General features: G+C 37.6%; 2 protein-coding genes and 1 non-coding gene across 4 annotated transcripts; 2 read left to right on the forward strand and 1 right to left on the reverse strand.

Moving 5' to 3' along the window:
* The first annotated feature begins 25,173 nt into the window (after window positions 1–25,173).
* On the forward strand, window positions 25,174–29,841 carry LOC149808531 (uncharacterized). Its single transcript, XM_089950772.1, has 4 exons — window positions 25,174–25,349; window positions 25,952–26,251; window positions 27,439–27,572; window positions 29,606–29,841. The coding sequence occupies exons 1-4, from the start codon at window positions 25,295–25,297 to the stop codon at window positions 29,651–29,653; spliced, it is 537 nt and encodes a 178-aa protein (XP_089806898.1). The 5' UTR covers window positions 25,174–25,294; the 3' UTR covers window positions 29,654–29,841.
* Window positions 29,842–31,503: 1,662 nt separating this feature from the next.
* Window positions 31,504–43,960, forward strand: LOC149808532 (uncharacterized). 2 transcript variants are annotated; one of them, XM_089950785.1, is made up of 3 exons: window positions 31,504–31,639; window positions 40,435–40,518; window positions 41,773–43,960. In XM_089950785.1, the coding sequence occupies exons 2-3, from the start codon at window positions 40,461–40,463 to the stop codon at window positions 43,065–43,067; spliced, it is 1,353 nt and encodes a 450-aa protein (XP_089806911.1). In that variant the 5' UTR covers window positions 31,504–31,639; window positions 40,435–40,460; the 3' UTR covers window positions 43,068–43,960. The 2 variants fall into 2 exon arrangements, with proteins under 2 accessions (XP_089806911.1, XP_089806920.1); XM_089950794.1 differs by lacking the exon at window positions 31,504–31,639 and having other exon boundaries at window positions 40,404–40,518.
* On the reverse strand, window positions 40,261–40,334 carry Trnas-cga (transfer RNA serine (anticodon CGA)). Its single transcript has one exon. It is a non-coding gene; the product is annotated as a tRNA-Ser (tRNA).
* Window positions 43,961–72,089: the final 28,129 nt, after the last annotated feature.

Here is a 72,089-nt window from a genome sequence, read left to right on the forward strand (position 1 = left end):
TTGGACATTTTAGCGGAGTTAAGAAGTCTGAAACAAATGTATCAGACTTCTTTATCACGACCGAAGAGAATACGACCTTCCCGAGCTAAACACGTCAACCCTGTGACTAAGCCTACCGTACCACCCTTAGTGATTTCAACCCAATCATTATCATCATCATCAACATTACGCAGTCCAGAAGTAGGCCTTGGCCGTGGCAAAGGCATAAGGCAGTTAAAGTTGATTGCTTAAACTCACCCCTACATCATAAAGAAAAAAGGCCCTTTTCAGGGCCACCCACATATCTCGAAAAGAAATACAATTTCAATTTGCCAATAACTCAAAAAAAAAAAATAACCCACCCATTTTACCCTATTGTACGTGTCTTTGTATGAGTGCGTGAGTGTAGCTTCTTATTTTAAAATCAAAACTCAAAGACTCTTACCTTATATCATTCATTTATTCTTTTCTCCATTTTTTACAATCCAATTCACAATTCACATCATAACACTTTAATTTAAAGTTCATTGACTTCTTCTTTTTCCTTGTTTAGTCTCTCTGTTTTTTGAATTTCTTCACTGTCACACTCTTTTCCTCTTCTTCCTCCTCACTTTCTTCCCTTCTTCTTTTCTTCTCCTGTTTCTTTTTCTTCACCTGTCTGCTTTCTTCCTCTGAAGAATTCCTCTCTTCTTCTGAAGAATCCCTCTCTTCTTCTGAAGAATCCTTCTTTTCTTCTGACTCCTCTTGTTTCTTTTTTGGGCAATCTGGAGACCAATGTCCTTTTTCTTTACAATAATAACAGGTATCTTGACTTTTGTCTTTTTTAGTCCCTGTTTTTGTTCTTTTTTGACGGTCTGGACACTCTGAAGACCAATGCCCTTTCTTCTGACAGATATAGCAAGTATCTTGACTTTTATCTCTAAAGGAAGGAGAGTAGTCCGTAGGCTGGTCTGAAGAGAATTTTCTAATGACCCCTCGCAAAGCTCTGACGAAACGTTCCATCTGGTTAGTCTCTTCCATCGTTGTGCTCGGCTTGAGAGTGAAATGAATAGTGAAAGGACAAGACACACACCCTTTTATATAAGCTGGTCTGCTATGACTATAAAGTAGTTTATGGTGTTTGAACTTGAGTCATTTGACTTTTTGCTTTCAAGATGAAACGATCCCATTCATTCGAGAAGAAAGAAGAAGAAGAAGAAAGTAAGAGGCAGAAACGTGATCTATCGCCTCGTACCAGGGCTGAAATCTTGGCACAAATTCATGCCAGTGATTTTGAAGAGGACATGAGTGAACCAGAATCAGAACCCTCTAAACCAAGTTCACCACCCTTAGTTAACCCTGAAAAGTACTATTCCATTCGAGAGACGGAAAAGCGCTCCTCTAGAAAATTTAGAACTACGGCTTACAAATACACAGTGAAGTTTAAAGATTTCAAGGCTGAAGTGCCGTTAGAGAAAGCAGAAGTGTTTATCACCGGAGTGTGGGATTCTTTGCTCACTTCACTCAAGCAACAATGTCAACCCAAAGAAGACGATCGCTTGAGACTTTCCATACAACACGACGGTTTGAAATCCCCTGTTTGGATCGAGTTTAGCACCCCTGCAGAATTGACCGCTTCCAAAGTCATGGACAAGATTCAACACGTGCAACAATCTAATGACCAGTTTGACATCACCGATGGAAAAGCCACATTGGACATGACCCACGTCTCTCCTCCTCAAGGGACCGGACGCAAAAAGATGTTATTGGTGAACGACCTTCGCAGCATTAAGCGTAGCCTTGTCCAAATTCACAACCCTCATGACCAGATGTGTTTAGCCCGTGCCATCGTGGTGGGACGAACCTATGCCAACAAGAACGACACGGTAGAATGGAAAAGAACCTGGAAAACTATTCAACAATCCGACCGAGCCAAACAACGAAACGAAGCAGAACTCCTGTTGCAACAAGCTGGCCTGTCCAAAGACACACCCTGTGGCATTCCTGAGATGCAAAAATTGCAAGATGCCCTAGCTCCACGATACACCTTGAAAGTGCACCCTCAAGAAGTGCGAGGGCCTATGTTGTTTCGAGGGCAAGATTTTAAGGACGGAAAATACATTCATGTTTATCATCACGATGACCATTTCGATACCATTACCAGTATCACTGGATTCCTGGGATACGGTTATTACTGTGAGAAATGTGACCATGGTTATAATAATCGAGAGCAACACAAGCATTGTGGATGGAAATGCTCAGGATGTTTGGCCGCTCAACCCTGTCTGAGCGAAGAACCAGTGCCTTGTTCAACTTGTCTGCGTACGTTTGTCAGCCCTACCTGTTACCAACAACATCTGAAAACGCAAGGTTCACAGAAGAAATGTGCTTGTCAACTCCTGAGATTGTGCCCTACGTGTGAACAAGTCATACGTACCAATAATACCAAGGCACACGTATGTTCAGGAAAGAAAAAATGTCACATTTGTCACCACATCGTGGACTTGGAACACGAATGTTACGTGCAAAAATACCAACCCCCACCAGAGAAAGAGGACGGTCACAAGAAGAAAGGCAATTTCATCTTTTTCGATTTCGAATGCATGCAAGAGACTGGCATTCACATTCCTAATTTCTGCGTGGCTCATCGAGCGTGCGAGAAGTGCATTCAAGAACCTATCTTCAGTCATTGCCCTCACTGCAGCAAGATTCCTGGAGGGCGTGAAAAAATATTTCGGGGACCAAACACGTTAGCCGATTTTGCCCAATGGGTCTTAGACCCCGTCGACAAGACGTGGAGCCAAGAGGACATCGAACTTTACGGAGATTGTCATCGCCATGCCACGGTGATGGCTCACAATTTCTCCGGATACGATGGACAGTTTCTTTTGAGGTACTATGCGGAACAAGGCACCGAACGTCCTAAAGTGACTTTGAACGGAGCCAAAATCATTTTCATGCAAGTGGGACAAGTACAGTTTAAAGATTCGATGAGCTATTTGGCCATGCCTTTGAGTCGAATGCCTAAAACGTTTGGAATGACAGAAATGGCTAAAGGGTACTTTCCACACTTTTTCAATACGGAAGCCAATCAACACGCCGTTCTACCCCATTTGCCCGAGGCTCACTATTACGACCCCGACAACATGCGTACCGAACAACGAGAAGCTTTCTACGCTTGGTACCAGGCTCACGCCTCGGACCCTTTCGACTTTCAGGAAGAAATGCTAAAGTATTGTCGTTCCGACGTGGACATTTTACGGCGTTGCTGTGGAAAATTTCGAGAACTGTTCATGGAACACGGAGGGGTCGATCCTTTGAAAGAAGCTTGCACCATTGCCAAAGCGTGTTCCTTAGTGTATCGACAACGATTCATGCCTGAAAACACCGTGGCTGTCATCAGTCCTCAAACGACCCACTTTGTCAAACGTCAATACTCGGTCAAAGCCCTACGCTGGTTACATTACTTGTGCGACAAGGAAGACAAGTGGATTCAGCATGCTCGCAACGGAGGGGGTGAAAAGACCATCGGAACGTATTCGGTCGATGGCTGGGACTTAGAAAACCCCAAGATCGTGTACGAGTTTAACGGTTGCTTATTTCACGGATGTCCCGTTTGTTACCCTGACCGTGGCACTAAAAATCAGTTTTTACAACGAACCATGGAAGACTTGTACCAGGACACTTGTCAGCGACGCCTAAAGTTAGAACAGCAAGGATACCAAGTGGTGGAAATGTGGGAACACGAGTACGATCACCGTTTGAAAACCGATCCCGAGTTTAAACGCCTCGTGGAAAGTTACCAGTTCATGGTCCCGCTGAACCCGAGGGATAGTTTGTACGGAGGAAGGACCAATGCCACCTGTTTGCTGTACCAAGCCGACGAAGAGAAAGGAGAAGAAATCAAATACTTGGACGTGTGTTCGCTGTATCCCTACGTGTGCAAATATTGTCGCTTTCCTGTAGGGCACCCGCAATTGCTGACGGAACACATCGACCTGAAAAACATTCGACAATACGAAGGCTTGATCAAGTGTAAAGTTTTGCCTCCCACGAACCTATACCATCCCGTCTTACCTCACCATTGTCAAGGCAAATTGATGTTTCCCTTGTGCCGTACTTGTGCCGAAACGTGCAACCAAGACCAACCTTGCCATCACAGCCAGGAAGAACGGGCCTTGACGGGAACCTGGGTCAGCGTAGAATTGTTCAAAGCTCTGGACATGGGATACCAGCTGTTAGAAGTGTACGAACTTTGCCACTTTCCCAAGACACAACAATACCACAAGGGTGACCCTACTCAGAAAGGCATTTTCGCAGACTACGTGGATGCCTTTTTGAAACTGAAGCAAGAAGCCAGTGGCTATCCTTCCTGGTGTCACACTCCCGAAGACCAAATACAATTCAAAGAGAAATACTACGAACAAGAAGGCATCACTTTAGACCACATCGAGAAAAACGAAGGCAGGCGATCGTTTGCCAAAGTGATGTTAAATTGCTTGTGGGGTAAAATGGCACAACGACCGTGTTTACCCAAGACGGAATATTTGACAGAACCTTCCCGCTACTTCCAGATGATTCACGACAAAACCAAATTCATGAAACACGTGGACGTCGTTCGCGAGGATTTGATCTTAGTCAATTACGAAGAAGATCTGGACTTTGTACAAGACGACCCCTTTGGAAATGTCATCATTGCGGCTTACGTGACAGCCCATGCTCGCTTAAAATTGTACGAAGCTTTAGAACTGTTAGAAGAACGCGTCCTGTACTTTGACACGGACAGTTGCATTTACATCCATCACCCGATTCAACAGCACTCTGACATCGAAGGAGACCGTTTAGGAGCCTGGACAGACGAGCATCCCGACGACAAGATTCTAAGTTTCGTCAGTGGCGGTCCCAAAAATTACGGCTACGAATACCGGGACAAACAAGGAGAAGTGCACACGACGTGCAAAGTGAAAGGACTGACTCTGAATCATCGTACCAGTCGAGTGGTCAACTTTGGGGTATTGAAAGAAGCCTTGCAATCGGAAGAGGATGGAAACTTTAAAGTGACCACCTATCAACCGAACAAGATTGTACGTTTACCCACTCACCACATCGTCAGTCGACCCTTGGAAAAAATCTATCAAATTATATACCAGAAGCGAGTTCGACTTGCCAATCATTTCACCTTACCGTACGGTCACGTCGGTATTGGTCTGTATATAAAAAGGAACCCTAGGCAAAATCGATAGTTCATTGTGACTACCAAGACCGAGCGAACAAGATGAATACTTTCAGAGAAACACAGAACAAGTTGTTTAGAAGGGCACAATTCAAGTGTGAGGCTTCTGAAGTGGAATGCGATTGTGAGCCTTGCGATGGGTACGATGCTGTACCTTGTGACCTGAGCGATTCCGTAAAGCATCATGGGAACTTTAGTGCCCCTACCCCTATCATGGAAAGTGATGCTGTGCGTGTCAAACCTGTGGGATGCGAAAGTGATGCCGCTCGTCCTCTTGGACATTTTACTGGGTTTCGTTTTAAAGGGGAATGTTCACCTTCACGTCTACCCCCCTACGGATGTCATCCAGCCCTGAGCAAACTCCTACCCATGTCACTCAACCCTCATCGAAACGAACCTGTGAAAGACGAATATTCGTTCCCTGTGCGTTTGTCGGAATACTGCGACTTTGAAAATCGTCTTCAATCGTTCAAAGGAAAATGGCCTAAGTATCTGGGAGGACCGACCCCCGAAGAATTAGCCAGAGCCGGATTTTTCTACTTGGGCGAAGGAGATAAAGTCAAGTGCTTCAGTTGCGGTGTGTCACTTCACCACTGGGAACCGCAAGATTCGGCCTACGTAGAACATGCTCGATGGTCACCGAATTGTCATTACTTACCCTTAGTGGGACCGAGACATTGAAGTAACTTCTTACCATAATAATCTGTTCATGGATACTTTACAAGAGAACATTCGTGCTTTGCCTGTGGAGTTGAGAGAACGCATTTACCGAGAGCTGGTCAAAATACAAGTCAAACGTAAAGAACAATTGCATCCGATACGTCACCAGATCTTTAACCACTGGTACCTGAATGGTATAAGAGAACTGCTTCGTCAGAAATTCTTTCAATGGTCAGACATTGTTCAAAACTTTGAGGTCGCTAATGATCGACATGTTCATGATTATGGTTACTTCGAGATTCACCTAGTGCAACGCATTGAGGAAGACGAGGTAAAGGATTACAAACATATTTTACGTGGAATCTGCTTAGCGGAAGAGGAAACACCTAAACGAACTCTGACGTTTCGGTTACAGTATGCAAGATTTAGATTCCCTACTGGAGAACGAAGATCTCTGGCTAGAAAGTACGTGTATTGCATCAAAAAAAAAGAGAATATAAAAACAGGCTGCCATGCCACGGTTTATGTCACATGTCATCCAACAGATTCCGTGGAAGGAACTCAATGACCATATTCAAACCGTGGATCATTACCATCGATTATTACAAGAACTTTATCCATTCAATTGGGACGACAAGTGGTGTGTGTCTTAGTGACTTGTTTTTTGGGATTTCGTTTACCAGCCGATTCTTTGTGGACTCTTTACGATCAGTACTTACCACCTCCATGGCCTTAAATGGTCACGAAAAACTCCTTTTGCTCAAAGCCTTGCGTTTTCATCTGGATACTTCTCGACCTCAACAGGAAAAAAAGATTCGTCAACTTTTAGCTACCCAAGACGTGTATGACGATGTGTGTGTAGCTTGTGACTTACATCCCCATTGGACAGATGTCCGTGCCTGGAAAGAATGGGATTTTGAGGCTTGGACCCAAGAAGTGGCCCAGTATGCACGAGAGTTGTTCAAGGAAAAAAGTTACTTTTCAACCCGTGTTAGTGACGGTGCCAGAAGAACCCGTCACCCAGGACAGGACTGTCGTGGACAGACCTGAAAGACCCTTTCGGGAGGACACTTGTGTGACTTTACCCCCTGTTGAACTAGTTAGAACATTACCCAAAACATGTGATTGTTGTACAGACACTTGTGTTTATTCCACGTTCATCGTTATCATGTGCCTCTTATTCTTGTACTTAAGCCTTTGGCTTTTATGTATTTTTGTCTTTCGTATTCATGTTTGATAAAAAACATTCAATAAACGTGTTCTGAAAAAGTATATAAACTCTTGTCTTGTTTGTTTTCGTGTCACAAGTGACATTTCTGACACCATGGCTACCTCTACTGTCTCTGCTCCCTCTTCCTCTACTGTCAAAGTCATCGACGAACACTTAGATCGTGCCAGTTGGGAGGCTTTGTATCTTCGCCATCCCTTTAACATGCTCATTGCTGGACCTAGCGGTTCAGGCAAAACCGAATTCGTCAAACGTTTGATCGAGCATAAACATCATTTGATCGATCGGCCCCCTCAACGGATCGTCTGGTGTTACAAAGAGTGGCAATCGGCGTACAGCCTTTTGCGAGAAAGTCAAGGCGATTCCATCGTGTTTGTGGAAGGCATTCCTAAAGAAGACGACGGCATCGTCTCTGACTCCCGTCTAACCCATTTGGTCATTTTCGACGACATGTTAGGAGAAGACGAAGAAGAAATTAAATTGTGGTTCACGCGCAAAGGGCATCACCGTAATGCCAGTGTCGTTTACATCACCCAAAATTTGTTTCAACAAAGTAAAGCCCATCGCACCATCAGTCTCAATGCGCATTACGTGGTCTTGTTTAAAAGCCCTCGAGATAAATCGCAAGTGCAAGTCTTAGCCAAACAGTTAGGAACACCTTGGCTGACTCAGGCGTACGACGATGCCACTCAAACGCCACACGCCTATTTACTCGTCGATTTGAAACCTACGACTCCTGAGGATTTGCGATTTCGTACCCACTTGTTTCACCACTGGTGCCAAGACGGAGGGCCTGTCCTGTACACGTCTCCGTCCTCGACTTCATTTCACTCCCCATCAAAAAATCTATAAAAACCTCAGACCCTTTTTCGTCTGTCTCACTCTCAGTGCGAACATGACGTCCCTTCAGTCGCATCTTCCCGTCAAATTGATTCGTGCCTTGTATGGCATCAGTCGAGAAAAAGATCCACAAACACGAGCTCGTGTCTTAGAAGCTAGTCTCAAAGAAGTCTTACGATGGTTCACGGTGACGGCACGTCAATTACTCCAAGGAATCATTCAGATTCCTCATCAAACCCAACGCTTTTTCGATCGAAACAAAGTCGCTTTGGTCCAACTGGCCGATCCCCGCATCGACACTCAAACCAAAAAACAAATCATTTTGAAACCTGGAGGGAGCGGTACTCTAGGAGGGGTCATCATTCGCTCACTCTTAAGATGGGATCCTAATGCCCCCAAAGTTATCCCCAAGACAAAAGTCCAACGAAGCCCCAAGAAGAAAAAGAAAAAGACCAGGTCCCCAAGAAGAATAACTTCTCCAGTGGCGGGACCCTCCTCTTACCAGACACCACCCCGAAAAAAGAAAAGAAGCCCCCAGAAAAAGAAACAGAGAAAAAGTCCCCAGAAAAAGAAAAGTCCACAGAAGAAAACTAGTCGCAAGAGAGGCACTTCGGCCAGGACGCAACCTTACACTCGCAAACCACGACCTGCCACAGCAGTGACTGCGTCTCCGGCATCCTCACGTTCATCCACTTCTCCGTTGATGACACCCAGAACTGAAGAGTACTTGGAGACGTTGATCACACCAAGAACATCTCCGTTGATGACCCCCAAAAGAACTTCCCCAGTGGCAGGACCCTCCAATTTAGTGGCAGTGGCTGCTGCTCACAAAGTACCTTCTCCCAAAATCAAAGTCCAAGAAAGATCGGGCATGTTACAAAGTTTACTGGATTTGTCCAAGCAAGAACTGGCTCGATTTAGTCCGTTGCGTACCCCTGCACGACGTGTCATGTCTGTCCTCAAACTGATAAAACGTAAAGACAATCAGTGGCGACGCGTTCCAGTATAAAAAAGGCCTGTGACCAAGTAGGGTATCAGTGTTCTTTTGGTGCTCCTAAAGACTCAAAGATGTCACCCTCCAGAAAACCCCAAGGAAAGAAAAGGAAAGGACTGCCACCACGTTTAGCCAAACATGGGGACCTGTTATCTGTCCTGTCCAAAGCTTCTTCACCCCTACGAAAAAAACTCATTCAAACGGCCTCCAAAGAGGTCATCGATACCGTGTGCGAATGTTGTTTGAACGTTTTGAAAGGCACGATCCCTTTGTCCAAACACCAGAAACAATGCTTAGGCAAACATCGTCACGTTCTTCGCCAAATGGTTCAAAAGAAAATTCCCATTCGTCAAAAAAAGAAGATGTTGGTTCAACGTGGAGGCATTTTGCCTCTCTTGTTAGGCCCCATACTGAAAGGAGTCTTGGGAACCATGTTGGGAGGACTAATGGGAGCAAGATAAAAAGGCCTTCGAAAGTCCCAAGATCTCAGAATCGACCCCTGACAACCCCATGGAAGGACGAAAACTAGCTTTAGTGCCTTACAAACGATGGATGGAATACCATCGGTGGCAAGAACAACGCACCCCGCATTTACCTCCCAATCCCCATTTGAGCGAGATGTCCCAGTTACAACACGAATTGCAGTCCTTGATGGATCGCCAAGATTTGTCCGAAACAGAAAAATCGCAAAAGTACGGTCAACTCTTGCAACGACTGCAACTCTTTCACCAGAAAGCTTTAGACGAAACAGCTTTACCCACTCTAAAAGATTTTAAGACCTTGATGAAAAGTCCAGCACCATCATCATCATTACCACCACTACCATCCCCAACGGTCACCAGAGATGCTACCCCACAAAGACCTGAGGAAGAAGAGATGCGCGAAGTGTTTCAAACACCGTCAGCAGCTCCCATTTCGAGTAAGATTGCAGCATCCTTATTGACCCCGTCCCCCACACCCCAACGAGAAGAAATGAAAGCTTGGGTTAAAAAGATGATGTCCACGCCTCCTTCGACAGAAGTGAAAAAGAAAGAAGGGAAACCAGAAGCGAGAAAAGAAAAGAAGACCAAAGCCATTCCATTGCCACCACCACCACCACCACTACCTTCTACTTCTACTCCCGTAGCCCATCGGACACGTAAATCTGTTTCCAAACCACCCTTTCGTCCCACCCAAAGTAGCATCACCGAAGAGTGGGTGACTTATTAACACACCAACACAAAATAAAAAAATGGAAAAAGTCTTAGCCAGCATTTACTACGATCCCTCGCATCCTGCAGGTTACGCAGGAGTTCAAAAATTGTATCGTGCTGCCAAAACGCGACTGAAAAGTCTCCGTTTACCTCAAGTGCAACGATGGTTACAAGAACAAGCTACCTACACTTTACACAAACCCATTCGACGCAAGTTTGCCAGAAGTCGCACCCGAGTGGAAGGCATCGATCATCAATGGCAAGCCGATTTAGCCGATGTCTCTCATTTGGTCAGCTACAATCGTGGCTACAAATATTTGTTTTGTGTCATCGACGTCTTTTCCAAATTTGCCTGGGTCGTGCCCTTGACTTCCAAATCCAGCAGCGAGTTAGTGCGAGCCCTGCAACGGGTGTTGAAACAAAGCGGTCGTCGCCCTCTTCGATGGCAAACGGACAAAGGCACCGAATTTCTGAACCAAGCTTTCCAAAAAGAATTAAAGAAACGTGACATTCATTTTTTTACCACCGAGAATCCCGAAACCAAAGCCAGCATCGTGGAACGTTTTCAACGCACTTTGAAAGAACGCATGTGGAAATATTTTACGCATCACCACACTCTGAAGTACATCGACATCTTACCGCACCTGGTGCAAGCGTACAACCAATCTTACCATCGAAGCATCGGACGTGCCCCGCAAGACGTGACTCCCGACAACGAAGTGCTGGTGTTCGAGCGCCTGTTCGGTACGTCCCCGACGAGGGCTGTCCCCAAGAAAAGTGGAGAGTTGACCGTAGGAGATTGGGTGCGCATTGGCAAAACCAAACGCACTTTCGACAAAGGTTACTTACCTAACTGGACGACCGAATTGTTTCGCGTCACTGGACGAGTGCATGGCCGTCATCCTGCCGTCTATAAATTGGAAGACATGAACGGAGAAGTACTCAAAGGAACGTTTTATTTGCCCGAGTTACAACGTGTCACCAAAAAAGAAGACGACGTGTACGACATCGAAAGCATTCTCGAACGCAGAACCCGTAAAGTGGGCAAACGACGTGTCAAAGAAGTCAAAGTACGTTGGAAAGGATATCCACCCAGTTTCGATTCTTGGATCGACGCTTCGCAAGTCATCGACTATAAAAAGAAGAAGTGACCATCATGCCCTTTCACACAGCAGCAGACGCAGCTACGTCGACCACTCCTTCTTCCCCTAGTTCTTCTGTGCAAGATTTACAAAAACAACCCTTGTGGGTGTGGTGTGGAGAACGTGTGCCTAAAACACAAATCGTCTTTTTCTGCCAAATCTTCGTGGTGTATTGTGTCATCGGGGCAGCCATCGCCAATTTGAGTTTGCAACAAGGAGACAAACAATTGTGGACCATTTTATTGAGCAGTTGCATCGGTTACCTGCTTCCCAATCCCTCCCTGAAATTCTCCTCGAACGGGAACGTTGTGTCCAGTGCCAGTGCCAGTGCCAGTCACCAGTCCAACCACAATCAGAACCCCATTTTGGGCGGAGACACGCCTCTGACGTCCAGTAATATCCCCTCGGAGAGCCACAGAACTCTGGAATTATGAGTCACCAAAACCAATTTTACTTAACTTTACCCAGTGACAGTTCCATGGAGGTGTTTCCCAACAACACGTTGTGCTGTTACACGGCCAAATTACCTCAAGCCATCCCCTTAGATCACGAAGCCCATTGGGAAGTGGCTTTAGTGGAAATGATTCACCCAACCCAAGTCCTCAATGTCCTTTCCAATCAAAATAAATTTGATGTGGAAGTTCATGACGAGCAAATGCAACAGTGGATGGATACCCATAGCAAATATGACAAGAAAACCCGTACACCAAATTCAAAGTGGACCACCTATCACTTGTTCATTCCCCCAGGCTATTATTTTAGTGGTCAACATTTGGTCAACACCATAGCCACCAGGTTTAATAGTGTGTTTCTGAAAGCTTTGGAAAGTGTCAAAAAAAGTGTCACCCTGGAGTACCACAAAACAGCTCGTCGCTTCCTGATGAAATTTCCTGAGGGGCCCAAAATCATGTCTTTCTTATTTTGTCATGAATTGTTTGACATGTTGGGCGGTGACATGGAGCTAAGGAAGAAAGTAGAACAAGAAAAAGGTGAATTACCAGTCATTTCTGACAACGATTCTTTTGCCAAGTATTTTCGTACCCCGGTAGAACTGAACCAAGGACTGAATTTGATGTTCGTGTACTCCGATGTGGTGGAGTACAACGTGGTGGGACACACCTCCGTACCGTTACTGTGTGTCATTCCTTTCAAAGTGGATTCTGCCGCAAACGCTGACGAGGAAGGTGGAAACACTTACCACGTCCACCGCGAATTTGTCCATCCTCACTATTTACCTGTCAGCAAGTCGTATTTGGACACGGTCAACATTACTATAAAAGGAGATTTGGGACAAAATATTCCATTCACCAAAGGAAAAGTCACGGTGAAACTCCATTTTCGAAAACGGTTTTCTCACGACTCGTAAGTAAGTCATGTATCCAGTGTACCGAGGGGTTGCTCGACAGCGAGGACACGGTTTAGGAGACATGTTAAAATCGGCCTTTCGTTCGGTGGCCCCAGTGTTGAAACAGATGGTGACACGCGGATTGCACGCTTTGAAAGATGCGGCACTGACGCAAGGCAAAGAATTTCTCCAAAATGTCATCATCGACAAACAAAACCCTAAAGAAGCCTTCATGAGGGCAGGCAAAAATGTCTTGCTGCAAACGGGTAAAGACATTTTGGGTCGACGAGACACACCTATAAATGCCCTGCACGCTACCGAGTCAGGCATTCAGCAAGGACAAGGCAGAAAGAGACGACGCAGAAAACACCCTTTCACCAGACTTCAAGCTAGAAAGGCCAAGAAAAGAAGAACCGTTCGAGACTTAGACGTTTTCGATTATTGAAACATAGAAAAAATGATGCACCGAGAGTCTTGCGCCTGTTCCAAGACGGAACTGGATCTGTTTGCCATGCCCCCCACCATGATGACCATGCAAGAATCCCAGTGGGTGGAATTTCACCCCGTCTCCTCATTGACAGCCTCAGCTCCCATCGAGTTTGAAATCAAAGGACAGCCCGAAGATTACATCGATCTGAATAGCAGTTACTTGTACTTGAAAGTCAAAGTTGTCGATGAGGACAATTCGACCCTAGATGGCGATGAGGTAATAGCTCCCGTCAACAATTTCATGCATTCCTTGTTTAGCGGAGTGGACTTGTACTTGAACAACAAACTGGTCAGCAGCAGCATGGATACTTACCCTTATCGAGCGTACCTGGAAAATCTCTTGACGTACGGAATAGATGCCAAGAACACTCATCTCAATGCCTGTGTGCTATGGGAAGCTGACGAAGCAGGCCAGTTTGAAAGATTCGAAACTGATGCAAGCAAAACACCAAACAATGACGGATTTGTAGAACGAAGAGACAAAATCAAAAACGGACAAAGTTTAGAACTGATGGATCGTTTACATCTGGACATGTGGTTGCAAGAGAAATATTTGCTAAACGGGGTGAATGTTCGCCTGAGACTGAATCGTAGCAGTGCCGCTTTCCATTTGATAGGTACTACTGTTTGCAAAACTGTCATCGAGGAAGCCAGGCTCTACGTACGCCGTGTGGAAGTGTTACCTAAAGTGGGTAACGACATCAGTCAGACGTTGAGCAGAACGACCGCTAAGTATCCGATCCGACGCGTGGAAGTGAAAACCTTCACCATTCCCAAGGGACAACGATCCATGATCGAAGATCATCTGTTTCAAGGACAGCTACCCAAACGTTTGATCATTGGTATCGTCGAAAATACAGCCTTCAACGGAGATTTGGGTAAAAATCCTTTCAACTTTCAACACTTTGGCGTGTCCAAGATCGAAGTCAGTCGCGATGGCAAGACCTTGTGTACCCGACCTTTCGAACCTGACTTTGAGAAGAAGAATTACTTGAGATCGTACTTGTCCCTGTACGAAGCCACCGGCCAGTTAGGAACCAACACCAGTCACGGTATTACGTACGAGGATTACGTAGGAGGCTATGCTTTGTGGGCTTTCGATTTCACTCCTGACCAAGGCAGCGACGAGGGACATTTCCACCCTATAAAATCTGGCCAGATTCGTGTGGAAATTCAGTTTAAAGACCGAATCCCTGATGAAACGGTGAACGTCATTCTGTATGCAGAATTCGACAATACCATAGAAATCAACAGTTTGAGAGAAGTCATTCTAGATTACTAGAAACCATGGAAGACTGTTATCCCTCTTTACCTAGTGGAGAAACTTTGGACATGAAATGTGAGGAGACTGTGGAAGAAGTGATCATGATGAAGTCAAGATGGCCAGAACAAGAAGCCCATTTAGTCTCCTGTTTTGCCAAACACTTGGTCGACAAAATGACGGAATTGATCAAGAAAAATTGTTATGGATGTCAAAACGATCATCCCAGTCAAATTCAACACGATAAATGCCTGATGTTGAGTCAAGAAGAAAAATTGGACGAGTATCTGGACGAAGCTTGGAGTCTCATCTCGAACAAAGACGTGTTGCACCAGTGGTATAAAGACTTGCGTGAACATTCTTGTCCACCATTAACCACTCAAGAGATCCATCGTATCAAAGCTCTCCTGAATCAGAGTGAGGAAACAGAACGAATAACCGTTTATTCGTCAGACATTTTCAAGCAAAAAGTCAGAATCGAATTGACGACTTATTATTACCTGTGAAGAAGAAGAAAAAAACAACACAGAAATCAATGGATACCTGGGAACTTTATTACCTTTTGAACCACAGTTCGTATACAGCTTCTTGGAATCCTGTCGTCTGTGCTAAAGATGAACTCCCTCATCGCAAACCTAAAGACCATCAAGCTTACGTGATCAACACGGACGACAGTCATCTCCCAGGAACCCACTGGGTAGCCGTCTACTTTCCTCAAGAAGGATGTGTGGAATATTTCGATTCGTACGGATTGCCCCCTTTGGAAGACGATATCATTGACTTTATGAGAAGAAATGCTCAAACCACCCGATTCAATAATGTGAAATTACAAGGCACAGATTCCTTGGTGTGTGGACAATATTGTGTGTATTTTCTGCATCATCGCAGCCTGGGCTATTCCTTAGAACATTTAGTGACTCATTTCGATCCTCGTTCTTCTGCTAGAAACGATGTGAAAGTAGATCGATGGTTTTGTGACCATTATGCTTATCTTTTGTCTCAAGCTAGGAAACGTAGTGTCCATCAATGGCCTAATGATTTCCAACAGTGGAAATCACAATTTCATTCACAACGTTGTCAGCCCTGTTCTAAGTAGATTGTTAATTGAGAAAAAAATGTTGGATGTTATAGTGTTATATTATTGTTAAAAAATGTTAGAGTTGTTGTTTAGTGTTAAGTGATTTTTGAATAAAAAATGTTGTGTTTTGAAAAAATGCCTTTGTCTTTTGTTTAGCTATAAGAATGTTGAATTGATGCTCTTTCATTTCTTACTATCCCTCTCATGAACGTTGCGGCTCGAAAAAACCGTGTGGGGATGTTTTCCTTCACGTCCGCGCTTTCACTATAATAACCGGGGTTGTTTCCAGTCTAACCATCCATTGTCGACTCATCCTCCTAAGAAGATGTGCTCCAAACTAGCTAAGCTCAACGAAGCCTACGTGAATTTGCATAGGGTCAGACACAGTCTGATACCGAAGCCAGAAGAAATAGAGAATGTGAGAATGTTAAAAATCACTGAAGACCTAATAGAAGAGCTCTTCAGAGAAGAAGTGAACAGGGAAAAAGAAGAATGGACAGAGAAGTACAGACTTCAAAAACAGCAGCAACAGCAACAACAAGAACAGCAGCAGCAGCAGCAGCAGCAGCAGCAACCTGAACCTGACAGAGGCTTTGTAGATTGCCGTATCGACACCAAAGAGTTCTTCTTCTCTTTCCGAAGAAGCAGACCTATTGCCAGAAAGTCTATCCTCAGAGGACATCGCATTCTTAGAAACTAAAAAAGAATGCCATAGCAAAACAAAAAACAGCCCTTTTCAGGGCTACCCCAATACTCTAGAAAAGAAGTAATGATCCATTTGCCAATGTGTGTAGGTAGAGTAGTGTGAAAATAAACACTAACTCTTTCTTAAAAATTTTGAGGGTATGTGTTGGTGTGTTTGTGTTTGTAAGTGATAAAGTAGGTTGGTGTGGATAGTAGATTAAAATGATGTTTGTTTGTTTTTTTTTTGGGGTGCTTGAGGTGTATATTTGGGGTTAGATTGGATTGCTTTGAGTATGTGGATAGTCTATTGAAGTGATGGGTAGCATAAAAAAGTGAGCAAGTGTTTCTTTTAGGTCCGCGCGTTGTTGTTGTTTCTTGGTCATGATCTAGGTAAGATGGATTTTATGTTTTTAGGGGATGTTTTAGTTCACGTCCGCGCTTTCAGTATAAATTGAAACTCGTTCGGCAGTCCAGCTACCCTTGTTGATTGATCAACACCAAAAATGAACACGAGACTTGAGAAACTGTTGGAGCTTCATGTGCATCTGGAATATGCCAGGCGCATATTAAATGAACTGGCCGCGGAAGCCATTGTCGAGGAGGGAAGGATAAGAGAGGAGGAAAGAAGAAACAAAGAAGAAGAAGAAAGAAGATATAAAGAGGAAAGAAGAAACAAAGAAGAGGAGGAGGAAAAGGAGAGAAGAAATTTCAAAATCCCAGAGAGTGAAAATTGGGATTCTGAAGCGACATATCCTGCCTCTGCTCTCTCCCCCAAAAAGGTAAAAAGTAACTGGGGGATAAGATGTGTATGTGGCGCCAGGCCTGGAAGGTGCCACCATTAACCAGGTGCCCATGAAGTTCCAAACAAAACAGCCCTTTTCAGGGCTACCCAATACTCTAGAAAAGAAATAACTATCGATTTGCCAATGTGTGTAGGTAGAGTAGTGTGAAAATAAACACTAACTCTTTATTAATAGTGGAAGTGTATGTGTTTGTGAGTTTGTGTTTGTAAATGATGAAGTAGGTTGGTGTGAATAGTAGATTATGGGTTTCTTTATTGTTTCTTAGAGTATGTGGAGAGTATAGTTTGGGTTTGATTATATGAAATGAGAAAAGTGGGGATGTTTTCCTTCACGTCCGCACGTTGTTAGGTTATGATCTAGGTAAGATCCATTTTATGTTTTAGGGGATGTTTTCCATCACGTCCGCGCTTTTTGTATAAGAACCCACAGTATTCGTGGTTCAAACCATTCTGCAAAGAATAAAAAAGAAGATGGCTTCAAACCACCTTAACAAAATGGAAAAATTGCAAAACGTCATGGACAATTTAGGAATGTTTGAGCAAATGTTGGTTAACCTAAACGAGGATCACTACTCATATAGTCCCCATAGAGTGAAGATGGAGATAAACAATTTACGAAAAATGAAGGTAATCATCAGTGATCTGTTAAAAGAAATAAAGGAGGAAAAGGAGGATGAAGAGGAAAGGATAAGGATGAGAGAATGGAATGAAAAAATTGAAAAAGAAGAAGAAAATGAAAAGAGGAAGAAAGAAGAGGAGGAAGAGAAGAAAGAAGAGGAGAAGAAAAAAAAGAAAGAGAAGAAGAGTGTAGGAGATAAAATAAGAACTTGGTGGAGGAAAAGAAGAAATTAGAAGAAGAAGAAGAAGAAGAAAACCCAAAGGCCCTTTTCAGGGCCAGCCATATTTCTCGAAAAGAGATAGTCTTTGAATTGCCTACCCCTTTTTTATTTTTTTTAAAAAAAAATCCCATGTTCCATTTCCCTTGACGCTATACAGTCCCACCCTGTTTAAATTCCTTTGACGCTATACAGTCCCCTATTCCCATGTTCAAATCCCCTTGACGCTCAACAGTCCCACGATTTTTCTCCATGTTAATTTCCCTTGACGCTATATGTTCCCACGATTTTTCTCCATGTTAAATTTCCCTTGACGCTATATGTTCCCAAGGGGGTCTGTAATGCTAATTCCCATTGACGCTATAAGATCCCCCTTAACTACTGACAACAATCAGTTTTAAAGAATTCATGTATTAGAACTCCATTTTGAAATTTGGCACAGTGAGTTGCACAATACAATTTATACCTAGATTACAACTTTCTCGTATTCCTTCCACGTTTTGGCGTCAATGTAGACTAACAATGTTGACAAATTGCATTGAAATTGCATTACAAGTACTGCAAAAAGTAAAGGTACATAAGAAAATTTGCCTTGTCAGAAAACATAAGGTAAAAGAACTTGCCTACTTTAAAAAGATGCTTCCTTCTAACTAGTTTTCACATGACTCAAGCATATGTTCTCAAATATCTGCTTAATAGCAGATCTACCCACTAATATTATGAAATTAGCGAACATGTTCCTTTAGAGTGATACTTGTTATCTGCCTTCTTCCTAGTAAAACATTGCTAAGTTTGGTTCTATTATATTCATTGCAAGTGGATATTAAATTGTGTTCAGTTCTCCGCTGGCTAGACGAGGTAGTACCTTAGATGCGTATTTGTACGATTTGATGCAAAGTTTAAGTGAAAACGAGACTGACAGTAAACTTGTACCGGGCGCCATGATGTTTGGCAAGTCATCTTTTCTTTACGGCACGCTTCCCTGAATTAGTATGACGAGAAAATATAGCGTGAAAATTTGCAACTGAAACCCAGGCAGATACAGACAGTGAGGATCGGAGAATATATGGAAATATAATTATACTTTTCGAATTAGTTATGTCAATATTAAATACCATAGGAAATGATATGTGAGAATTTTCATGAAATGAGAGCAAACTATTATAACGTGAACACAGATTTTGATTTTGGATTAATTGTCGTTAATATGAAAAAAATAGTCTTAATAATATTTGATGTCAGTGTCATTGTCCTCATCATCGCTTTCTTTTGTTGACCAATCTAACAATTTTGCTTTTGTTATCATATGGATATTTTAAAGCCCAATGCCACAGTTACGTGCAGAATGTTGAATAAACCAAATCACAAAAATAATACTGGATATTGAACGATATTGGTCATAAATATCTTTGGGTGCATTTAAAACTAAGTAATATCGACGTTTCACGACATTGTGAGCCAAACAATGTCTATACCGAATTGAGAAACGCAGTTATTTTTCACATGCATACGAATTAACCCGATATTGATAGGAGACATCAATGGTTCAACCGATTTCATTCGAAATCTGGAACACAAGACATGATGAGGCCATCGTTATAAAGAAACGAAACCAGCATATCACTATGTCATATACTTAGGTGATTCGTATTTGTTTTTGTTCCAAACATAAATAAATTATAAACGAAATGAAAACAGTAGGTCGGCATGACTAAGGTACATTATCTCTTTACAAGTCAATGTCGTAGCCTACCATTTTACAAGAAAATCCACAATAACTGGGTTTATCGTCGCCCCATGTCAGTATTTAACGTTTTCTCGCGCCCCAGCTGATTACTAGTTTTTACAAAGTTATTATTTATATTTAATGCAAGCTTTTCTGTAGGTCTTATCTTCTCAGGTTTGATTTCAAATACGTAACCACTTCTCTTCCTTCTCTTTCTAATGAATAATTTATCCTCAATGTGTTTATGTTGTTTGTTATTAGACCGGTCACTAGTGGAATTTGTGGAATGTATGGTGTCAAAATATTAAGAGCGACCTAGGCTGCTAAATTAAGAGGTTTCACCTCATAATTCTAAACTGAATATTTGAACGTCGCTTAAACATAACAGTTTGACTCTTTCAAAGACCGTTTAATGTAAGGCAGTTAAACAAATCATTTCCTCTTTCCAAACTTTAGTTAGATTGGAAGAATGGTAACATTTCTTTAAAAAAAAAGTGTCATTAGGGATTTAAGAGGTTGTTATTGATTTTGTTTTCACATATGAGAGAGTAGTTCTTTTCTGTTTTCACGTACGTTCAATTTCGAATTTAGTGCATCGATGTCCCTAGCATCATCCACGTCTGCCTGCAGTTGTTAAACTACGTGAATAGATAAAAATAAATCCAGCAGCTTAAGATGATATTTAACATCTGCCTCTCTTGTGTGGCCACTTCCTGTTTAGATCGCAAGAAAAACATACTACTACGTGATCGGTTTCGGACTCTCGTTGCTCAATATAAAATCCTCGCCTAATTAATGATACAAATTCTCTATAAATCTATCAATGATACTAATTTTTTAATAATTATGTTTAATCCTGTATCTTGGTACTTCATCATTCGCACAAACTTTCAGCGTTCACTGGTTAAAATCCTTGTCAGTACATACAATTTAAGGTTAGAAATGGGAAGGAAAGTAAGTACCCATGATATAAGAATGTAAAGGATAACTCATCATATTAAAATCTGAACGTGCTCAGACGACTTTTATTAATGAAGACCTATTAAAATATATCAAATGTAAAATTTGAACTTGCTCAGACGAGTTTTATTAATGAAGACCTATTAAAATATATTAAATGTAAAATTTGAACGTGCTCAGACGAGTTTTATTAATGTACAACTGGGCACGGTTTTGATGTCACATGACACAGATTTAAAGCTTTTCATTTGGGCACGAAGATAATTGTATCGTGGGTCATTGTCACTATAATTTCCTGCACAAACAAAATGTAATTAATACTTAAAGGATTTGGATAGTTAAAATTCCTATGACACAAGAATAGGTCACCAATATCTTCTTTACCGGTGTTTCGCTTTTATCAGAGTGAGAGTACTATAGCACATTCTGCATATGTTGTTGGAAACTGATTTTTTTCTTCTTCAACTTAAATAATTTATTTTTAAGAACATTAAAGCACTTAGTGGGCAGAAGGGACTATATGAAATTGTACAGTTGTATATCGGACATCTGTTTTGGGTCATATTCCCGGACGTGTGAACTTGCCCATGGCTCATAACTGGGAATCAGTCAATATTCCCGCCATATGGCCATATAGACTGGATATGAAAAAAGAAATACATATTTACCATATTGAAACATTTACCACCCGATCGGACCTTATACCTAGTCATATCGATTTCAAGTGTTCTTATATGCTATGCCGTGTCCATTACCTTATATATATATATATATATATATATATATATATATATATATATATATATATATATATATATATATATATATATATATATATATATATATTGCGCTATGTCGATCTGGACTACACTGAATTTGATGGTTACCCAAGCCTTTATCCAGTCCGAAAACCGCACAAGTGACATTGCCCACATACTTCATAGAGAAAACATGTAATCAGTATGCATGAATACTTTTGAAATCTTTATACAAAATCTTCTAATATTATTCTGCTTGGAATGTTTACTGAAACTAGTCTATTGACTCATGTCTGACTATACCTGCCCGATTGTTTGTAACCCTCTACCGGATTCAATAAAGAACATCTTTAATGTGATATAAATATTTCAGAACTTAATCGAATCATTCATTTATTTACAATTTCTAACAAGGCTGCGACCAGACCGACCTTTCATTCTTAACGGACTTTCCATGCTAAAGCGGCGCCATAATGTACACACTATAGACCAGTCTCTTTTTTCCAGCGAAAACTGCCACATAATTTCGTAAATTACATAATGTTGAGAGTTTAGAGGTATACCTCTTTGCACACATGAGTAAATTCATAGTTATGGTTATTTTTCTTTGCTTGATTCACCATTGTAAATATCGAAGGCAGACGACTTAGTATTTTATTTCTATGTACATAAATGTATATTATTATATGCTCATTTTTCCCCGTTAACGTTACATTATCAGAATCGTGCAGTATTACCCGATACCGAACCCTCGCACCAACACACATATAGCATTCAAGTGCATAAAAGAACTACTTTCTATTGCAAACAAACAATGGACGCAGACGCCAGCACTTTTGATCACAGATACTCGACATGAGCTTGACGTTGAGAAAAAAAAAAATAATCCAAAGGAAAAATTCATACAGAGTGACAAACATACCTTAGATTACCCCCATGACCTGTTCTGTCATAGGACCCTCTCTATCATAATATATAAGACAGAAGGTACGGAACTTCCAAATATTTCGTTCCACCCATGTCCCTCGATTTCCTTCTGCTATTTCCGTTTTTAATAGCACAAGACCATACTATATGACTTGTTTTACTCCTGGTTTTTTTGTTGCTATTCATTAAGTCATTATTGACTTTTCTGCGTTGTATCAAACTGAAGTTACGGGCTCCGAAACGTGCGATTTTCGCGAATTTTTACTTTGAGACAAGCCCGAGCTCATGTGATAATAAGTATAATATTTTAAGCCAATCACATTTCGGCGTTGACGTGTATGCCGCATAGTTGAACTATTTTGAAAATGGAGTCGCATGTATACGATGTCTGTGCAGTGAAGAAGACAATGTCCAATTCTTGCATGGAACAGGATTCCTAAAGTTGAATCGAGTTAATGGTAAGTAAAAACTTACTTTTGCATCTACCACTGTTCTGTGATTCAAGAAGGGATGCATAGTAGAGTTAAAAACATGGTACATGTAGCTCTTGTGACCGGTTTGCACACGTGCACGCACTTGTCTTCACTGAAAATGGACTTTTACAAGAATTAGAAATGACTGGCGAACATGTTCCTTTTTGAGTGAAACGAATAGACGATAACAGTGTTAAACACCCCCCCCCCCGGGCATAATCAGGTTTGAAATTATAAGTCAATAAATGAACTAATTAAGTTATGTGCATTTTGTATCTCATTTGTTTTTTCGTATTTTAAATCAGTAGGGGGTACAATCAAACTGGTAGATATATTCAGACTATAGATAATGTTTTGTAAATGATGTTAGGACTAATAGTATGTTGTTATTCTTTCTTGAAGGTCAATATCACATTTTCAGGTTACAATTATTTTATGTGTACTGTTTGTAGCTATGGATCTAAGGCAGTAGTGATAAGAACACCGGTAAACATGTACACATAACTCAGACATATGTGTCACGGTTCTTACTAGAAGACCAGACTATGACAGTACTATATTTGTTTGTAGCTGTAACTTGCAAAGTTTTGATTATTGTTGCAGTAATAGACATAAAACTTGGTATAGCAGTATATATTATCACTTGGCACTTTTATGAACGTATGTCGTCTTACGCCCGATCTCGGGTATCTGATCAATTTAATTTTGTGGCTAAACTGCCACCCCGAAGCTGTTATTCAAGATGCTATAATGAAATGTTTCCTACTGCAAAACCATAGCTCGAGGGTTTGTCATTTGTACCTATCATGTGTGTCGACAACATGGTCCAATCAGCATGATAAATTAGAGCCCCATATCTGTGTTTATAATGAAGAATGATTTGTTGGTCTAATTTTTCCTGTCCATTTAAATGTGTAACTTTGCTGTATGTGAATATATCCGGAACAATCCCGCCTACAGTTCAAAAGTCATTTAAGATAGTTTGATTAACTTATATTTAACTCATGCCATCTGAATATGTCATTAACGTTTCTTAATAATTTCAACAATCTTTTGATCATTTATCAGTTTTTGTCAACGCTCTATCTCTAGGTCTCGAATTATCAAGGATAGTGAGCTAAACTGTTTATTCGTGAATCATTACGTAAGGCATGTCACATAACACCCTTTATGTTCCAATTTTAAAGGTCATTGTCATTTTGCATGATTGGGCTGTAGCTCAGAAGCTGTTCAAGTGATGAAAATATTTTGGATGGTGTCCTATCTGCAAAGTTAAGGACACGTTCATTTCATAGCTTTTTAATTGTGACATAATGGCAGTAAATTTAAGCCATTACATGTAGCAATTTCCAAAATTGTACAATTAGACATCTTTACATATTGTGACTTTCATATTGTAGCCAATAAGTTGTCGTCACATGCCAGTATGCATATAATTCTGGCTAAGTCTTAAACTAATAACCCATATTTAGACAGATGAATCTGAGTATGCTAATATGTATGATAATATGTCAGTATTTCATATGCCACTTTCTTAATATTATTTAAATATTAAGGCTTTAAGTTTATGTTTTCCATGGGTAGCTCTGAAGCTATTAATTATATTAGGAATAATGGATGTGCACTGGTACGTACTGTGCTCAGTGATGAATGTTATTTCTCAAGGTCAATTGCAATGCAAGTACGCTTATAGTGTCAGTTTAAATTAGGATATGACTACTGATACATTTTTGCACCAATCTTAAACTGGGAAACATTATGCTAACGCTATATGCATCTATCCTTCTTTTAACGTTTGCTTGTCTATCCAATAACTTTGGGACAACTCAAAAGGTTTCATGAAATTCTATTCATGCATACAGTATGAAGAACCTTTGTCCACATGGCTTACAGTCCCTACCGCCTTACCCAACCCTTACACTAAGTAATATTCAATGCAAAGCAAGAGAAATATATTTTTTATTTTTTATTTTTTCTGGGGGATAACTTATAAATTACTGAACATAGTTTAATGATATTTGAACCACTCTCTAATCATTTAATATATTGCTTTTAAATTTTATCTAGATCCTCACTTTATCATGCAACTGTCTGTCGAGAAAGTTAGTATATGCTATAACTTGCATTAAATATGAGAAGAAAAACGCCTTGAATAACAGGTCTCACTTATCAACCTTTCTTCTCATAGCCTTTATCAAGAAAAAATATTACTTGACATGTTCATCTTCCACCATATATAGACGTGCTGACGTATTATGTATGCTTGTAATTGCTTGCAATATATCGTAAGTTTACCTTTTATTATTGGTTACCTTGAAGGCATGAAAATAAATACAGTGTCAAAATATTGTTTTGTTTGAGGCTAATCAGCCTGTAGACTAAAACATTATATATATATATATATATATATATATATATATATATATATATATATATATATATATATATATATCGATCGCAGCAATCTAGAATTGTTCATGTGTCTGTTGGACAGCGAACACCATTGTATGTGTCTATCAAGTGTACAGATTATGTGTAACTGTCGAAATACAAAATAGAAATGATTCAGCACATGGACCACATAGCATTGAACAAATGACTATACATGAAAAGAATTTCAATATAGATACATGATTACTTAAGTAGCTCACTTAACGATAATTATCTTTTCAAGACCTTGAAGAAGTCATCGCTGATACATTGCGTGATGTATTTTATGTTGGCATTCCTTTACCTTTCATTGAGGGTAGCTCTTGGGATAGGTAAGTGTAAAGTATTTCACATCCAACTGTACAGAAGCATTACATTCTAAATCTAGAAAGGCGCTAATTTGTTTCTATATGAAGAAGATAAAAAACATGAGATGAACAAGGACAACTATAATACTTTTGTTAAAAGGGAGAGAATGCAAACATTGAACTTTATTGTAGACATGTCTATTAACTTTCACCAGTTTGTCATTTTTAAAGTAAATAATTGATCCAGTAGAAGCATCGTTAAAAAGTCAGTGTTTTGCCAAATATATGCATCGTACAAAGTAAAATATGAGAGTATGCCATGCACATATGTTCTACAGGGTTGATTTTCATAGTGATTTGGTACATGAGTCACATCCAGAAAGATAAATTTCAAACACTGATATCAGATCTGTTCAAATCATATACATAGATTTGTTTCTTGTTAAGACACAATAATTTTATGTTCCATGCTACGATATAACCTTTTTCATGAAACACCAAGTAAACAAATTTCTATTAGGTCATTATATGAATTATTTTCAGCTACGCATATTCAACTTACTGATAACATCACTTCAATCCTACGTATACTTTCATTTACTTGATTTCTTCTTATATTGTATAAGGTTCATTTGTAAGCGTTCAACAAGCTATTTGCGAATATGACGATGCGTTTCTAATGTGGCCTAATATACCAACTAATGTGAAGAACAAAGCAGTGTACAAGGGAGACACTCTTATTGTGGCATGGTCACAAGAACGTGGATTCAGTGAAGGCCCTTCTTATGAAGGAAGGTTGATGCAGATAGGAGAAAGTGGCGTCAGGATAATTAAAGCAAAGCAATCGGACAGTGGAACCTACAAGTTAATCTACAACAGTCCTCCAACTGACATATCAGAAGCATCAATTAATCTTCAAGTCATAGGTACATATATATTTATGAATTTGTTGACATAAATTTAAATTTTACATATATACCTCAAAATAGCCATTAAACTATATCTTTATATGTATGATACTGATCTGTTTAAAAAACAAAATGATTGCAACAATCAATGTTTAAGTCGACATTCTGAAAGTAATTCATATTAGAAAGGGCAAAGTCATAAGCTAGCCTAATGATCTGAAAATTAATACTCTTGTTGATGTCAAAAATGTCGCACAAGTTCATTTTGGTTCATACTGTTAATATTTGTTGGCATCATTGTAACTACTAATGGATGTTACATTGTATTTAAGTACTGTAGGTGAGTTTAGTATTGTCTGAACAATGATGATCGCCTCCTGTCTACTGAACATTTAATTTGCCAACGTAACGCTGTGTGTTGCATATCCAATTTACTTGTCTCCATGAGCTTCGGAACATGATAGACGTTATTATAAAGTAAAGTTTATTTCACACTTAAAACACCTGTAACCAATTCCGTACGTCATCAGAGGCAAATTAACCCTGATCCTCTACAATGCATTATAATGCTTTCAATGTACATAACTCAGTATCGTGCGGCTGTGCGTATTGGGAAAGAGCTTAAAACGGTAAGTCATCCATTAGGAAATAACACATCTTCAATGTCAAACGATGATTTCAAGACTTCGGCTAAGAATTGGAGATGACAAAGTAGCAGTCTATGTATTTAGGACATGCTAACATATGGCTGATGAAGACGAGTTAATTTATCACTAAAACGAATGGAGAATATACCAAAGAAACGCACGTCCCTGACACATCAAACCGGATTCCATAGTTAGACGAGTGATTGAGACGAGTTATGCAAATGTAAGGTGTTAGCAAGGCTATCCAGTCAGCTCTGAGCTTAGAACAACCTTCTCTTATTTTAAATATCTGGAAAGATCTAGGGTGTGTCATAGCGTTTGGTCTATTTTCAATGTTGTTTGCATGGTCACATAATTCAAAACCAGATAAGGAGAGCTATCATATGTGGACTGTCTGCAGGATTATTAAGTACAGCTTTTTGATATCCATATTAACCCCGTCATTAACCCCGACCGACACTCAAGGTCAGGGCACTAGCAAATAAGTGCTAATCAATTTTAGACAGTACCGGAAGCAAGACAAACAATTTCTCAGAGTTTTACTTCCATTTGTTTCAGTCCCACCAACAAAACATTGCATACCAAATATAACTCGGGAAGGAGCTACGTTACGGGCAGAACTTCCTGAAGATGACTGCGGAATCCCAACGTTGAAGCCAAAGTGGATGAATGGCACTGAAAACTCTGTTGTTGTATGTGTTTGGTTGTGCTTTCTATTTGTTTTGCTATTCACAGACTATAACAAATTTAAGCGGACATCCCATCATTTCACTGTTAAAGCTTTTGGGTAGTTTGTTTTTTAAATGCACCAGATTGTTGGCATTATTATTAGCAGGGCCGAATGAAGAGCACATATTATAATTCTATAACATGACATATTTTTCCAAAGCATTTGGTTTAAACAATTTGTGACCAGTTTTGTCAAGAAATAGAGTGTTCTATTGAGTTGTTCAAGCGTTTAGCAAAGGTTGCGGTACCATATATATTGAACGAATGAGTCGCCGAACAAAACATCGCCTTTTTCTGTTAGGAAAGTCAAACCAATTTTACCCAGCAATGTTTGTTGGAAATGTACAGTGTGACGGGAGTTTAAGGGACTTGAGATGTTTTCTAAGAACAGTCAGCTAGATAGTATTGTTTTAGTCCTAGGCAAAATATATTGCTTTAGCAGCGCCGTCACAAACACATTTCGTACATTATATGGCTTATGTATGAATAGTAGATAGACCAATAACTATTTTCCCCGAGTTCCGCATTGTTTTCATTTTTGACTAAAAAGTACCTCTTTTTGTTTCGAAACAAAAACAGCTATATTTCAAATAACAATTTGTATTTTACGGATACAATCAGTGAAATCACTTTTTAAAGAAATATTTGGAAGATTTTAAGTAACATATTTGCATATCGTGATTTGTAAATCATTTTGAAACCCCTAAGTGAACCTGCCATTGAGTAATAATTGCGGACATGGCACTCCCTTGGAAGTACCACTTAATCGGATGTCTCGAATAATATCCATCCAATACACAGTGTTATCAAGAGTGCGCAGACAAATATTAAAACCATCAATTCGCATTCCTATCAAAGGATTGTTGTATCAAACCTGGAAAGTGATTGTTGATATTAAGAAATTCCTTTTCATAACTAGATGCATATGTCCATACCATGTACTTGTCTGTGTGTAGATTTGTATTATCTACTGCTTTAGAGCATCGTCGATGCATACCTAAAATGATACAGTACAAGTTTAAAATTACAAATAAATATCAACTATTATTCAACTGCCAGTAGAAAATTTAATTTAATTTTATAATTGTCAAAACATTCGCCCTTAAAAAGACAGTCTAAATTATTCCCATTTAGTTTCGAACCATCTCCGTCAACATCCAGTTATAACGATGAGGTTTCTCATTACTGACCAGTGTATATTGAATGGATGAACACTATGTTGTGAGACGCCTGCACATGTGCATATTATAGGGGTTGTTTTAAACTAGGTTATAACTATTTTCGACCTCCCTTTTTTAGCGAAGTGTTCAAAACTAACAAAATCAAATTTTTTAACTGGCATTTGAAAATCTATTTTGCCTATTTGTAGTAACAATAATGCAAAATCGGTACTATTTATATCGTTTCTTATTTTGCTGCCACCTCTCTCTATCCTGCTCTCACTTGCTCTTATTTTATCGAAACGGAAACGTCACTTCACCCTAAAAGCAAAGACTAGGTTAACCCTGGTTGTATATAGCACAGTTATAAAACTGTATATAATCATATCAGTAGCATACGATTTATTCAAAAGAAGGTTAAAAAGACCCGTATTTTGCTCTTTCTTGACTTTTATCGACTTTTTCATCAAAGTTAATTTTGAGGCGCGATTCCTTGTAAGACATGATATTAATTAGTGGAATACACCTTCTGAACAGGATATTAAATTACTGTTACCTTTATTCATGCTTCACTGACTATGATTAGTTTTCAGCAATGATATTATTAATGAAAGGGTTATGTAACTTGGTAAAGGGATGCCTTGAAATGAAAATAATTTCAAATTTATAATAAATCGCAAATGATATTTATTTTTCGTGCTTAGATTAATTCATTTTCTATTATTGCTTTTTCCCCATATATCCTAACTTAATGTAAATATGGTCAAGTAATGTATTCGTCATAAATAATTTTTGTACTGTTAGAAACAAATCTTTTCTTTACATAAATATTTTAGAAAGGCCGATCCGCTACCTTCCCGCAAAGTAGTGGGAAAAGACGCTAGTGCTAGTTTGCTACCTGGAAAACTGAACAAGAGGAAAAGGGATGGGTTTCAAAACATATATGCTACATTAACGGAACTCCAAAAGATGTGATTTATAGCACCCACATCCTGTACCGGTATACACGTTTGTATGTTCCACAAAAATCTTTAATTTAGATTCGACCTCGATACTGGATTATTAATTAATTAAATGGGTAAGTATTATTAGTTTGATTAGGCAAGTGTCCTCAGAGCAGTTATATTTAAGTTTAGAAAAAGTTTATTTTCAGAAAATTTTGAGACCATGGTCTAACTCCGTGACTGCATTGATAAAGGTCTCATTAGCTTCAAATAATATATAGTATAACATTGCTCTCTTCATGTGACCATTCTGTAGAACATATGTGCATATAGTTATATGCAAGTGAAATTATGTATGGAGAACAAATATTACCACTCTAGTTAGAAACTCTTAAATCCTTCCACCACAGAGATTCAGACTAGGTTTTACAGATTATGACACTCATTTTCTCTGCGAGAATAAAGTGATGAGGGGTTTTACTCTTTCTTGTGTACATTTGTAATTTTTGATATACTAAACTCTAGATGTCTTGATTGGTTTCAAAATAATCCAGAATTTTTGTGTACTTAATAACCTAAGATAAGACATCAATTGTGTTCCTATATAAATGTATTAGCTCTGCACGAATGCCTGTATCCAACTCTACTGCATCCTTTTATGGGGATGTGTTCTTAGTGAAGAAAATATAGCGGCAGGTACATTCAAGCAAAATCATGGGCCCCGTAACCCATGAACCGAAATTCAAATTTTAATGGAGGAATAAATATATCGTTTCTATCATGAAGATACACACTACAAAGTCACAATAATGCCATCCATTTACAAATAGTGCATGTTTCCTCGTATTTAATAATCACTGAGTTATCATTGGATGATTTTGCACAAATTAAGATTGTTTCCTAACGAACATGGAAAAGATATTACCTTCAACAACACCACTAATGCAGTCATCTCGCAAAATCATATTACTGTTAAGTTCATAAATAGTTTAGCATCGACGTATATGCTCGTAATATAATATTCTACCTTACTGCCACTGCAAATAATTTAATGATTATTAATTTGTACTCCTTATGAATGGATTGTCATATTGATATGGAATTTCCAATTAAGAATGTTACGTTGGTATTCAGAACCTTTACAAATAGGAGTATATGCTAATCAAAAGTGTCATCATGTTATACGAACTCATTACCTGTGCAATAAACATACTTCAAATTGTTTCATTCAGCAAATTTCGGATAATTTGATAACATTATGTGAAATTAATTTCAAGGTCAAAGGATGTGAATCAGGGTTTTACCTGTAAGAGCTTGAGATTAAGGTGATCTAACATGGTATACATTATTATTTTTCAAACTCGGTTAATGAACATATATGTAGAATGCTCTGAAGAGGTGCTTCAAATATGGTTTACAGAAATATGATGATTCATCGATGCAACTTTACAAAACAAAAGTATTTATTGATTTTAGCAAAATATGTGAATAGATATTTTGATATCAATACACTGAAGAACTCGATGGTATATATTCCTATATTGACTGTTGTGAAGTATAACACGTTTTCTGGTATTGGACTTGGTCCAACCTGGATGATCATTACTTACCTCAGTTGTTTTCAAGATTAGAAGGATAAATCCAAATGGTTGCAATTTCTAATCATGCCTTATATTTATCAGCATTTATCGAACGCAGTTTATCTTTTTTTATATTTTTTCTCACTAGTTGATATACATGTATAAATTTTATTTGGTAACGCAATTTCAATCATATTCATTTCAGAACCTGATCTTAAAAACGAAAATGGACACATGTTAGTCATAACGGTAATATTACCACTTCTGAGCGTCCTCATTTTAATAGTAGTGGGCGTTATATTGGCATACTATTTCAGAAGGAAATCAAGAAGGAAGGAATCACCTGGTAAGAAATGCGGTATTTACTATCCTACGCTGTTTGTGTCAAAATGTCCCTCAAATGCTGATTACATTGTCCTTTTATAGATTGCAATACGTTCTGTTTGCAATTGATAATATGTAATCTGAAACTCTTTTTGGTATAGGTCGTATATCGAATAGGACGATGTTGTTTATCTAACACTTTATATGCGTTTACCGCATTGTAGTATTTCTAATTGTACCAATATATTGTGTTTAAGTAAGAAGTGTAACAAGTTTAATTCGTTATCATATATATTATAAACCTTTACCCTTTTGCATTTCATTTTCAATCCGGTTATTCGCCTAAGTGTTTGATTATCTATATAACGAGAAGATCAATTAGTAATCAATGAGTAATCAACATTAAATAATCTGAAAGTCTCAGCTAATTATGATTTGAGTGCAGGATTAACATAAAATGCTTGAGAAGAAAGGTATATATAACTTATATAGCAACAAATCGTTGTCCGGTGACAAACTACTTTTACCAAAACATAAAGAGCTTGAGGCTATTGAATAAAGTAGACGTTTAATAGTTTCTAAACGTTTTATATGTGTTAAAGTGTACATTAATTGAATTCTTAATTTTGATTTTATTTAATTTAAGAAGAAACTGCAGTAGCTAGAATTCATGTAAGACGGTTATTATTGAATAACATGCAATTGTTTCTCATTCAACATAGACATTGCTGAAATGTCTGATAGTGGTTTTGAGGGTTCATTTTGCATACCTTTGGGGAAATGGAGATGCATTGGAAACGCGTTTAATAGAAACATACAAATAATGCTCATAAAGTCGTTTGAAGAAACTTTTACTTTTTACAATATTTATTTGCAGCCAGAATTTTAGCTATCTCCAGTTGATAATTTACCCTACATTTTAAACTGCCTGCTATATGCATTATTAACTGAACGGCATAACATCGCAAACCAGATAGTTGCGGCAATCTTTATGTCAATTGTCTAATATTTTTCTTCTGTCATTTTGCAAGCTATTATCTTTCTAGATAAAAGAGATTTAATATGTTAGTCATGTGAAGCAGACACGAATATTTTGTTTATTTGACTAAATCGGTGACTAAATCGGTGCCATTGTGTTGTAAAAAATGGCAAGGCTAAATTGCAATATTAATAAAATAGCATTGATGACTTTGAACTAACATTGTTTCTGTAAATCATGTTGATACTACTTTAGGTCTTATGCTATGTAACAGGGAAAAAGAATATCATTAAGTTTAGTAAAATTCAACAATAATTTTTTCCGCTCAAAACAAATTGTAAATTTAAAACAAAAAAAAACAAACAAACCGTGTTGTGAATTAAATCCCAAATAATCAAACTGGTTATATCATTAACCCTAACGTATCGAGTGTTCTTAATAGATTCCAGTACTGAATGTGTTGATGTGCTAGTAGACTTAAATGTGTCGAAATGCTAACAGTCTTGATGTATCACGTTAATACGATCCATAATGTATTTGAACGAATTAACATTAATCTCAAAATAGTGATATAGTCCAAAAAGTCAACTCGCACTTTATAATTCTAATGAATAGATTAAGCAAATAAAGCCTCTTAAGTTGAAACTAAACAGAACTAAAATATTGATTATAATTCCACAGTTGTTAAAAAAGAAACGAATAAGTCTGATGCAAACCAAGTTTAATGCATCCAACCTGACCTCTATCGAAATATTTTTTCTGAAAAAAAATTTCATCACTTAAACGAAAAATAACTCCAAACTGTAAAATAATGTCTGATCCACTTATTGAAATTTTACAGAATAAACCCGAAAGGTTTCAGGTGAACAAGAAATTTACAAAAGGGAAAACCAATGTCCTGAACCCAATTACAAATAAACATGTTTAGGAAAATAATCTTCAGGTTTAGTCTACAATCATGGACAAAAGTAGATTACTTAATATGTTATTTACAAAATGACTCTTACAATGTGCAGTCACGGACAACAATTAGAAACGCAATATAGTTATAAATACCACTGTATCTCAGTCCTTCTTGCAGAATCAATCTATTCCTAGAAGTTGTTTTGATATCTTCATTTTCCATTCTTGTCGCAATATCTTTAAATTATTTTCATCAAAGTTTGCATGTATTTATACGCATTTAAGTCTATTTTCATATATTCCAGTCGTAGCATAATTTTCTGACTTACATAACGTTGTGAGACGCTTGATATTAATATGTAAACAATTGTTTAATATTTGACCTACACTTGCTTTTCCTACATTTTCTTCCACTATTTAGGTCTTATTCACGCAATTCTTTAGTTGTAAAAGTATAGATATGCCTAAGACTGCCTTCATAAGGAAAATAAAGATTCATTCAAAAGAAATATGTAATTTTCCATATTAATCAAACCACACATGATAACAATAATGAATCTACATAGTAACATGTAAAGTGAATGTACAAAAATGTATTTAAATGAAAGCAGTATAAAACTCCAATACACTTGAAAGTGCATCTTAGATTACGTTTTCTGTAAGCTTGATGTGCCGAATATCTAGGTTGTATTCTTGCAACATCAAACTATATCTCAATTATCTCTGATTTTCGTTTTATTTTGCTGATGAAAGTAAATGGTTTGCGAGAAGGAGCAGAATCAACATTTACTTCAAAGTGTTGTAAAGCGAAGATTAAAGCAAACATATTATTCCCAATAGTGGAATTATTTCTCTGGTGCTTAATCAAACCTCTCTTGGAGAAATTGCATACTGGAAGATGCAAGCCATTTTTATCTCCCAGAATTAATACGCTACCAATTCTTTCGTCACTTGCATCAACATACATATTAAATGATTGATTCAAATCTGAAGATAAATCGACTGGTGCACTTTTATGTTTGGCATTTAATTTAGCGAACACCTCATTGCAATTGTAAGACCAATACAACATGGTCTTTTCACTTAATACATTGATCAAGGGCTCAGCAATTATGGAGAACGACGTATTTGGAGACAGCTTTAGCCTTAGCTTCTATAGTCTTCACTTGACTATGTCCCACAATATGTCCTAAAAATGTGAAACAAACTCGACAAAGCTCACTTTTACTAGAAAGAATTCTAAAATTTGCCACATTCAAGCGAATGAAGACCTTCATGATAGTTTTCATGTTTCTTCATATTCATTAAGCGTTGGAATATTAAAGGAGAATGAGAACGTTTTATTCCAAATGGCATCACACTGTATTAGCAGACTATATCAGGAGTTGCAAAGGCCAAACTTTGTATTGCTCTAGCCGTAAGATGAATCTGCCATAACCCTTTAACACAGGTGAACATTGGTGACATTTTTCGCATTTCCAATTTTGTCAATGCAGTCATCAATTCTTGGTATTAGAAATGTGTCTTTTTTGTTTACACTGTTCACTTTTCTGTGGTCTTTGCTCATACGGAAAGAACATCTGGTTTCGGCACAAGAATACACGGCGATCGCAAGCTACTTTTGCTTGGTTCAATAAAGTAATTTTGTAACAAATATTAAATTTTCAAACATTCCTGCTTGAGAGAATTCATCCTGTAATTGTACAGTTTAATAGTAAGCTGTTACGGAATCTTCAATTTCAACATCACGGTTAGTTTTGTCTGTTCGGGATAGAACATCTGGGAAGAAGTGCTCATATTCATACATTACCAGTTTTAACTCATTTTCTTTCTTTGTGGCTGTGGATGTGAAAGTTAATTGTCTATAGTCTTCAATATTTCAAAATGTTGAACATTGGTTGAACCAAAGTCCCTGCTATCCGATTGAACGTCATCATTTCAGTCGCCACTGTGTGGGATATGAACAACTAAATTTATTGTATTATTTGCAAAGCTATCTCGATCAGCATATTCCTTAAACATATGTAGATGACTATAGACGCAGTTTTTTATGTTTCCCTCTCCCAGTAGTGTTGATATATGTGGTGTTTGAAAGGGTTGGAGTGGGTTGGTCCCAACATATTATTTAAATTACTATGGAAGTCCCGCCCAGGCTCGATTCTGTAGGAAGTGAACTTAGTGATATAGAGAGGTAAAGCTCTGAGCCCCCGGCCAGCAATGCCGACAGTAAAATTATTAAGAACACAAAGATGAAATTCAGTGGAATAACAAATTAATACAATTCAATATTCAAATGATAATTTCCCAATCACTATTCTTCCTCTCGAACAATCGACTTTTCCACTAGTCTCTATTCTGTCTCTCTCCTATAGACTCGGGACTAAACCACACCGGAAGTCTGTCCCCTAAAAGCTTCCTGTGAAAACACAAGGATGTTAGCATACTTCCTTAGCCATCTCATCTCACACTAAACTTACAATCAATCATCAGATAAAGGCTATTACATTTCTCGGACATGCATTCGTGCACATCGAAAACCCCATACGCTCTTGTACGGTAAACAATGCCGTAATAAAAGCACGGTATCAACTACTTCTCGTACAGACATCAATAAATTGCGTCACATCCGTATATATATATATATATATATATATATATATATATATATATATATATATATATATATATATATATATATATATATATATATATATATATATATATTCTTAATCTAATTATACTGAACAATAGCACAACAATCAGACGCATCTCAGTACATTACATTCCCACAAGTGTAAAAAAGTATTTAAATGTCCATATTAACTAATTTTACACACTGCAACCATTTTCCAAAGTTACAATTCAATTCAACAGTTGCCTAATCTAGGATATCACATGATTAATTCTAACTATGAGCTAGCAATCTAAATAATTATTTACATAATCATAGGTCATTTGTCAAATACACGTGTAAATTAAACACTACAAAGGTAATTCTACGCACTAACGATTCTAGTAATGAAGTATACATACTGCACATAATTATAATTACAGTGAAGAACATTCTGCAACAATCGAGCGAATAACTCACTGACCTTTACGAAGTTTTGTCTTTCCTTACAATTTCCTAAGTTATCCCGCCAATTCACGAGCGGTTTCCGGGAGTTATTGCTACAAATTCTCAGCACAATGTTTCAGAATGACTGGGGTTTCTAGGCTATAGTACTCAGTAAAACTCGGGTTGAAATGGTGTCCACACCCTCTCACAATTCTGATTGGATATCGATTCTACCCTGTTTTATTTTACATAGCAGACAATGCTCCGGCCGTCTGTCAAAGTGGTGAGATTTACGACGACAATAATTGTACTTTGCACTTGAACAAAGCTTTCAACGTCCACATGTGGATTTTTGACAATCAAAAAGCTTGGCTTTCGTAACAAATATATACATGACCACTATAGCCGTGGGGTATAAGATATATACATGGCTTCTAACCAATTACTTTGTTCTTGAATTATGTAATCGCGGGCAGACCAATTGACAATATAATTTAAATCACATTTTTAACTTCACAAGATCATTCTATCTTACCTGAAGACGATTTTTAATTATTGGCAAGAGGCACAGAACATTATCACCAGGTTAAAAAGCTTCATGGCTAAAATGTCCAAGCGATAGTTCAAAAGAATTAAAACTGGCCTATTGTGAAACAAAACAACATATGCAATATTTGAAAACATCACTTTTAACTTCCGATTGATACAAGTACTAGAAGATTTTGTGATGATTCTTATGGACTCCCAAATGAATAGCCAAATGTGTTATATAGGCTATACTAAGAATATCCTTTGTATATGACTTCGGAAAAATTATCTGAGATCTTACTGACCACTCGTCACCATAGGATTCCTCAGATGGCGTCCATTTTCTCAGAAATATTCCATTTTTCAAGAAATAGCAGGTTGGTATCCCAGCAGAAACATCATCGTCAATAGCCCTCTGAACAAACAAAATATCTCGGGAACTTTTTTCTTGTCACCCTGATTAGAAACAGGAGAATGAGTAGTTACAAGTGGATCACCATGATTAATACCTTTTTGTCAGCAACAGAATTAAACCTGGCCTTCTTAAAAGACTCACCGATGCAAGTGTTAACAAAGGAATAATGTCCTGATCAAGTTCATTCTCAAGAGTTATTTTTTTACATAGTTCTAAGATATGCATAAGCGGGGAATAAATCAAGGATTTCAATTTCAAAAGGCTCATCCTTTTGATCCAAGCAAAGCTTGTCAGTTACATATGGTTTAACCACAAACGTATCTCTAGTTAAGTCATTGCCTAGCAATAAATGAACAACCTCAATGGGCGCAAAATTCACAGCGCCGACATTAACTGGTCCAGAAATTAAGTCTGATGACCAATTTACATTATGGAGACGAATGGGAATAAAACCACACCCTTCCCTCTAAACGAGAACATTTGCAGAATAAGAAGACTTGTCCGACACCTGATAGTAAAAGACTGAGAAGCTTTTGTGTTCGTTAATATTTTAAATGAATATAATGGATAGAATCAACAATAAGTCATATAGAACCCTTCAAAGTGCATGGTTTATAATTATCCATACTAAACGCCGACTGTGGTGTGTATGACCCCACTTATGTATTGTTTCCAATACATGAACATGAGTTGGAAGCATGAGAATTTGGAATTGCTATTTCTTAATTATGTTGCTTATTTTTTTACTTAAAGTAATCCAAAAAGAAAAGTGCCCATGGGAATATATACGAATTTCTTATCAGACAATTGATTCTTGTAAGTTGTGACTCATCGAATATTTTAGGCATTTGCTTGAGACTAGGTAGGTAAAAGCAATTAAGATTTTTCTTGAATGCAATCAGGTTAACCGTTTCGAAGTATTTGTTCGCATTGTTACTGCAAGTATGACTATTTAAAGACATGATTTTTCTCTGTTACAAATTTGCAAGATATTTGGAAAACATTTTTTTCAATATATTTGTGTGTAAGGACATTCTAATGTGTTGTTGAATTTCATTATTCTTTTTACAATTACCAACCCATTTAATAAACAAATTTCGCAACTAACACTATGTCCACTTAAACTGGTGATAACTTTTTTGCTGTGTAATTAGATTTTCTGCTTTTATTATCTTTGCAAATTGTTCCTACCAGGATTTTCGATACATGCTTTCATAAGGAGTAATGTCGAGAATACATATTGGTGGCAAATACATGACTTAGGTCTTTGCAAACTTTATTGTTTGTCTTACCCAAAAGCATGTCCTGATATCTCCAAAAAAGATAAAAGTTTCAATCTAGTTTTTCACCTAAGTCTTCGTTTATTAATCTGTGTAAAGAGAATATAAAAATGGCGCAATCGTCGTTTCAAACTTTGAAACTATAGTTTAGGATTAACATCCAATGCTTGAGAAAGGATAGATTTCATTTGCATGGTGCAACATTGCTGCTCGCTGAAAAATTACCATTAACAGCAATGAAAGAGATTCAGACCAACAAAAAGGGAAGCATTCAATCATTTGTAAATGTTATTTTATGTCTCAAAATGATTGGCGGAAATATTATTTTAATTTTATTTGAGAAGAAACCGGCTATACATGGCGGCCAGTATTAATGGTGGAGGAAGAACCTAGGAAAACCCCGGAAAGAACCACCGACCCAAGGGAGGCTACTGGCAAGCTTTCTCACATACCCACATTAGCCGAATCCGAGACTCTAACCCACGCAGATAGAGAGGTAAGGTTGAGGTTAGACAGATGTAGAGTTATATAATTTCATTGTCTCGTTTAACATGGACAGTGTTGAAAGATCTACCAGTAGTGTTGCGAATACTATTTGTGTGGGTTTTGAAGAAAAGGAAGTGTATTGTAAACAACATTTGTTGGCTATATAAATATAGTGTTGATCAATCACGTGATGCAACATTTTTTAAATATTTATTTTATTTCGTCTATCACTATTATTAAGTGCAAAGTTTCACTGCCTACTAGATATGTTGGTATCGGATCCATATGAGATGAAACCTTCAGTTGCGGAAATTATTAAGACAGTCGCCTCAATGTATTATTCAGTCACATAGAGTTGGCATCACTCTCAATGAAAGTATTCAGATACGTCAGGTGACTTAGAAATGAATATATATGTTTTGATTAAATAGATGATATTGGCTTGTAAAAAATACAAGACTAAATTATTAAATAAAAAATGAGAATGATGACGTTTTGAATAAGAATTATTTCTACGTGATGTGCTGAATCCAGAAATTAAACTTCGCAACATTTTATGTAAATGGACCACTTTGCAAAGATAAGCATATATGGAAGTCGATAGTTGAGACATATGTGATCGGAATAATGAAACCAGATGTGTGCTATGCATTGGTGCAACATCTTTATCATTATATTTCTTTTAATTTTGTAAGTCGTGTTGCGAGACACTATTCTTAATGACATGAAATATGATAGAAAATGCAGAAGTTTTATTTCTAAGATTTGTATTTTTAACTAACTTTAACAATTTTTCAGTCATGACTCTACCATGTCTGCAATATTGCAATTTATTGTGATGTCTAGCACTGGGGCATCATGCCGAAGACATATAGCTTGATATCCCACCCAGCCAGATTATCCTGAAAGCAGGCCTACTAGTCCTGGCACTAACCTATTAATGCTGAGCGCATATAAAAGCAGCCGTTAGTATATTTTTTGTAAGTCTCTGGGATGACTCGGCCGGGGTTCGAACCCGCGACCTTTAGCATTCGAGGCTGACGCTCTAACCACTTAGGCTACCGAATCGATAAAATCTGAGACAAAAGTCGTGCAAGAAATAGTAATTAAATAAGAGCAGCCTCTGTATATTTGTCTGAAGAATCTAAAATGACTTTTCAACTTTCAGCTGGTGCAGGGTCAGACAAGGTATAAATGACTGATGTTGCCTGCGAAAGTCAAGCTTTAATCGCAGTTGAGACCTCCGCCTTTGGTAACATCTCTTGAATAAATTGGTTTTCTTGTGCAAGTAAAGGCTATATCTACTATTTCTGAGAAAATAAAATGGAAAAGTAGGGGACATTTCTGCCCTTTTCCAACACATAATAAGTAGCACATAAGTTAGTAAATTTATGTTTTGACAAGTCTCAAATATCTCAACTCCTTTTCTTATTATCATCAAAATATTGCGTAATCATGTATCGCAGTTCTTATATCCTCATCAATCGCTTTCTAAAATTGATTGGGATTCCTTCTTGTTCCATCCTTGTATAAAGATTTTTAACGTATCATCATGAAACATTGTATATATTTATAAACAACTATTCTATGAAACTTTACAAGTTTTCCATTTTAACCTTGAGTAATAATATTTACTATATTTATAGATCTTATTAATAATTACCTGCATTTATTCATCTTGGCGTGAAAATCGTTTTAATAGGTACCCACTTTATGAATGAGGAATAATAGCCATTAAAATTATTTTAATGTTATTTATCGGATCTACAAAATGTTTAAATTGTTAAGTTTTACAAAGCCACAAACGGTATCAGATTCATCAGACATTTTCTGTCATACCTTAATTCACCTTGCATGATATTACAAGGTCCAGAAAACGCCCAAGATATATAACAATTCCTATTTTGATTATGTTTTTTGATGGAATACAAAGGATTGTCTTTCAATCAGATGAAACATCCAAGCGCAGCCGCCATTCCTCAACAAGTTTTGAGATAATATACATGATAAGTTGCACGCAGTTTCAAACTGTAGATGTTATTTTGTACTTCGCTTTGCGTGATGTATTGTTTTGTTTCATTAAGTTGTATATTTTCCCAGCTGGACACTTTTCTGATAAGCTGCATTAAGTATGTCCTGCATCCTGTATATCAATAACATAGGTATGAAGCAAACGTTTTACTCTACGTATTTATGTACTATGGATTACTTTTCATCCGTTGATTGGGAGTGATTTTCATCTATACTTCTACTTTGTCCATATTCCATTTACTATGGACAAACTTTCCTACAAACGGACAGCATTGTTCATTAATGGTAATTAGCTTCTATACAGATATAACATATTCTTGCTTTATCAATATATGCCTTCAGAAGGCATCTTCCAAACATTTTCAAACATCTCACTGAGTAAGTCAAATAAGAATAACTTACAACACTGAGAACAAGTGATAAACATACTGTTTTGCACGGTTAGAGATACAAATATATCTTTCAATATTTACAGATCTGGAACGCATCAAGCGGCATCTTGTTCATCAATACAAAACTATAAAGAGCTCTGGGATCCTGAACCTTCCAAAACTATCACAAGTGTACTTTGACTCAGAAATCACGATTTTAAGAGTGGAAAACTTTGAAGATAGAGGAAATGTGTATGCAGCATCTCTGCAGGATATATTTTCTATCGGCAAAAGTAGCGAAAATAAAGCAGAGTATAACCAACCGATTCCAGCTGTAATTATGGGCCAATGTGGAATTGGGAAATCTACTTGGTGCCAGCATATTGTTAACGATTGGTGTAGCTATAATGTTAATATGGAATCGAACGTTACAGGCCGGTATATACCAGAAGTTGCCCGATTTGAAATTCTTCTTTTTGTGCCATTGCAAAATAGGTTAAAAGGACATTCCTTTGCTGACTTTTTAAGACAGGAATTATTTTGCAATCATTTTTTCCTGTTTAAGAACACCATGAATTATATCTCAAACCACGGCGAATCTGTTCTCATTATAATTGATGGCATGGATGCAGTCACCGATAATCTGGAACCTATTCGAAACTTGTTAAAATCACAAAAAACTTTCCCTTGTACCACTGTTCTTACATCCAGACCAGATGGATTCGAATGCTTGCAAAAGAAAGAGAAAATAACATTGCGTTTGTTTCAAATGCATGGATTAGAACTTGAAGAAGCCAAAGAATGTGCCACAAATGTTGTAGGGATTTATTGCAAGAATAATGGCGATGACCTCAATGCAGAGCAATTTTGGGAAATCATCACATATTACCAAGTACAAAGTTTTTACCACGTTCCACTCCTTTGCTCGTCCTTGGTACTTTCTTGGATCAATAAACAAGCATTCTTAGATAATAGAACAGATTTCCTCTTTCTTGTAATGCAATGTTACGTGTACCGTGCAATGAAAAGAAGATGGTTTAGCGATAACATTGACAAATTCTTGAAAAACAAATATTTTAAGATAAAAATCAAGGACAATATATATTCAGGAACATATGGCTATATTTTGATGCTCACCAGTGCTGTGGCGAGAAAGAACTTGTTGTTGCCGAAAAAGAATAAGCAATCTCAAATGGCAATAGAGATTGGAAAGTTGACACGAGACATTGGGGAAGATTGTGTCCAGCTCTGTGTTGAAACTGGAATTTTGGTTAAAATATTTGTCCTTTCAAAGACAAAAACAGTACCCCATATTTCTTTCAGTCATTTACTTTTGTTTGACTTTTTTCTGCGTTATCGCTTGCCATGTGGAAGCATGATTCATCCAGTAAAAATGTAAAAATCGAGAAAGCTGCTAAGAATATCGTTGATATCATGGATATGCTCCAGGAATTGGATCCCGAATATTGGACAAGATAATAATGAAAACGACAATTCTGGCAATGACAATGAAAACAATACCATCAGCAAAGTTCCATTTCTAAGAAATAATCATGTTGCTAGGTACATTGAACAGGCTCTAGCCAACAATAGAATGAAATGAGGAAAAACAGCTTCAGAACGTTTTGTCTATTACTCATCGAAGCAATGGGAAAAAAATATTGTAATTTTGTCATGCATAATATTGACAAACGAATGAACATATTTAATTGCAGATTAGTCAATATTAAATTAAAATTGCATTTATACTACTGATACTTTCACGTTACATAGTCTCTTGATAAGCGTTGAAACTGCACATCATTTCTCTGTGAATAACAATAGTGGGGTAAGCAGAGGATTCAGTCAGTGTAGTGATCTAGTCTGTAATAATATATGAAATGGTAGGAATATTTCGTCTAGTATTTAACTTATGCCGTGATATCAGTAAGTTAGCCTGGACAGGGGGTCGAGCGCATAGGTACTAGTGTTATTTGTGTGTATCATAAAGGTGGTTTACTCAAGGAAATGGCTGTCTGAAAGTAAGAATGCAAATGAAAATATGAAAGAAGAAATAACATATTATTCCAAGATGGTTACCTTGACATGTTCGTCTAAGTTGCAAAATGAAAACAAAAAAGAGCAAATTTGCAAAATATTATAATTTTAATGCAAATCTTTAGGTAATATTGTGTTAAACCATTGTGTGTTGGAGATACATTTTTTGGAGTAAATTGTCTTGTATATAATTTAATTTCTTATGCATTTTAATACTGAGTTCAAATCAATTTTAATTATATATGAACAACGAGATAGTTCTTGTAGACTTTGCAGGTCAAATTAAATTTAATTTATGTTCTGTCTTTTTTCTCTTTTGTTGAAGCCTGTCAGTGCCACGTTCAAATGAATTTTTGTTATCTTGTAATTACTACTTATTATCTCGTACTTACGTGATAACTAAATCGTAATTACGTGATACTTAAGATGCTAGTACTTTACCTAAATAGTCTGTCATAATGTGAAGTGTATCATTACATCAGTTGACACTCTTGGTGTGGGGCCACCTTCTCTCGGTATTGTTTTTGACCGACTCTTACTGATAAGAAAAGAGCGGAGAAGATTACCAAACTTGTAAATGAACTAGTACTTGTAAATAGCTGAACATATTCCATTCCAAATAAATTCATAGCTGTTAAACATCGACTGATTACAGAGATACTGATTTCATCTAGATATTTTACAACTGTTATGGTAAGATTGCATGACAGAATAAGAATTACGACACAGAATGCATAACATATTGCATTCACAGAGGAATATGTGACGGAATTGAATACAGCGAAACACTTATATCTATGATAGAGAAATATGCGAAAGACAAAGTTAGACATGGAGATCAGCATCGTTTATCACACAAATTAAGAAAGGCAGTTCATAAAAACACACTTGAAATATAGGTATTCAAATTTGATTGCCTCTTAGTTCACAATTTGATAGCAAATATGATGATATGAAACAAATTGTATAGTGTATATTACCTATGTGAAATTCCAAAATATCATTGTGTGGATTGCAATAAGAACTTTATTAATTTAGTGTTGGTAAAGTTAACAAGAAAATTTGTAAGGTATTAAACAAATTCTTGATCAAACCTAATGTGAAATATGACATTTATACTAATTATCTTTTGATCGGTGAGAAAACTGTAGAACGATAAATTCATAAAAAATAAATAAACATACAGCAAAGAGACCAACAAACAACATAAAAATCCAGAACCATCATTCTTTTACGATACTAAGCGTCTGTTGACTGAAAACCTAGATACATCGTCTTACGGATAACAATCATTCTGTTATGTTATCATCAAAGTTGATTTTGTCCCTTTTAAAATTATATACAATTTCTCATTTCATGTCATCTGGAACAACATAGTTACATTTCAATACATTTTACTGTTGCTTCCTTTGTCGATGCTATTGAAGAGGAAAACAAATCATGTATTTTCTCTATAATCTCGCTTGACATTGAAAAATTATACCATCACCCACATATAGCTTTCCAGTAAGTAAAACTAAAAGATCTCCAAGCTAGGTTAAATAATGTATTGTTACGTAGTCTCGAAACCAACAGCTCTCAATCAGAGCAAATTATTTTTTACTTTGATAGATATTGACGAATCATTTAGCTAATATATATATATATATATATATATATATATATATATATATATATATATATATATATATATATATATATATATATATATATATATACATATACTGGACTTATCACGATCACTCTTTTATCTTTGAGTAAACATATTGTCGTTGGAGTCTTGTTACACAGAAACGTTGGGCAGATGAAAAGAATAATGCGAACGGTGCAATTGTAAGGTAATTGCATTCATTTCTCATCGGGTTTAATGCTGGTGAAATATTTCAACAGTTTGGTCACTATATAATTTTCATCACAGAGTTCCTCAATGTGCATTTATTATGCTTCAAGAGTCGATTTCTACGAGATGTTTTGAGAACGGAAAACATGCTATGATATTTATTGATGTCTAAGGAAAACCTCATAACATTGCTTGGAATTTTAACCTGACCAACAGACACAAAATAATATACATTTTGTTGGTACATTGTATTTTCTGATGATTTGAAGGTGAGTGCTTGTTGCACGTTAGATAACTTAAATCAAGTATTGTTGAAATTAAAAACCCTGGCAATACACCTATTGTGGCAGACAGTTTGTAGTCACTGACATTTTTGGAGTTGTTCAACTGAAAAACATTTTGGGGTTGCTTTCTCCATTAAATAAATTGGTTGTTGCACTTTTAATCCTCTCTCTTATCTTGGTCGTAAACGGCAGAAATTCTAAATTTCTGTATTAATCTTTCGCCGACTGTTAACCAATTCGATGAAATAGTATTGAAATGTACGTGTTTTCCAGCTCGTGGTCCTGATTACCCCAGCTTCTGCGTTAGAGAATTTCACACTTGTTTAATCTGAAATCAGCTTGAAGAGTTCATGATACAGATGGCAATGATCTGTTAGTATTTGGAGCGCAGCGTATAACAAACGCTTTTTTACATTCCGCAGTCTATGTAGCTTTATTGGTATATCGTGGATTAAATGCCTTGAGAATAATTGTATTGTCGCTCTTGTTTCCCTATGATACTTTTGTTTACCATGTTTGCTTTTTGTAACTGTTGCTTGTAACTACAAGTATTTGTATGTCGTGAAAATAGTCTGATCATTTAATAAGGTAAAGTTAAACAACATCGCTTCTGTAGGAAATGGTAATGTCTCTGACAAAACATTCCACTGTAAAATGCTACCATTTATTGATGGCATCCCCTTTTGCCTTCACATCAAATGTGCTGAATATTTACCAGGTGCAATCATTATAGTTACGTTTAGCTATGTTGAACAAACTTAAAACATCTGTTCTAAAATAAATATATTTTGCAATTTCTGAAAAACAACAGTTAATATGTAATTACTTCATAACCATAGTCAATACGTTTTGTTCCTTTTTACAAACTCTTGTAAGAATAAAGGAAATTAACATTTGTCACAGATTCATTCAGTTCTGGTTGATTTGTGTTTTCACTTGGAATACTGATATAGACTTAAGTGAGGCCGTTGATTGTAATATGTTACTCTTGCTTCGTAATAACCCTTGTTGTTATGGGAACCCTCGCCTCAGATGATAATGCTCAGCATTACGCAAAAATTAGCATAGTCAGGCTTAGGTTTCCAATACATCAAGTTTATCTTGTTTCCTATTTCTCTAAGATGTATTTCCATTTCACTTTGTTGTCTTTGTCTATATATATCTTTTAATATTGTGTTTTAATCTCTTTGTACTTGATGACGGTTAAGGTTTAGATATATTTCACTATGACAGATACTTCATGAACTATTTCTTTAGAGAGCAATATCAGTGTCCTTAAATTTGAATCAAGACTTGTGCCAGGGATATACACTGTCCGTGCTACTGAAAAATCATTCGCTGTTTCCATAGGGATGTTAACACGCTATTTTCTAATTACACTGGTAAGATGTTTGAATGGCAATGCTTGCACTGGAGAAAAAAAGCAACGAAACTAGCTTCTATTGGAATTTTTGATATCAGGAACTATTGTTGACTTAGCTGTCACTATGTTGAATTGTTTTTATCAAGCCAGTAGATCGTGCGGATTATAGCTGAACAGAATATCCATATGCAGCCTCATCTATATCAGTATATCAGTTTATCATTGGTCAACGGTATGCACCGGACAGTACAAGATTGCACTTAAACATTTATGGGATCATTCTAGAAGAATGAAATGTATATAATTTCCAAGTTGCGGATGGGAAAATGGTACATAAAGATAAGCAATATAGCGACTGAAAAATAATATTAAAACACTTAAAACTAGAAATGATGGTTTAGATTAAATAATTGTATATTTCACAATGTATGCATATTAGTTTTATTTGTTTAAACAAAATATTTCATGTCAATTTTTCAATTTCATAATTTCAGTGCATACTAGGTAAATACGTCGCCAGCATGCACGTTAGAGTCATTTAGGCAGATATATAAGAAGGATATTGGGTCTGCGCGGCTTGTATCTAATCAATCAAACAAAATCATGTCAATACATGAACTTCTCTGTGTCAGAAAGTCAGTTGGATTATAATATAATGATTTATTCTGATCTTTATGTCATCAATCATAATATAAATTCCTCAGCTAGGACTGTGATGTTATACTTTAAATAGAAAGAAAGAAGAGAACGTCTAAAATGAATTTTGTTTAATTACTTACGTGACATTTTTGAGTCCTATTTTTGTACAATGATGATAAATGTATACTATATAATTCACAATGGACAGATTGCTATATTAACAAGCAGTTTTTTTAGTCATTTTCCAAAATTCAGTTTAACCATCCGGTTAACCGAGACGATGAATACATTTTTCAAGAGAAGACAATCTCTTATGTTAAAGTCAACCGTTTCACTGACAAACATGTAAACCTTTTGGTGAATAAGCTTTAAAATGTGAGAGTGATGACTCTGTCAATTGATACTCATTTCAGTATAACATGAGATTTGGGCAGGATAAAAATGGACAGTAAAGACGGTAACAATTCATGCTGTATTTAATAGATCGATGAGTGCCAGAGTTAGTAAATTAGATTAGGTTTTATTATTCCTTTAAGGTACGAAAGCTGTTGTCTGTAACATTCATTTACCTGGTGAACATCAGCAACACATATTTTAAATGCTAAATTGTAATAATTTTAGCATACGATCAAATAAATAATTAATGCATTATGAGAAAACATTCCATTATATCATAAGATGATGTGGTTTATTTTGCGCCTATAAATGCTTAGCTATGCTACAGATGAGATTTAGTAAACTGAAAGTATGATATTGAATTGTGCTGCTTACGACTTGAGAATGAGACAACCAAATGATTATATTAGCAATAATATCAGTAACGCATCTAAGAAACTAGACACAGCAAACATATTATGTGAGAAATTAATTTAAGGTGATCAAGGTTGGGATTCAAATGAAAACAATCGTAGTATTATTTCCAAATTGTATTGAAAAAAGTATATTTCAGCTTTAAACATTAGACTTGTCCATGCTGTTATAGTTTTTGTTATCAAGTAATAATTCAATTACACTAGAAATGTGAACAATTCATCCGATAGCGTCAAACTATAACTGAACACTGTTAAACACCGACCTTGTAAATGTATGATTCTAGCGACTGATATACATGGAATTGCAAATAATAAAATGAAAGATAACTTAATAAACGGGACTTGAACTATGAAATATGTAAACAAAAGGAGAGAAACTGGTGACATTATTGTATTTGCAACTCAACATGATTGTAAAGAGAAAGCTTCAAACATGCAACCATTTATCATCATCATTATGGATGCACGAGCTGGCTTATTTTACTTTCGAAATTAGCTGATGAATCTGTATTCCCTTTCTTTGCCGTATCTAAGCATACATTTGTTCCATTAATGCTAGAATAAGCAGTATGACATAATTAGCTGAGAAAGAAATAATCTATCCTACCTTTGTATTTTAAAACGTTCCTGTTTATTACGCTGTCAGTAATACTGCACTATGCTGTCTCTGCCTTATTGAAGAGCTTAAAATTATGGCAATATTCTCATTTGTTTTACCGTGTCTGTACACATATTTTTCCTTCACATCATTTTATGCCTTTAGACTAATGTAGAGATATCAGAAGCAACATTTATATTCATACACACACCTGTAATAATTATTGCAATTATTACACTGTTCGTTGGAAGCATCCCTTTTAGTTTTTCTACTAACGTTTCAATTTATGATATTGACCTTGCCTCCAAACAATGTCGACACGGCTGTTAAATATTCAAATATATGTGTTCATTTACGTTCAATACTTTTCATCTATTCAAGTAACTTAACACTTAATGTTTTTAATTATGCTTGTCTCTTTGCTGATTTGTTTGTTCTGTCTGCTTGTGGTACTGTTCAACGTCAAAAGGCCGTATGTTTATGTTCTATCACCGGTTATCTTTATACCTGATTGATTTCCTTTCATCTTGTCATGTAAATAATCTGCACTCTGCAGGTGGAAGCTTTCAAAACCTTTTTTATGCAATCAGCTATTAGAATTTTAGATCTTCTTTCTTGTGATTCAAATGATTTATTTGTGTTGATTGTTTATATATTCCCTCGGAATATTGTATGTATTGTCTTACTTTAACCTTTTTAGTAGCGGATGTTTATTTGGGTTTATTTTGTGACTTGCATAGTATATGCTGTTGCATATTAAAGAAGGGTATATGTCACTTTACTATCATAGGTTAGGGTACATATATCGTCTCTGACCAGCATGTTTTAGAAACATATAACAGATTCTTATTTGTCGTTACAAAACTCAAAACCTCCATGCTGTTCTTAAATTTGTTGAGTAATTCTCAAAGTAATAACTATATTGATAGTCCAGGCATTGATTCACATATAATATAGTTTGTGTTGTTTCACACATAATATATATTGTGTCGTGTCAATAATCCTTGATAAATTCAACATTCAATTCGTAATAAAATTCTGGACGTCTAGCTTCTTGAGGAGTTCTTTGAGTAGTTGCACTATATTTTCTAGGTTAGATTCAGTTAAATAGGCTTCATTGTTTTTCACTCTCTCACTGCATTCTAAATCATTTTTAGTATGATATGTGTGTATTTCAAGCTTATATTCCTTCTACAACTTTCAGGCTAATTAAATAAATAAACAACGACTAAGAAAAGAAAGAGCTTTCTTACACAGAAGATAAAAGTAGAGGCAACATGAAATTAAAATTAAATAATATAAATATGAAATAGAAAGTGGTATAGAAAATATGTTTGATAATCACAAGTAAAATTTAGTTGACAATGATACAAAACTATATAAAAATCTAATAAGGAAAGCATGTGAGATCTTTGCTAAAAGCAAGAACCGTGAAAATATGCGGCATTATCAGATGCTTTTATTCATTATTTTATGTTTGATTCTGGATTGAATGGATAGCCATTGTTGGGTACAGAGCAGCGGTTTGCTGAAAATGGGATTCTATACAAATAAAATGATTACGTATTTATATACCTTAAAATATTTTTCCCAAATTAAATTGAATACATTGTACTAAACGATATACTGTGAAATTATCTCACTGCATCTTTATATGGTGCACCGAATCTGAATTGTTGATAAACAATATATCTATCTATCTATCTATCTATCTATCTATCTATCTATATATATATATATATATATATATATATATATATATATATATATATATATATATATATATATACTAGATTTAAGGATGCAATTTCAAATTTTTATGTATCTTTGATTTACTTAAATTTGATTTAATACATATTTATTTTAATTTAATTGTTTGTTTGTCAGTTTTATTTATTTTTTATTTTTCATCACATACTATTGTAATGTAAATTTATTCACTAGAGATGATACTTTTTTCAGAAATTAGTATGACCTTGACTGTTTCTTTTGTACACAACCAGGTGTTGACCTAGATGCTGGCCTTGATTTAAAATTAGAAGCAACCCTTTAAATAAGCTCTATTTTTATTTTAAAATGATTGGTTGTTGTCGAGGTCATAAAGGGACTACGTGTTTAAGATGTAAATAATTTATTTCTTTTTTATTTCTTAGAGCAAATTGATTGATTTTCGTAATGGACACACTGGCTGTACTTGATCTTTAACAAGTACCTAATTTCCACGAGCTTCTGGAACATGATCACGTGACCCACTTTATCACTTTATTAGACATATCACCTTTGTTTCGGAGAGTTATTCTCAGTAGATACTGGGCTTTAACTTACACTGGAAATTGTATGTTGTGTTGTTTGGAGTTATTTCAAATTAATTGGATTCAATAAGAATAATTATTTTACTTGGAAAATACGCGTGCTCATGTGAAATTGTTGAAAAAGGATAGTTTTTATAAAAATAAATGTATTTTGGATTTCCAAAACCGAAGTGATAATTATTGCTTCTACAAGGAGCTGTATATTTGAACACTAAATATCACAGGATATGTCATTGTCTTCCACCTTTGATTCTTCGTCGGGACTCGAACTTGAAATTATTAGAACATTTTATTATTAGGACTACTAAAATTGTATTCTTGGATTATTATTGGATTATATTTGGAACTGCTTCTTAAAACCGTAGGTTCATATTTTTTCATTTTTAAAATTTGTTGAAAGGAAATAAATTCTTTTTTTTTATTAAGCTTGCTGTTTTCACTCTTTCTTGTGTTACTGTTTATTCGAGCCTAAATACGTGACATCATAAAATTTTAAGCAATAGCATTATTCTCTTTTCGTGATTTTTTCAGATGAATATCCCTTTTAAAGAATGGTCTCTTATTATTCTCACGAGACGGCAAATGTACATGCAATATTTTAATATGCGCTAGGGAATCTTCGTCATTTGTTTTGTACTGTAATGTAAGAGAATATTTGTTTTGTACTGTCATATAAGAGAATATTCCTTGTGTACTGTCAGGTAAGAGAATATTCGTGTTGTACTGGCATTTAAGCGAATATTCATTTTGTACTGTCATGTAAGAGAATATTCGTTTTGTATTGTCATGTAAGATAATATTCGTTTTGTACTGTCATGTAAGATAATATTCGTTTTGTATTGTCATGTAAGATAATATTCGTGTTGTACTGTCATGTAAGATAATATTTGTTTTGTACTGTCATGTAAGAAAATATTCCTTTTGTACTGTCATTTAAGATTATATTCGCTCGAAGAAATAAAACAACACCACGATTAAAGACTCAAAACAATTCTCAGACTGGGATCAAACTTAGTAAAATGATTTTATGTGCGATTGGCTTATGTCTGTCATTAACCTACCAGATCTCAGAATTTTGAGTTGAGTCTTATTCTGGATATAAGAATTATTTCTTATCTCGCAGCCAGAAAACCTAACATATGAGAGTCAAACTCTTCTAAGCAGATCATATTCAACCTTTGATTAGCTTACATACTAATTTTGAGTAAACTCTGGCACCAATGACAAGGATTATTGGTTGCAAAAGACAGCTATTGTAAGCTTCGTTGTGTTTCTTTTAGGTTATTTTTTAATTATCAGTTACATAAATAATAACAACAGGCAAATCGAATTAACCGGAAGAGAAGTTTTCATCTTCATATACAATTCGACGACATTTACTTTTAGCTGTTTTTTTGCAGAAAATCAAATTATTCACAATAGTGACATGTATACATGTTTTCAACATGGCTAACATAAAATATTACTGTTCATATTGTATATTAAAGTCCGTAGCATATGCTTAGTCATTGACAGGAAACTATGCAGTTTTGAAAGCAATGTTAGGAAGAGGACAAAGGAGACTTTAAGCTCGTATCGTCATTTATTATATACTGCCTTTTGTCTGCGTTAACTTTACATTATCAGAATCGTGCAGTATTTTGCCATATTGCTCGCATATATAGGGTACGTGTGCCTAAAGAATTACTTTGTAAATAAACCATATACTCTCATGTATTAAACTTTAGATTTCAGTTTATTACATCCGTTTGTAGTTGAACTAAAACATATTTCGTGTTTTGAAAGTAAAGATGATGAATTGCTGTAGTCAAGTTTACTTAGTCACAAATGCAATTCTAAAAGAAACGAACTAACGAACGTGATATTTCACAAAGTCCACAACACATGTGAGAAACGCAGTATTAAAAATACCATTCTGATCTTTTAAACAGTTATTTAGAAGAAATGTTCCTAAATTTTAGTTAATGGAATTGTGACACATTTTTCGAAATGGCACTGTAATTGCAACTTCGTTCCAAGTGAGTTCTACTGACTGTACTCAAAATGAAATGAACGTGAAATTCAACGTCTTTCTGATAATTACAATTGGAAGAATTCATATTTTCCCACATCATGACTTGAGTCAAAACGTGTCTCATGCTCCCTGATCAAATCACAGACATGTATATTTTGTGTGGCATTGAAACAACTAATAAATTCAGCGAAATTGAGTAGAATCTACAACAACAAAAATAAAATCCATTCATTCCAGACCAAATGAAAAAAAATGTTCCAATAAGCATTTGTTCACAATATGACTAAACATTTGAAATTTAAATAGAAGCAAAAGCGATACTTCTTTCTGAAAGTTATGTCGCGCGCGCGACTAAGCTCAAATTTTGATGGGCGGAGTTATATGCACATTAATAATGTTGTTGTGTACTAATAAATCTGCTTTGTGCATGTCTTTTGAAAAACAGCAATTACTTTTTTCTTTAGTGTGTTTTTGTTTATATAATTAAGCCTTAGGTATAATAAGAAAATGAGTATGTCATAAATAGGTTGCTGTATATGTTGTTGTAGGATTTAACGGCATTTTTCAGCGCAAGATAGGCTATTCATAATTGGTGGAGGAAGAACCCGTCAAACACCCGGGGGAAAAAACACTGACCCAGGAGAAAATAATGGCAAGCTTTCTCACTTACCCCCATTGGCTGAGTCCGAGAATCTAACTACGACAGAGTTGAGACGGCAGTTATCTGTAACGGTGAGCGCTTTGGAGCACTCAACCACTTGGCACATGCCTTAAGCTGCAATGTGCTTACTTCGTCATGTGCCATTGATACAGCAGAAGTGTTTAAATTCTGCTTAAATGCGCGTGACAAGTTTATTTGTTACAGAGCTGATGTGCCTCTGATTGATAAAAAGACTATATATATTATGTGTCAGCTAACACTGTCGACAGTGCGAAGATTAATCAATATACACACAGTTGTTCCTTTACTTCTGCCATTGGTCTCTCACCATCCGCTGTTGTCAAGTATCCTTACTTCATCTTCAGAACATACTTTTGAGACTAGCTGTGACAGATTTTGTTCTTGTAACTATACTTTAAGAAATCACATGTACATATTGTTCTTAAGCATAGAAAGGTGACTATTCATTCCTTTTTTTAAACTTCTGAATTCAAGGTTGCTGTCACCTGAAAAAATAAAATGGGATTCTATATAATTGCATGATTTCTACAGTATCCTTCAAAATGTCATTTATATATTGCCCTGTAAATTGCAAGAACTCACTTGATTCTGGGACAAATGATTGAAGGAATACGATTGTTTGACGGATAACAGTTTCTTCGTGATATTTTAAGTTCTAATTAAATTCTGTCTTGAACAGGTAAGCATTGTAAAAATCTCTGGGCGGCCACTTTGCTAGCATTGCATAACAACTAATGTGATGATGTGCAATTAATCACCGATTAATCAATTAACAAAACATTATACTGACAATGTTAAATGGTTTGTAGTCCTTAATGGTACAACAAGGACGGATTAAGGAATAAAAAGACCTAACGTCAGACGTGATAGCCTGAAACAAACTCATTCTCAAGAGTTTTGTGATTTTCAGGCCACACACGTAGTTTTGTTGATGGGTATTTATGCACGGATGGCATATACTAAATTATTTTCATCTTTTCTAGAGGTATATTTGACAGATAAGACAGTGAATAATCTCGATAAATAACGTGCTTTGATGAAAAAAGAAACCACAGGTAAAGGTAAGGTGAAATATATTGTAGAAGACCATACAAAATCCTTTTCAAACGTGACGTCATCTTATAATATGCTGTGCGTCACGACTTGTCTTGTATAAGCTAACCAAGAATAGTGGTGCCTTCTTCTTATCCCTCGGGTTTAGAAGAGGGATGTTTTCAGTGGGTGACATCTTTGCTTGTTGGTTCCGGGACATTCACCCAAAATAAACTAACGTTGATGTCTAAGTACACGCCCTTTTATCTTTCTTTGGACTATCGCTTTGTCATAAAGGTGACAATGAGTTTTCCAAAATCGCCAAGGAATCCTCCCCTTTCTTGACTCCTCTTTTTCTTTGAACGACTGTATCTTTTCTTAGGGTAATGTCGCTGCTTGGTTAAGCGCTTTGTCGGATGACGAGCCTGCTTTTGTTTCTTTCTTTTATGTCGATAGTGACTGTGTGTACTTCTTTGAGGTGACACCTTTTCGGGAGTTCAGGAGCACAAAAAAACAAAACACTGATACCCTTATTTTGTCGCAGCCCTTTTTTATACTGGAACGCGTCGCCACTGATTGTCTTTACGTCGTATCAACTTGAGGACAGGCATCACACGTCGTGCAGTGGTACGCAATGGACTAAATCGAGCCAGTTATTGCTTGGACAAATTCAGTAAACTCTGTGACATGCCCTATCTCTCTTGGACTTTGATTTTGGGAGCAGGTATTTTGTGAGTAGATACCACTACCACTAAATAGGAGGGTCGCGCCACTGGAGAAGTTCTTGGAGACATGGCTTCCATGGTGTCATCAACGAACAAGTAGACGAACCTGAGGCTACCGGAGACGCAGTCACCGTCGTTGCAGGTCGTGGTTTGCGAATGCAAGGTTGCGTCCTGGCCCAAGTGCCTCCCTTGCGACTGGTTTTATGTGGACTTTACTTTTTCGGAGGACATCTGTTTCTTTTTCTGGGGACTTTTTTCCTGGGTTGTGACCTGGTCTTGACACCGTTGCTTTATTTCTTCTTGGGGCTTCGTTTGGCTTTTTCCTTGGGGAGAACTTTGGGAGCATTATGATACCATCTTAAGAAGGAGCGAATGATGACACCTCCTAGATTACCGCTCCCTCTAGGTTTCAAAATGATTTGGTTTTTGGTTTGAGTGTCGATGCGGGGATCGACCAGTTGGGTCAAAGCTACTTTGTTTCGATCAAAAAAGCATTTGTTTTGATGAGGAATCTGAATGATGTATTGCAGTAATTGGCGTGCTGTCACCGTGAGCCATCGTAAGACTTCTCTGAGACTGGCATCTAAGACACTAGCACGTATTTGTGGATTTTGTTTCGCGACTGATGCCATACAAGGCACGAATCAATATGACGGGAAAATGAGACTGAAGGGATATCATGTTGACACTGTGTGAGACAGACGAAAAGTGCCTGAGGTTTTTATAGATCTTTTGGGGTTAAGTCGAGGACGGAGACGTGTACAGGACAGGCCCTCCGTCTTGACACCAGTGGTGAAACAAATGGGTACGAAATCGTAAATAATCAGGGGTAGTAGGTTTCAAATCAACGAGCAAATAGGCGTGTGGAGTTTGAGTGGCCTCAGTGAGCCAAGGCGTTCATAACTGTTTGGCTAAGACTTGCACTTGCGATTTATCTCGAGGACTTTTAAAGACCACGTAATGAGCAATGAGACTGATGGTGCGATGGGCATTACTATGTTGAAACAAATTTTGAGTGATCTAGAGGACACTGACATTACGATTATACCCTTTGCGCGTAAACCAAAGTTTAATTTCTTCTTCGTCTTCTCCTAACATGTCATCGAAAATGACCAAATGGGTTTGACGGGAGTCAGACACGATTCCGTCGTCTTCGTTAGGAATATCTTCCAGAAACACGATGGAGTCGCCTTGACTTTCTTGAAAGGGACTGTACGCCGATTGCCACACTTTGTGACACCACACGATTCGCTGAGGTGGACGATCGATCAAATGATATTTTTGTTCGATCAAACGTTTGAAAAATTCGGTTTTGCCTGAACCGCTAGGTCCAGCAATGAGCATGTTAAAGGGATGGCGAAGATACAAAGCCTCCCATCTGGCACGATTTGAGTGTTCGTCGATGACTTTGGAAGTGGAGGAAGAGGGAGCAGAGACAGCAGAGGTAGCCATAGTGTCAGGAATGTCACTTGTGACACGAAAACAGACAAGACAAGAGTTTTTATTCTTTTTCGGAACACATTTATTGATGTTGTAAAAATGAACACGAAAGACAAAAATACATAAAAGCCAAAGGCTTAAGTACAACGATAAAATTCACATGAAAACGATCAAAGTGGAACAGAAACAAGTGTCTGTACAATATGTTTTGGGTAATGTTCTGACCAGTTCAACAGGGGGTAAAGTCACACAAGTGTCCTCCCGAAAGGGCCTTTCAGGAATGTCCATGACAGTCCTGTCCTCGTTGACGGGTTCTTCTGGTACTGTCACTAACACAGGTTGAAAAGTGACTTTTTTCTTTGGACGTTAAAGGAAGATTCACAACTCTCGTGCATGCTGGGCCACTTCTTGGGTTCAAGCCTCAAAACCTCATTTTTTCCAGGTACGTACATCTGTCCCATGGGGGTGAAAGTCACAAGCTACACACACACATCGTCATATACGTCTTCGGTAGCTAAAGGTTGACGAATCATTTTGTCCCGTAGAGGTCGAGAAGTATCCAGATGAAAACGCAAGGCTTTGAGCAAAAGGAGTTTTTCGTGACCATTTAAGGCCATTGAGGTGGTAAGTACTGATCGTAAAGAGTCCACAAAGAATCGACTGGTAAACGAAATCCCAGAAAACAAGTCACTAAGACGCACACCACTTGTCGGCCCAAATTCAACGGAAACAGTTCTTGTAATAAGTGATGGAAATCATCCACGGTTTGAATGTTATCACTGAGTTCCTTCCACGGAATCTGTTGAATCACTTTTGATAAAAGCCTTGACATGGAAGCATGTTTTCATACCCTCTTGTTTTCGGAAGCAATAAATATACTTTCTACCCAGAGATCTTCGTTCTCCAGTAGGATATTTAAATCTACCAGACACTAATCTACATTCCAGGGTTCGTTCAGAAGTTTCCTCTTCCACTAGACAGATGTTGCAAAAATGATTTTTGTAATCCTTCAACCATTCTTTGTGAATTCGTTGCAGTAGGTGAATCTCGAAGTAACCAAAATCATAAACATGTTTATCCTTCTTGAACTCAAAGTGTTTAACAAGGTCTGACCACTGAAACACTTTCTCATGAATCAGTCTTCTTATAGCATTCAGGTAAGAGTGGTTCAATCACCGGTGACGTAACGGATGCACTTGTTCTTTACGTTTGACTTGTATTTTGACCAGTTCTTGGTAAATGCGTTCTCTCAATTCCACAGGCAAGCCAAGAATGTTCTCTTGTAAAGTATGCATGATCAAGTCATAATAAAACCCTCTTTTGTCGGAGGTAATAAGTGAATTTTCTGTACAAATTTGATTGTACTCCAGTAGCTGAACCAAATGTTTTAATCTCTAGTTCACACACTATACATTGCAGATAATTTTCCTCTAGAGACAAAATTCGATCAGGTAAAAGATTATGGTAATTCACTACTTCTTCCTCAGATGCTCGTTGTAGAATGGTTAACATGTACGTAGCAGGATGAGTAGACACCAAAGTCTTACTGTCCAAGTCCAGTTTAACAATATCTGTCCATTGGAACATTTTCAAATGAATTGGTCCTCTTATACCATTCAAGTACTAGTGGTGTAAACACCGACGAGGTAACGGATGCAAATGTTCGTTACGTGTGACTTGTATTTTGACCAGTTCTTTGTAAATGCGTTCTCTCAATTCTACATGCAAGCCACGAATGTTCTCTTGTAAAGTATCCATGATCAGGTTATACTAAAAAACATTTTTTGTCGGAGACACTAAATGTACTGTCTGGTTAGAGATGGTTTTACTCCAGTAGCAAATCTAAATCGTTCAGTCAATAACTTACACATTACAGTTCGTTTTTAGAAGTTTCCTCTTTCACGAAGGTGACAGTCTGTAAAATATATTGGTATTCCTTTAACTCTTCATCCTCTCAAATTTGTTGTAATAAGGCTACCTGGTAGCAAATAGAATCATCAGTAACAAAACAATCCTTTGAACGACGGGATAATTGAAGAAGGTCTGTCCAGTAAAACACTTTCAGCTGAATCAGTCCTCTTATAGCATTCAGGTACCAGTGCTTCAAATACCGGTGACCTAACGGATGTAATTATTCTTTACGTTTGGCTTCTATTTTGACCAGTTCTCGGTAAATGCGGTCTCTTAATTCCACAGGCAAGCCACGAATGTTCTCTTGTAAAGTATCCATTCAGGGATTACTGATATCGTCCCACTAAAGGTAAATAGTGACAATTGGGAGACCATCGAGCATGTTCCAGGTAGGCTGAATCTTGTGCTTCCCAGTGGTGACGTGACACACGGCAGCTGAAACACTTGACTTTATCCCCTTCGCCCAAGTAGAAAAATCCGACTCTGGCTAATTCTTCGGGTGTTGGTCCTCCTAGATACTTAGGCCATTGATTGAAAACGATTTTCAAAGTTGCAGAATTCAGACAAACGCACAGGGAACGAATATTTGTCTTTCCCAGGTTCGTTTCGATAAGGGTAAGGTGACATCGATAAGAGGTTGCTCAGGGCTGTACGGCATCCGTAGGGTGGTAGACGTGAAGGTTGACATTAACATTTACCATGAAACCCAGTAAAGTGTCCACAATAACCAGTGGCATCGCTTTCGCATCCATCAGGTTTGACACGCACAGCATCACTTTCCGTGATAGCGGTAGTGACACTAAAGTTCCCCTGATGCTTTACTGCATCACTGAGGTTACAGCGCACAGCATCGCTCAAATCGCAAGGCTCAGCATAACATTCAACTTCAGAGGCTCCAAACTTGAATTGTGCCTGTCTGAACTTATTTTGTGTTTCTCTGAAAGTATTAATCTTGTTCGCTTGGTCTTGGTATTGGTAGCCGTAATGTTTAGGACCGCCACTCGCGAAACTTAGAATCTTGTCGTCGGGGTGCTCGTCTGTCCAGACACCTAAACGGTCTCCTTCGATGTTAGGTTGATGTTGACCCGGGCGATCGATGTAGATGCAACTGTCCGTGTCAAAGTACAGGACGCGATCTCCTAACAGTTCTAAAGCTTCGTACAATTTTAAGCGACCATGGGCTGTCACGTAAGCAGCAATGATGACATTTCCAAATGGGTCGGATTGTACAAAGTCCAGATCTTCCTCGTAATTGACTAAAATCAAATCCTCACGAACGACGTCTACGTGTTTCATGTATTTGGTTTTGTCGTGAATCATCTGGAAGTAGCGGGAAGGTTCTGTCAAATATTCCGTCCTGGGTAAACACGGCGTTGTGCCATTTTGCCCCACAAACAATTTAACATCACTTTGGCAAACGATCACCTGCCTTCGTTTTTCTCGATGTGCTCCAAAGGGATACCTTCTTGTGCCCAGTATTTCTCTTTGAATGTATTTCGGTCTTTGGGACTGTGACACCAGGAAGGATAGCCACTAGCTTCTTGTTTCAGCTTCAAAAAGGCATCCACGTAGTCGGCGAAAATACCTTTCTGACTGGGGTCACCCTTGTGGTATTGTTGTGTCTTGGGAAAGTGGCAAATTTCGTACACTTCTAACAGTTGGTATCCCATGTCCAGAGCTTTGAACAATTCCACACTGACCCACGTCCCCGTCAAGGCACGTTCTTCCTGGGTGTGCTGACAAGGCTGATCTTGGTTGCACGTTTCAGCACAAGTACGGCACAAAGGAAACATCAGTTTGACTTGACAATGGTGAGGTAACATAGGATGGTACAGGTCGGTGGGAGGCAAGACTTTACATTTGATCAAGCCTTCGTATTGTCGAATGTGGTTCATGTCGATGTGTTCCGTTAGCAATTTTAGGTGCCCTGCAGGAAAGTGACAATATTTGCACACGTAAGGATACAGCGAACATACGTCCAAGTATTTGATTTCTTCTCCTTTCTCTTCGTCGACTTGGTACAGCAAACAGGTGGCATTGGTCCTTCCTCCGTACAAACTATCCTTCGGGTTAAGGGGGTCCACCCACTATTAACTTTCTACGAGACATTTAAACTCGGGATCGATTTTCAAACGGTGATCGTACTCGTGTTCCCACCCTTCCACCACTTGGTATCCTTGCTGTTCTAACTTCAACCGTCGCTGACAAGTGTCCTGGAACAAGTCTTCCATGGTTCGGTGTAAAAACTGATTTTTAGTGTTACGTTCAGGGTAGCAGAAATAAGCAACCGTTAAACTCGGATATGATCTTGGGATTTTCTAAGTCCCAGCCATCTACCGAATGTGCTCCGATGGTCTTTTCACCCCCTCCGTTGCGGGCATGCTGAATCCATTTGTCTTCCTTGTCGCAGAACTAATGTATCCAACGTAGGGCTTTGACCGAGTATTGACGTTTGACAAAGTTGGTCGTTTGAGGACTGATGACAGCCACGGTATTTTCAGGCATGAATCGTTGCCTGTACACTAAGGAAAACGCTTTGGCAATGGTGCAAGCTTCTTTCAAAGGATCGACCACTCTGTGTTCCATGAACAATTCTCGAAATTTTCCACAGCAACGCCGTAAAATGTCCACGTCGGAAAGACAATACTTTAACATTTCTTCCTGAAAGTCAAAAGGATCCAAGGCATGGGCCTGTTACCAAACGTAGTAAGGTTCTCGTTGTTCGGTACGCATGTTGTTGGGTTCATAGTCTTTAGCCTCAGGCAAATGGGGTAGAACAGCATGTTGATTGGCTTCGGTATTGAAAAAGCCAGGAAAGTACCCTTTAGCCATTTCTGTCATTCCAAACGTTTCAGGCATTCGACTCAAAGGCATGGCCAAGTAACTCATTGAATCTTTAAACTGTACTTGTCACACTTACATGAAAATGATTTTGGCTCCGTTCAAAGTGACTTTAGGACCTTCGGTACCTTTTTCCCTATAGTATCTGAAAAGAAACTTTCCATCGTATCCCGAGAAATTGTGGGCCATAACTATGGCATGGCGATGACAATCTCCGTATCGTTTGATGTCCTCTTGACTCCATGTTTCGTCGATGTGGTCTAAGATCCATTGCGCAAAATCGGCTAGTGTGTTCGGTCATAGAAAGATTTTTTCACGTCCTCCAGGAATCTTGCTGCAGTGACGGCAATGACTAAAGATAGGCTCTTGGACGCACTTTTCACACGATGAGCCACGCAGAAATTAGGAATATGAATGCCAGTCTCTTCCATGCATTCGAAATCTAAACACAATTGGCACGTATGCCTTGTCCACAGGAGGGGCACAATCTCAGCACTTGGTAAGCACATTTCTGCCATGAACCTTAAGTCTTTAGATCTTGTTGGTACCAGGCAGGGCTGACAAACGTGCGCAGACAAGCAGGACAATGCACTCTTTCTTGTCCAATGTCCAGACAGGGTTGAGAGTCCAAACATCCTGAGCAGTTCGATCCACAATGTTTGTGTCGCTCTCGATTGTTATAGCCATAGTCACATTTCTCACAATAATAACCGTATCCCAGGAATCCAGTGATACTGGTAATGGTATCGACATGTTCATCGTGATGATAGACATGAATGTATTTTCCGTCCTTAGAGTCTTGGCCTCGAAACAACAGAGGACCGCGCACTTCTTGAGGGTGCACGTTCAAGGTGTTTGGCTCAGTCAGAATTTTGAATAGTTTTCCAGGCTTTTTTCCATTCTGCCGTGTCGTTCTTGTTGGCATAAGTTCTTCCCACCACGATGGCACGGGTTAAACACATCTGGTCTTGAGGATTGTTAATTTGGACGAGGCTCTTTTTGGTGATGCGAAGGTCGTTCACCAATAACACCTTTTTGCGTTGTCCGGTTCCTTGAGGAGCAGAGACGAGGGTCATTGATAGTGTGACTTTTCCATCGGTGATGTCAACTGGTCATTGGATTGTTGCACGTGTTGAATCTTGTCCATGACTTTGGAAGGCGTCAATTCTGCGGGACTGCTAAACTCGATCCAAACAGGGGATTTCAAACCGTCATGTTATATGGAAAGTCTCAAGCGATCGTCTTCTTTGCGTTGACATTGTCGCTTTAGTGTGGTTAACAAAAAATCCCACATCTCGGTGATGAACCAGTCTGCTTTCTCCAACGGTACGTCGGACTTGAAATCTTTAAACTTCATCCTGTAAGTGTAAGCCGTGGCTCTAAATTTTCTAGAAAAGCGCTTTTCCGTCTCTCGAAATTGATAGTAATTTTCAGGATTGACTAAGGGTGGTGAACTTCGATTAGGTACAGACTCTCTGGGTCTGGATTCTGGTTCACTCATGTCATCTTCAAAATCACGGACATGAATTTGTGTCAAGACTTCAGCTATGGTAAGAGGTGATAGATCACGTGTCTGCCTCTTACTTTCTTCTTTCTTCTCGAATGGATTCGATCGTTTCATCTTGACTGAAAAAAGTCAAATGACTACATGTTAAACACCATGTTTACTTTATATGCATGGCAGACCAGCGTATATATAAAGAGTGTGTGTCTTGTACTTCCACTATTCATTTCACTCTGAAACTGAGCAAAACTTTGCGAGGGGTAATTAGAAAATTTTGTTCAGACAAGCCGACGGACTACTTTCCTTCCTTTCGAAATAAAAGTCAAGATACTTGCTATATCTGTAAAAATAAAGGGCACTGGTCTTCAGAGTGTCCAGACCGTCAAAAAAGCAAAACAAGGGACAGAAGAGACAAAAGTCAAGATACCTGTTATCACTGTCAAGAAAAAGGACATTCGTCTTCAGAATGCCCTAAGAAACAAGAGGAACACGAAGAAGAGAGGGAATCTGGAGAGGAAGAAGAGGAAGAATCTAGTCATGTCAAGAAACAGAAGCAGAAGAAGAAAAGAAGAAGGGAGGAAAATACGGAGGAAGAGGAGGAAAATGCTGTGAAAGTGAAGAAATATGAAAAACAGAGAGAGTAAAAACAGAGAACAAGAAGCCTATGAACTTTTTAAAGTGCTATGTTGTGCTGTGAATTGGATTGTAAAAGTTTTACCAGAATAGACCAGTCATTAAACGTAAGTGTCTCTTGACTTTGATTTTTAGAATAAGAATCTACACTCAACCACTCCTACATTCACACGTACCATAAGGGTAGAAAAGGGAGTTTTGAGTTTTAATTGATGTCAGCAATTTAAATAATATCTCCTTCGAGAGAAATGGTGGCCCTGAAAAGGGCCTTTGGGGTATTTGTTGATTCAAACAACTTTAACTGTCTTAAGCCTTTGCCATGGCGAAAGCCTACTTCTGGACTGCGTACTGTATATGATGATTTGGTAGAAGTCACTAAGGGTGGTATGGCAAGCGTAGTCACAGGGTTGGGTTGTTCAGCCCGGGAAGGTCTTTTTCTCCTCGATCGTAATAAAGAAGTCTGATACATTTGTTTCAGACTTCTTAACTCCGCTAAAATTTCTAACAGTACAGTGACCGTTTGACTTTCACACCCTTGTTTCTTCTCTGCTGCTTCTTCTTGTTGTTTCCTTCTTACATCCTCTTCTTGCTTCTGTAGGAGAAAAGCTTGTTCTGCTTCCTTTTGCTGCTGCATTAATTTCTCCAATTCTTCTTTCTGTCTCTGTTTAAAATTCTCACGTGTGGTAAAGAAGGTGACGAAGGTACTGGTTCCGGAACAAATTCTTGCGAGGTAAGAAAATCCACAAAATCCCAATTTAAATTCAACTCTTCTGGAAGTCCGGGTTCCCTTGGGTAGTCGATGCTATTCCATTGCTTTTCGTTGCCACGGCCGGTGCACCCAAATTCACCGTCTTCTGAGTTTCCGTCATGTTTGAAAACTGTCGCATGGATTGACTGCGCACAGACGCTAGCACCTCTATATAAGAAATGCGACGTCACAGACTGCTCTCCTCGGATTGGACGTCGGGTGATGAATTTTGTAACGCGTGTTTGGATTGGTGAATTAACTCAATCCGTTTCTATCCTCCCTTTCCCTATAAATAACCGCATTTCGCTGCATTCCTTCACCTGTTCTCGTCAACAAGATGTTGACCAACGGGGAATCCTCTACTCTAGTATCTTCAATGCTGCTCCGGTCGGACTTACCGATGTATGTCCTATCATCGTGGACCATAGCCAGTTTTATACCGAATTTAACCGAGTTGCTCTGTAATTATGCGAATAACCTCCCGAGTTACTTTAAACTCCAGCCAGTCAAACCCTGGTGGGTACATGTACGTAACAAAATGGCGTCCATTGTTGTTTAGAAATATTTCAGCAATAAAATTAATTAAATGATTGAAATTGATATGTAAATTATCCACAGACTTTCAAAAACAAATCTGTTAAACTCATATGAAACGCATTTAATTATAGTAACGTTTCCAATGCACAGAAATAGTTTGAACAACTTGCTCTTTGATTGTCAGGATTAAATTTACTTCGACACCGTTTCCTTACTTACATGTGCATGTCCAGATGTAAATAGCTCAACGCTACTCTCTCGTATGGGTTTGAAATCCGCCCTAGTTTCCAGAAAATAAGACAGGATGGTTCCAATATTAAATTTCGTCAATACCTGCGGCAGCATCTCTGTTGAATATGCATTTGTCAACTCGATAAACGATGTTGAAGTTGTTACAGAAGTTGATGCTGAAGCGTTAGCCATATTTTGCCCACCACCTATCGAGTGGCTATTAAGGTCAGCTAACCATCCGCCATGTGATCAAAATTCCGAGCAAATTACGAAGTTCACCGAAGTCTGCATCAAATGGGCTATTGTCAAGATGACAGATACAAGCTTTTGGAAGAAAAGAATCTGCATGGAGTGTCAAGGTTGTTTAAAGAGGGTTTTAATTTACAGTCCAGAAGTGAGACAAAGTTTAAGAAAAAGAAGACGACCTAAGCATTGCCCTCTATGTTAACATGGAATAAGGTTAACATAAACCCAAAGGCCCTTTTCAGGGCCATTCATACGTCTCGAAAAGAAATTGACTTTCTTGCCTAACTCCAAAACAAAAAATTATCTTTTAATTGTGGTCTGTGTATAATTTAAGTCTTGTCTGTATTCTCTCTGTACACCCCGCTCTTTGCTCAGTCCTGTGACGTCACCTGCCCCTAGTTGCTACAGTGTTACCAACCTCCCCTATCATGGCGTCAGACGCTCTCTTTCCCTTCTCGCTCTACAGTCCCATCCCTGTTAAATTTCCCCGTGTAAAATTCCCTTTCTCGCTCTACAGTCCCATCCCAGTTAAATTTCCCCATGATAAATTCCCATTGTCGCCAAAGGGCAAACCCCCTATTTTACAATTAAAGTCCCATTGTCGCCAAATCGTCCCTATTCACTACTAATATACGTCACTTTTCAAAACTCCAAAACGAAATACAATCCTTAATCTTTAGTAGTATGTGTAAAGGGGGTTATGAGCCCAATTCCATGAGGGGGGTCATGAGCACAACTCCATAGAGGGGTTATGAGCACAACTCCATATAAGGGGTTATGAGCACAACTCCATACCATTTCATGTGTGAACAAGATATTAGTAATTATAGCCCCTCTGTGATCAATTTACAACGACAGGACACACGCATTTATATCTAAGTTAAAATATTAATTTAAGGGCGCATCTCAGCGATGTTGCATAGAAGTAAAAGAAGTAGAATGGAGAAATGGGCTCCATCTGCGCAAGTAACCCTATTTTATGCCTTTATGTACAAAAAATTAACAAATAATTATCCAGATAAAAGTATCAGAACAACTTGCATAAACATAACAAAATGATGTATAATTGAACGCTGGTCCAGATCTATTGCAGCTAAATGTCTTGGAGTTAGTGTAGCCAGAATTAATTCATCTAAAAATGAAGCGATTGTATTATATTACCCGATCAAACCACGTGGATAATTTATGATACAAATCATGAAAAATTATCCGCGTGGGCAACTTCTGAGCCAGTTAATATCATAAATAACACGATTAATAACCTACCTTGGCGAGTAAAGGATAAGCTAACAAGCTCTGGTTTTATAATGCCCTAACGCGAGAGTATTAATACCATCTTCTCAATATCTCTTGTCATCAAAATTAATCAATCCCTGTTTATAACGTTTGTTTGTTTCAATCTGATGTTTTATAGATCTTATCGTGGTCATTTCTGCGATGTGATATTTTTCCTCGCCGAATATTACCATGTGTAAAAGTCTTCTTGACGACAGCCTTTTTAACACCTTTAGCCTTCATCATATTTTTAGATTCATTGAGCAACAACACCGAGTACTTTTTAGAACGAAGGCCAACACAATCAACAATCGGATCGAAACATGATTCATCTTTGAACTTTCCTATCACTTTTTTATTAGAGTTACCGTTGAATTTTCCTTTCACGTCAGATAAATCAAACAACTCACGGTTATTATAAATATCTTCGTATATATCACGAGATGGTATCTCATAAACAAGCGAATCTGTATCCGTGAACAACAATTTTACATCAGGCCACTGTTGTTTCAGCAAAACCATAGTGTAAATTATACATGAGCCACTTTGAAATATCTAACACAGCTGCACCAACATAGACAGGTTTATCAAGTTCAACATTATTTTTATGTTTTTTCACATTAACAAGGCCGCCGTTTATTGGTACTCTTCCGATGTATCGTTCCGAGGAAACAAGTTTACTGAATCGTTTTGTGTTATCGTTGACAAGTTCAATATCACACCGATTACGTTTGTTCTCCATGGTTTTGCCAAATACTGAATTGTTCATTAACTTATAGAAGTCTTTATCAAAATTCGTAGTCGATTAAGCTCTCATGTCGGTATTAAACTTAATATAATCAGCTAACCATCGACTTTGGCCAATCTTCAGCACACGGTGGACGTTTGTTACTATTAACCCGTAATATATAGCTTGATGTAATAACCGATAGTGACAAATATAACCGCGTTTATTTAATAGATTTGGTATTAACTTTTAAATTGTGCATGGTTTACATTTACGTAATAATAACTGATTTGCTGATAATAGCGAATCTGGTATTATCATTTTTTCTGCTAAAAACGGATAATCATTGTGCAAATCATGCAAGCTATTAGGGTATTCAATGTCAGCCTCAACATAATATGTGAAATTTTCCTCAGAGAGATCTTTCGTCATATTGTCTGTATCCGCTAGAAACGAATCTATGTTTTCCCATCCAATAGATTTATCAGGCATTGCCATCTGACATTGCCTATTCATACAGATTATTTGCAGAAAATAAACAATACTATTGACGTTGGCAGATTCATCATAATCAGGTAGGTATTTGTTTTTTGCGTGCGCGTGTTTCTTAGTTACTACGTTGATTCCTCCTCGTGTTGCTTTTTCAATAAACAAGTACGTCAGGGTCAGTTATCAACGTTACACTAGAATTAGTTAATTTTGACATAGCATCCCAAGCATTTCCGGTGATGAAAAATACCAGCAGGGATCAAGTTTATAATCGTTTATGCTAGTGCTGCGAAAACACTGAAACACATCATCGAGTAATAACACATCTTGTATCAAATGTAAGTCCATGTACTCGCCAATGGTCCCACAATTAAATTCCTTCCAAATTTTATGCGCGTGCTCAAACTCATCATTGGAAACGTTGGCAGCAGAAAGTTCTGAGTAACATTTACTATGATCTGGTAACGATGTCTCATTGAGGCGCTCAAAGTCATCTATGTACTCGTATGGAAAGATTCCTTTGTGCTTCATAGAGTTTACTTTGTCAGAGAAATGTTCAGACAACGAGGGAAATTTAACACAATTTTTTGCTAGTTGATCAAGACTTAATGGCATAAACTGAAGGCTATCAATAAACTTCAGTTTTCCGAACAACGTCAATGAAATGAATTTTTCAGTATTAGTAGGAATTCCCTCCATGCGGTGATCGCCACATAAATTAATAATTGTTGGATCCGCGAGCGCATTTATAATAAAATGACTATCATATCCCAGGAAATTGTGGGCGATAACAGGAATGAATTTTAGTTTATTAAACTTTTCAGCGCATGATCCATGTGCAGCACCGCGATATTTTCCTGTTATAAGGCAGTACTCGTAAACTTTATCATCAGCGAACTTTTCCATGCAAATATGACAGCACGTTGCCGTGTAAAATTCCTGTTGCTGTTGTTCTATTAACGCGATCAATGGGACTGGTTTTCGGTTTAAGATCTGAGTTGCCTCATTGAACAGATCTTTTAATAACCAAACTGCTGGATCTTCCTCAGTGATATTTGTGCGGCGATATAATTTAACTGGCAATGACAACGATGGATCGAAACACGTCACTTTATGAGCGACTGATACTGGAATATGTTTATGTGTGTGAATTGTAAATCTTGATCCAGCAGTTGATTCTACTAAAGGAATTGGTTGTTGTATTGATTCAAAATCGTAATTAGATTTTATGGGTAGTCAGCCCAGCTTTCTTATCTTTGTAGACCACTATCAAGACGACACGTTAAGTTCGGTTACTAACTGAAACTTCCTGGTTGTATCATTTAATCTGTAAATAGAAAATATATGTGAGGTTTATAAAAGGGTAGGTCATCATGACATTTGGCAGCAGATGACTGTTTCAGAAGATGTAAACCGTAGAGAAGAAGCAGCAGAGGGGCTGTACAGACCGAAACTTTTTGCACAATAAACCCCTCCAGGAAACTATTCCTCGATAGAGGGCTTATTTCGACGAAATAAACCCTTCTATTCAGAATACAGGACAAAAAAAAATGTCCCCCGAAAACTCGAAGAGTTTCCAGGGACAAACTCGTTGAGTTTGCACTGACAACTTGGGTTACTTCAATAAATCTGAAACAGTTTCCGTGGCGGGGTCGTTATTGAAAAATCCATGGGTCGGGTCCATCCCCTCTGCTGCTCTGGGAAATGAGTTTCCAAGGAAAAACATTTTTATGTTGCAAATAGTGTATCAAGTCCAATACGGTATCTTGTTCTGGGATCGTGTAAATTTATTGTCACAAATCCGTGAGGTTTTCTTTGAGCATGACTGAAGAAATTTTTAAATTTATTTAAATCCATATCGCCACCACACCAGGTTTGATGAATATTTCTCAGTGTATGTGTATCAACTCCATTGAATATCGCAAGAAGATTACAATTATCCCTGATTACTTTAGGAATTTGTGTATAACGCTGAGTAACATAAATCACATCAGTGTTTTTGTGACGTCCCCGGGAAAATATTCTTGCGGGATTTTTTTGCTTGTCCAACATAACATCATCATACACTACTAGGTTGTTAATTGATTCATCAAGATCCTCGACGCTGGGGGCTTCTTCGATATCAGTGATAAATTCAACAACATCCTCACCGTCTTTACTCAGCGCGCTTGCACTCTCATTAAAATCTTTTATAACGTTATAGCATCGTTGATCATCTACAGATGGAGCTATCAAATACAGTTTATCCCATTTCATCCACTTCATTATCAAGTTCAGCAACAGCTGTGTTTTACCTGAACCGGATGGCCCAATTATAATCGCGCGGATAGAGTTTGGTAGCACTGAATTATGCTTAACTGGCTCTTTCTTTTTTGTCGCAGAAAAATCTGTAATTTCCATTTGTATATAAAGAATAATAATTATGGATCTATATTGTGTGAAGTGTAAGGCACGAACCCCTACGAATGATCTAACAACCATTACAACAAAAAATAACAGACAAGCACTTTCTGGTAAGTGTACGCGATGTGGCACAAAAAAATTTAGATTTCAAAAAAAAAGCGAGAATTTAGCGGAGGTGACATTGCAGCCAAACTTGGAAAGCTCCCCGGAACTCCCTGGGCAAAGTATCCCGGAGAAAAACATCTCCCAGGATACAATTACTGCGGTCCAGGGACCCGACTAGATATCAGACTTGATGAACAATCTAAACCAAAACCGGGAGAGTATCCGATAAACGCTATCGACGCAGCGTGTCACATACATGATGTTGCTTATCGAAGTAAAGATCTACAAGACAGGCATATCGCGGATGTGAAATTAATTCATGCACTAAGCGCCATAAAAAATAAATCATTTAAGGAGTCACTCGCTAATTGGTTAGTAAGATCAGCGATGAAATCTAAATTAGTATTAGGCGCTGGATAATTAAATAAAAATGCAAGCGATTTATTATTCCCCAATCGGATACTGGAGAGGTAACTCAGCAATTAATAAACTCGCCAACGCGGCATCAGTAACACGCGAGGTTGCCAAAAATTGGCTATCAAAACAAGCAATATGGCAAATCTACTTACCACCACCTCGACAAATCAACTTTGCACATTTTGATGTTAGTGTGCCCAATGAAGTTCATCAGGCTGACATACTATTCCTGCCTCATGATACTGTCCGTAGAAAAATATACAAATACGCGCTAACAGTAGTTGATGTTGCCAGTAGATACAAAGAAGCAGAACCGTTAGCGACTAAAACAGCGTCCGAAGTCGCCTCTGCGTTTAAACGAATTTATCAACGAGGACCTCTAAACTGGCCACGATTATTACAAGTTGATCCTGGCAAGGAATTTCAGGGCGCGGTGTCATCACTGACAAAGCAGCATAACGTTACCATACGACGAGGACATACTGAAATTCATCGGGATCAGGCAATTGTTGAGCGATTTAATAGAACACTCGCTGAGAGATTATTCCGATACCAGTACGCGAGGGAATTCATTTA

Source organism: Sinohyriopsis cumingii, chromosome 1 (assembly GCF_028554795.1).
Source record: "Sinohyriopsis cumingii isolate HCF-2022 chromosome 1, ASM2855479v2, whole genome shotgun sequence".
Lineage (NCBI taxonomy): Eukaryota > Metazoa > Mollusca > Bivalvia > Unionida > Unionidae > Sinohyriopsis > Sinohyriopsis cumingii.

Coding starts and splice junctions, on each gene's coding strand:
- LOC149808531 (XM_089950772.1), top strand. CDS start 25,295: ATGTATTTTATGTTGGCATTCCTTTACCTTTCATTGAGGGTAGCTCTT. Junction 26,252..27,438: donor AATTAATCTTCAAGTCATAG/GTACATATATAT, acceptor CATTTGTTTCAG/TCCCACCAACAAAACATTGC. Junction 27,573..29,605: donor GCACTGAAAACTCTGTTGTT/GTATGTGTTTGG, acceptor TAAATATTTTAG/AAAGGCCGATCCGCTACCTT.
- LOC149808532 (XM_089950785.1), top strand. CDS start 40,461: ATGACTGATGTTGCCTGCGAAAGTCAAGCTTTAATCGCAGTTGAGACC. Junction 40,519..41,772: donor AGTTGAGACCTCCGCCTTTG/GTAACATCTCTT, acceptor CAATATTTACAG/ATCTGGAACGCATCAAGCGG.